This window comes from Pseudoliparis swirei, chromosome 6, assembly GCF_029220125.1.
Source record: "Pseudoliparis swirei isolate HS2019 ecotype Mariana Trench chromosome 6, NWPU_hadal_v1, whole genome shotgun sequence".
NCBI lineage: Eukaryota > Metazoa > Chordata > Actinopteri > Perciformes > Liparidae > Pseudoliparis > Pseudoliparis swirei.
The window spans coordinates 14820089-14892177 of NC_079393.1; the positions used below are offsets into that span (position 1 = coordinate 14820089).

The 72089-nt window shown below is 41.2% G+C and overlaps 1 protein-coding gene across 1 annotated transcript; it reads left to right on the top strand.

Moving 5' to 3' along the window:
- The first annotated feature begins 30187 nt into the window (after nt 1-30187).
- On the top strand, nt 30188-59071 carry sema3d (sema domain, immunoglobulin domain (Ig), short basic domain, secreted, (semaphorin) 3D). The gene is made up of 18 exons (XM_056417524.1): nt 30188-30262; nt 37863-38120; nt 41659-41819; nt 43720-43782; nt 43932-44051; nt 44149-44242; nt 44641-44769; nt 46523-46659; nt 48359-48473; nt 48658-48727; nt 48822-48966; nt 49480-49702; nt 50159-50247; nt 50534-50575; nt 51318-51475; nt 52932-52996; nt 53152-53291; nt 57866-59071. Exons 2-18 carry the CDS (start codon nt 37913-37915, stop codon nt 58322-58324), a joined length of 2418 nt encoding a protein of 805 aa, XP_056273499.1. The 5' UTR covers nt 30188-30262; nt 37863-37912; the 3' UTR covers nt 58325-59071.
- The last annotated feature ends 13018 nt before the right edge of the window (nt 59072-72089 follow it).

Below are 72089 nucleotides of genomic sequence, written 5' to 3' on the forward strand. Positions count from 1 at the left end.
TTGCACTACAATGGTGTTAGATTGTGGTTTGTGAGTGTTTGCATTTGTGTGCCTCTGTGTTATTCTGGGCATGCATGGATAATAGATCACAAGAAGCTGTTATCAGTTATCTGTTTTTATAACATCTAGTCGTAAATCCCTCAGGTGAATGTTCACTATCATGGTATTACACATAGAAAATCGTATTGGGCTATCAGGCCACCCTCTATGTGAGTGTGTGTGTGTGTGTGTTTTATGTGTGTGTGTATGTGAGTATGTGCTTTGTTATAGCTTGAGGGGAAACAGGCAAACTGACGTTTAAATGCAGGCTGTAAAGAATACATAAAGCATCAATATGTGTCATACAGAGGCAAAGATGGCGATTGCAAGTGGTTGAGCACGGATGAATTTTAAAATAACAGGAATCAGACACAAAGGGCATTAATACATAAAGTCAACATTTGCTTTGTGCAGCTCTGCTGAATTTCTTAGGCTGACTAGAATCGCTTTGTCTTTGAATTTATATATTTTGAGTGCTCACAGAAAAAGCATCACCTTGTCTTTCCCTCCTGCTCTTCCCCACCTCTCCTTCACCTCTTCCTGCCTGTGACCCGGCTCTCATTCTTTACTCCTACCTTCTTCCTCCTCCTCGCTGGGTACAGGGCAGGGTAGCAGAACTGTCTCGTCTTTGAGACATAAGGAGTTTGATCTTCAGAATGTGGAATCTAGATAGCAGGGATCTGTATGTGTGTGCATGTGAGCGTGCATGTGCGCCCACATGTGTCTAGTTTTTATTCCAGGAAAAGATAAAATACCTCAGTCCGACAGTGCTACATTTTTGCTAAGTAGAGCAACAAGAATAGTTAAACTGCAGAACACCACATTGCCTTCATAACTCTCACAAAATACAGTCAAGAGTCGTAATTGTAGTACGTCATCACCTCGTTACATACACATATTTGGACATCTACCTGCCCTTGCTGTGTCAGTGGGTTGTTTTTAGACTGAAAAATGAAAATGGACCTTATTCAACTAGGCAGGACATCCAACAATAGAGATGGATACATGGATAGATGGAAAAAAGATTGGATAGATATAGATGTATAGTTGGTTGGAAAGATGTATTGATGGATAAATAGATGTATAAATGGATTGATAAATAAATAGATGGATAGATGGACACATAGAACGATGGATAGATGGATAGATAGATGCACAGATCGTTAGATGGATGGACAGATGAACAGCTAGATGATAGATGTATTGATAAATGGATGGATAGATAGAATGATAGATGAATAGAGGCATGGTAGCTGGATTGTAAATTGTGACAATTGGGTAATCTTGTATTGGATACCATTATTTTTTAATAAATAATTCAGTTGGGCAGATTTGTTATTGATTCAGCATTTATTATTATAATTTTCTTTACAAAGTTACAAAAACAATGTACGGGTCCCTTATTGTAAAATTGTAGTAGTAGCTGTTTGTAGTAGTATTAGTTGTGGTAGTAGTAGTGAGATGTTTATGCTTTAAACAAAAAAAATATATAAGTGGTATAATATATATATAGATATATAAATATAGATATATATATATAGATATATATAGATATATACAGTATATTATATGCATGAATGCGTATTCAGCAACTGTGATTTTAAACGATCGGTTAAGATTTCCATATGGTTGTGACATCACAACTAAACAATATCATGACCAGATCATGAACAGCTTTATATCTAAACATTGTAAATGTGTCCCAGTAAATTTCCAGTTGCAGTGTTTGTCGATGACATTAGCTGAAGTTAACACAGACCAAGCTGTTGCCTAGCAACGCAATTCCATTGAAACACGGTTGAATGGAGTGTTTCAAACAGAGGGTGAATACAGGTATAGTCTTTATATTAAAATAAAGAGTTTTTGAACAATAAAACGTATAAACATGTTCATAAAAATGCAAGTATGAACCTGAAAGCCAGCGTGATATGTCTGATGTTGCCTTACACATGAAAGGACGACCCCACACAGGCTATCGGGACTGACACAGTCTGATCGGATGCATCCCTCATTGATAGATGGATGAATATATGCTTGTTAAAATAATTAAGTCTAGCAGATTATTTTGTACAGATTGTTATGGTGTTTGTTTTGCTTTGTGGAATAAAAAGCCTATAGCTTCATCACAGTTAAACCCAGAAAAGGGTTTTGTCTTTCAAACAATAAAGAAATAGACTATCTCACTGCAAACCTGTACATAAGTGTGCAATAACAGGAAAACCAAATGTATTCTCATATTCACTTGAATTGCACTGGATGGTGCTACCGTACACAGGTTTTGCTGCTTTTGAAAGAACACCTTTCATGTTGTGCTTCTATTGATGAGCAGGAAAGTTGAATACATCAAATGATACAAGTGTCCTACAAATATCTGTAGCTTTCTATTCTGCGGATAACATGATAAATCAAAGTCAGTGTTTGGCCTTGATTTGGTCTTTTTTTAAAAAAGATTTTTTTTGTTGCTGTCCACAATATATCTCTCTTAGAGAGTACACTGCAGGAATGTCAAGGCTTCACTGAAATGTGTGTGTGTGCACATCTGTTTGTGTACTTCTTGTATCCGAGCAGTGTGTTTCTAGTGTGTTTTCCAAGCTTAAGATCTGCTGTAAAATATATTTCCTGCATCTGGGTCTGACCGTTTGACCACCACTCACCATTTCATTCTGTCATGAACATGACATCATTTTTTCCCCTGAAAACTGTCAACCCACAAAGTTTGGGCAGGGATTAAATAACCAATTTGTTTCCTGCCTCACTGGAAGAAATACTTCCAAACAGGTGTAGGTTTTAGACAGGAGTCAGTGTGTTTCTGGGGGCTCATGTATGTGTGTGCGTGTGACTATTGCACATCTGTGTGTATCTTTGCATTTGCCTGTGCACATGTTCAGGGAATAGGTAATGTGTGTTTGAAGTACTGAAGCACCAAGCCAAGTGTTGCATACTGTTGGATGGCTTTGTTGCCAGATGAAACAGAGAAAGGGAGCTGAGAGACAGAGACAGAGCTGAACTTAAGTAACCCTCCTAAAGCGTCTCACACTTTGAATTTAGTAATAATTTAACTGAAGAGTTAACTTTCCTGATCGTCACTGCCTGAACTTCTTCTGAACAGTTGAGCTGTGTCAAGGTAGAAATAACTGCAGCTTCCTGATAAACAACACTGTCAGTATTTAATGTTTATATATTATGCTTACAGAGCAATGTGGTGTCCAAAGCTAATCTTTCTCTCACAGAGGCTGCTTTCCAGTACTATCAGTTTATGGGTGTGCATGCGTGCATAAATCTAAGTGTGTAGGAGACTTTTTTCCCATATGAAATGCCTGAAACAGTGTTACTATAATTGCTTTTTCCAGTGTGATGGTGCAATGAACAAAAACGTCACCATCTTCACACACCATCTTCACACACACAGATAGCTGATATTGTGTACCAACACCCAATGTTTCATCTGCATACTACCATACATCTTTTGAATTAGGCTACATTTACAAATATTCATTCTTCCTCGATTAAGACATGTCAGAAATATGTATAGGGAGAAAAATGTTACAGAAGCTTCTTTCCAACTCTAAGGTAAATGTCAACAGTATTTTATGCTTCAGTTTCGGAATCATGAGTCATGCACTATAGTTTGAGTTCATAAAAAAGGTTTGGGTGAGGGGGAGATACTCTCATATTCAGATGATTTACTTTCCCCACGCGGCATGCATTTTTATACACAGTTGGGCTCTTTAAGCATAACCTTGATCCATGATGAGGGCTAGATTCAATCCACTGTGTCAGAGCTAAAGTTAGTGCACAACCACTTTATTTATCTAATTTTATCACATATTCTTCTCATCTTATAAGCCTCCTTGAACTTAAAAAGTGAGCTGTATTAACATGAGACTAATGGTTCAATTAATATAAAATAGATGTGGATATTCTAAGGGATTTTACCTCCATTTGAATTCACCAACTCAATTATTAAAAAAGTTAAAGTTACATCACAAATTGGATTATTATCTATTTTTTTAGAATAATTGTTCTTTAGTTTTTACACTCGTGGGTGTGTATGGGTTAAACAAACACAATGTAACGTGTTAATTAGTGAGTTTCAGAGGTGTCGGTAGAATGTTTTTATTATTTTCTAGGTGCTTTCCCTCCAACCTGTTTGTAAACTAAGCTAACCCTCCACAGGTGGTCGCTTTATATTCATCATACAGATAGTGAAATCTATATCAATCTTCTCATTTTACAGGCCAAACCCAAATAAATAAATATCAAACTATTCCTTTAAGTAAAATGATGCCACATCTAGTGAGGTGTCAAAGATGGAATGGCCAGATGGTCAACTTTTGTGGACAGAATTAAACTTTACTCATCCATTCCATGATTAATATAAAATATATTAAATACAATGTTAGATTATTGTGTTGAATACTCAACACGCAGCCAAGCGAAGATGTTTCTTTCAATCCAAACTGGTCTCATTCTTGTCCACTGTTCTTGTGTAACCTGGCTTACACACACACACACACAAACACACACGCACACACACACACACACACACACACACACACTGTTCACATTTTAAAATGACTGCTGCGAGGTGTGGCCCCCTGTTGTGACTCTACATACATGTGCACTATTTTAATTCTATGTCACCTATCTGTTTGAGTTTGTACTATGATTTGTGTTGCTGGAACACACACACACACATGCACATCTACACACCCACACCCACCCCCACAGACAGACTACAGACAGATAGACAGCCTGTTTTTTAAAAGTAATAGTTACTTTATCAGCCTCCCTCTCCCCTGATTTCCCCCTTTCACTTGGATGCTAACATGTTGACGGCTACAGTGGTGAAGATGAGGTGGATGAATAAATCCACTAGTTTATCACTCTCAGCATGTGGTCCTGTTTATAGGCAGCCTGTGAGGGATTTCAAATCGACTCGGCTCTGGCTCTGCGTTTCTATTGTTAGACCCGAAGAGATTGGGTACCTTTCTTCTGACTACATTTTCTCAGTCCCACCCTCTCCTCTTCTCCATTCCTCTCTGCTCATAAAAGGCTGTTAAAATATTCTTCATAACAATACGGAGCAGCTGGAGTGCACTGGTTTTGATGTGGTAATGTCACTTTACTATTTGGATGCTCTCTTACCCTCATCAGCACAATTTTCAACCGCAGCTGTTTTCAGAGAAACAGCTCTGACCAACCAACGGTGTGCTACTGCCCAGTGCAACATGACAGACAGACAACGCGAGCAACTAACATGGAGCATTTAGCAGATGCAAAGAGGACTGAAAAGAACTTCTGAGTCAGGTGTTAATTTACTGTGAGATTTTTGCTATGACCAACACCTTTTGAGTTACACATAGTAAATTGATCTATTAAAGCACCGTGAACCCGAAAGGATTCACAATTCAAAATGACAGAGAGATACATTCTTGATTAATACGTCCCAATAATCTTAACAGGTCATTGCAAAGTCCTTAAAAGTTATTGATGCAAAGGTCCCTCATTTGTCATGAACTTAGTGAATTCTTACATGAGTGTAACACAAGAGCTGTCAATGTTCAGTATTTTATTCTTTGACAGAAATGGGAACATTCTGAAATGACGTCATCAGTGAGTCACAAAGATGACTTGGGTCCTAAAAGGGAACTGTATTATATGGCCTACTTCACATTAAGAATGTCGCCCTGAATATCTATTAATCTGCACGATAGACTCCACAAGTCAAATATTTATTAGCTCTGATTAGAAAATTCATATTTTAGATAAGATTGTGTCCCATCCCTCACAGCTCATACATATTCACACCATTTCAGATGATAACCTCAGAAGATTTCAGACTAGACAGCTTCTCTGTCAAAGATGCTGCTGTCCAGACGTGGAACGTAACTTTAAAAGTTTCTTTGAACTTTGTCTAAGATTTGGTTGATGATTATGTCAGACACTTGTTTGCATTTGAGTCAACCTACAAACTATTGTTGAACGCTTAATACATATATATATATATATATATATATATATATATATATATATATATATGTGTGTGTGCGTTTGCATGTGTGTGTGTGGTTAAATATGAGCAGTGCAGATGAGGAGGCCTGGGAATTCTCTGAGGGGAAGATACAATCTCCAGAAGCAGCATGAAAAGAGAGAAGAGATAAAGAGGATGGTGTTGTCTAAATTAGCCTGAGATCTGGTTGGAGTGACTGAGGCTGGTCTGTGTGTGGTCGCATTGTGTGCATGTGTGTGAACGATTGTGGGATTATGTGTGTGCGCTCATTGGCAAAGTGGTGTCTTTACAAGTTGAAAAGACCTCCTATTGGACTATACGGGTCATGGGAACCTGCTCTCTCAGCGTCTCCATTGGCCATCTCATCTCACACACACACACACACACACACACACAAACACACACACACACACACAAATATCAGAGGTTGTAGTATGACATGGTGCTTCACCCATTATCAACACTCCCCTCTAGAGCTGATTTGCCCCACTGGTTTCTGCTATACATGCCTTAACCTGTATTCAAGACCCCTAGGACCAGTGGTCCCACCCTTCGATGCAGTTTATGTCGTTCCATTTTGGTGTCCATAGGTGTCAAAGTAATGCTGCGGCATATCAAAACACTCGGCACACAGGATTACACAGTCTGAACAGGAAATAAAGAAAATATGGAACTCAATGCTATACTATGTCACAGGAAATGATTTGCTCATTTCCTGTGACATAGCTCACACTAGATTATAGCATTCCAATCAGGACTGGGAACTCCTCTTCTTCAAAGACCTTTTGCTCAGAGTAAACCCATGGGTAAGGAAAGGCCAAACGTTTGACATCAAAAAAGATTATCCCCTCTTAAATCAGCCGACAATATGATGCATTACCGCAATTAAGCTCATTCTGGGGGGTCAAATGATTTGCAATCCATTAAGCAATATGCAAATGGCCGTGTTTGTTTGGAGAGGTTGTGGAAGGATGGAGGCAGAGAGAGAGAGAGAGGGGATGGAAGGAGAGGGAAGAAAAGAAGAATTTGGTGTAATTGGCCCGGCTACTATCCTCTGCTGTGGTCCTAATGAGGTCTGCACAAACAGACAGATACACACACACACACACACACACACATACACACATCACACACAATTTCACACGTCAACTGCACTGTTTGGCCTTGAGTATTCAAAAGCATTTTTCTTTATAATCAATAAAACTTGACATGACAAATTTTCAGGGGGTTTGGGACATGTTTTTGCATGTTGTCTTGAATTTTGATACATATTTTAAATTGCATCTTTGTGTGTATGCATGTGTGTAGGTACATGAGGCATAAGTGATGGAGACATCGAGCAGCAAACTTGGAGGCTTACTTGTGTTCAATAAGACAAATCACTCTATTGATGGTTCAACAAAGTACAAGCGACAAAGAAAAGACAATAACCAGACTGATTTGCAAATAAAAAGGTCTCATTAAGAACATCACCTGGCTTCCCTTTGGACTCCCTCTCTGCTTTTGCACGGAGAGAGTAAGTAACCTGTAATAAGCGAGTCCGTGTGCAGCCGCCGTCGGGTCTGCTCAGGTAGACCGTGTTCTCTCAGGCTGAACCATCACTGCGCTGTCGCCTCTCCAGCACTTAATGACTTTCTGCTCGGTGGACAACTTGGGCCAGAGAGATTAAAAAAAAAAGATGAATGGAGGGAGAAGGAGAGAGAAAGACAAATTGTAGTTGGGGGTTCAGCAGTGAAGCATGCCGGTTTATCAAAAGGTGGTGTAAATGGGTTCAGACTGGTGTTAATAATAATGAATTAGTAATATTTAGAACTGCTAGTATTCATATTTTCTTTCGCCCCGTTTCCATTTTTTCATGCTAACCTAAGCTAACTGCTAGATTCATATTTAATGTACACATGTGTTATCAGGCGGTTGGCCTTCGGTTCTAAACAAAAATGCATTGACTTGCATTCTTTCTAATGGCTCTGGTTGCAAAAAGTATTCATATTACCCTACTTTTCACTTGATTTATTACCTCAGAAAACATTGTAAACATGACTTTTTGACATTAATCGTTATTTTCTTCAATACAGCATGTTGCTCATTCATTAAATTATGGTTCCATTTAGTGTGAAATATTTAATGAAGCAAGGTATGCTTTTAGGGCGTGGCTGCCTTGTGATTGACAGGTTGCTTCCTCAGTGGTGTCCAGCCTGGGAGTTTATCTTAGAACGTTAACTCCTTCACGGTGTGTTTTCAGTTCATGAATGTTAACAGTAACACTTAACAGAAATAACATATTTCTCACAGGGAAAAAGGTATAACTATCACTTCTGTATTTTAGCTGGCAGCATAAAGGACCCACGAAATCTTGAACAAGGCTATTAATAAAATATATATGGAATACATTTCAATCAAGGTGCGACATCTTTGAAATGAACTATTAACGTAATTTTTCCTAAATTCTGTCTCATTAGCATTTACGTTTTGATTGTTCAGAAGGATACTGAACTTTCCCCAAACCTTATCGAAGGGGTTTTAGTTTCCTAACCTTCACATAACTTTAAGAATCTCCACATCCCTCAACCAGTGTTTTCCATAGGGTCTGTGAACTGCAGAAGTCTAGATTACACCAAAAGCATGTTCCAGTCAACAAGTGTTTCATAGTAATGTGGAGATGTTGTGCGCATAGATGTGGACGGCATAGCAGTTGTCAAACCAGCCTGAATGAATCTCTGCCAACAGCCCGATGCCAGCTGCTCTCAAAGTTATTGTTGACAGAATGTTTTCCCTAAAGTTGCTTGTTTTCAACCCTCACAGCCATATATCAGATGTTTTGAACCATGAGGCGGCGTCGTCCTGTGGCATCGTGTCAAACAGAGCTCATAACCCTCGCTGATGCAAATATATCACCCCGCCACGAATATGGAACCCCACTAACAAATGCCCCTGTCATTTCAATATCAGATGGCTCAGTCTAATAACAATACTTCCATTATGCAAACAGATGTTCCTTACAAACATGGATCCAGATATGAGCAGCATTGTAGATCCAATGGTTATACAATAAATGAAATAAATGTTCTTCATTGCCTTGTCCTCCCTTGCCTCCTTTCTCCTCTTGGGCCAATTAAAGGCCGAGTGGAATTTGTTCTGTCTCTGTGCATCTCTCTGGCTGTGACCCCTGGGCTCATTCTTATGCTAAAGTGCTTTTCATTTGCTAACGACGTGGCACGGCTTCAGTCGGCCTGTCTGAATATGGATGGAGGCTGTGAGAAGAGAACAGGTTTTATGGAGATGCAGATCCAATGCTGTCCCTTTTGCTCCCATAGTCGTCTCCATTACTGATGACCCAGCACACACACACAGTAGGCGACTGAGTGTGTTTGAGTTTGTTTCTCGTTGTGTGAGTGTGTGTGTTTGCAAGCGTCTGTCTGCATGGGGACCTGTGTCAGTATACAGGTGTGTGTGTGTGGATTTGTGTGAACAATAACCCCTCATTTAGTCGCCCGCCATTCGGTCATTACGTCCACTAATGCCGAGTATGCATGGCTCTACTGATAATAGCACTTCTCTGATATGCAAAATGAGCTCTCTGCTGCACCTGGCATCCAGACATACTCTTCTCATCAGCAACTGTCTCCTCACCCTAATTTGCTTCCTGTTCAAATGTAATAGGAAACCATTCATACAGGAAAATGCTTTGTTTTGTCTGCCTTGATAATAATGTGTTACAGGCTGAATGTGTCTGTGTGTGTATATGTGTGGAACAAAGGCTTTGTTTAGGTGCAGACAACTGGAAATTGGAAAATATGAGGAAGGCTTCAGATGGGGATAAAAGTGTTGCTACAGGTGTGTTTAATTTCGCACGTTCTAATGTTGGTAAATTTTTTTCCTCAATAATGAAAACATCAGTTTGACAATCAAGCCAAGTTATACAGGAGGATGTTGATGATAAGCCATTGATAGATACATTTATTAACTGCGCTGAATCATCTTCAATTCATGTGATAATTATTCATCCAGGGACGTTTCTATCAGCCTCCGTGTCTTTCGGTGTATGTGTGCTCCTGTGCCTGTGTGCCTGTGTGTGTGTACTTGTGTGTTTGTGTCGGCAAAAGACAGAACAGAAGGTGTGAAAAGCGGACGTGACCACAGGCTGCAGATAAGACAGTCAAGCTTGTCTATCCACACCTCTCTTTTCTCTCTTCTCCTCTCCTTGTCTAAATCTAAATAAGATCAGTTAGGTGTTTAAATTTCTGCCAGCAGCCAAGTTCTCGTTTCCCCACCTAATCGGTGACTTATGCCTGGCAATAAGAGTTCTGCGCTGTTAAGTTGCTCCTCGGGGGGGTGGAGCAAGGTGCATTTATAAATGAAGACACATCAAATTAAAGGAAATTGGAATGAAGCCAATATTACTCAAAATAACTCGAATGCCTTCAAGGTTTGTTTAGGTTTAACGTTAGTTCTATCATGAGGGTATAACTTCAGCTCGTCACCATGAATTGAGTGTCAGTTAGAATTCACAACATGGCAAGACGACTTCTATGAGTCTTTAATAAGGTGTATGTCCGTGGTAGCTCTGCTGTATGTGTGTCAGAAAGCAAAGGAGGAACAAACCCTGCATACCTATCTAAAAACAGGTTGGGACACATCACCATGACAACCCGGGGAGGAGTAGGATGTACGCCATTAAAAAGATAGAAGCAATGTTGTGTCTCCGATGCGGATACCAAAACATACATTTGTGTAATTTTTTAGAGCACACAAAAATTCACATAAACAACTGCATGGCACACGCACGTACACTTATTATTCCTACAACAACACACCCACCAAGCACACACATTTCTGCTAATCCATTTATTCAGTCCTTGCCTAATTTGCCACAGCGATGACGAACTGAAGTAATTTCCTTCACATCTTTTTATTCCAGTTCAATGAACTCTTAAACAATTTGGCTTGAACTTTGATTACTTGCTGCTCATTTGCATAATCTTAGTTCAAGCCAATATTTCCTTATGCCAGTCAAGTTAAGGCAACATGAGAAGAAATATTACACATACAGGCACAGGTCACATATTTATCACATGTATCCCGACAACAAATTCTGATGACTCCATCAGGGGTGTTTGCCGGCCTGACAAAAGCATCAGCTGCTAGTCATTAAAACGATTTATCATTTTGACAATAGTTTAATTTCGTGTGTGTGTGTGTGGGGGGGGGGGGGGGGGCGTTGAGGTGTTGAAAAACAACAGTGTAATACTGTGAAGAAAAATTTCGCAACTGTTATCAGTGTGAGTCAAACATGTCAGCAAGGGCACTCAAGTGAGATTCACCACACAGATAATAGGGACATCTAGTGGTCACTCGGGAGAATGAGGAGACGTGTGCCTTGAGTACGGAGATGGAAACCTGTGCTGGTGACAAACAAAAGCACTGCTTATTTCTCAGTTTAACTATTTTGCTCCCAAAGGATGTGCAAGACTTTACCTCCAGCATTTCAGCTTTGATTCTACTTTGAGTTTCAGAGGCAAGCCAATAAACCATTCCTTTCTTTCACTACATCTATCACTTTCGTGTCTCATATCACTGCACACACACACACACACACACGCACACACACACACACGCACACACACCCACACACACTGTCTTTAGCCCTGGGAAGGCTGGTTTTCCCCGGTGACATCAAATTTATTTAATCAAACCAACACAACCCCAGCTGTCCAACATGAAGTGTTTCCCAATTATCTTAATGTGATTTGCTCTCTGCTGTTGGCTGCTCCACCACTGATTACAATGTAATAAGATACTGAGTGTACACACAAACACACACACATACACAAGCAGGCACATAAACATTTTTTCTGTCTTCTGTGCACTCCTGTCAGCGGATAGCTAGTGTGAGTAATGACAGGACAAGCTGTGACAAAAGTTGTACGAGGAGACATATACCCCAGGAGAGGAAGGATGGTGGGATGGAGAGAGAGGATGGATGGAGGCATAAAAAGGCAGACAGATGCAGAGCTTTTCAGGCCCCAGCGGAGCAAAGAGCAGTGGTTCCACTGCCATCAAAACCACAGCGCGTCCTGCAGGACGGCAGGGCAGACATCATCCTAACAATGTGGTGACAGGGCAGACGAGACGTTAAATACACATTAGGAGGCACGTCACAACCCCTACAGAGAACAGAGGGAATAGAAGAAGACAGAACAAGATGACATATCGGTATATCAATGCCTCAGCCTCAGAGGTCTTATGAATCCCAGCAGACAACACCAAGTCTCTCAGTAACCTCCCTCTGGTTCAATCCTAAAAGGTCGTACATATAGGAGAGTTGCCGTTTGGGGGGTCTAAATAACTCTGTGATGACAGAATGAACTCAGGTCAGATGAAAAAGACTGTATATGGAGAATGTTGGTTCCGAGGGGCAGAGATGTGAACATATAGCACAGTATGGTTTGCTGTTGCCTTTAATTGAACCAGATTCAAGGATATCAATCAATTTCTGCATATCACTACTGCATTTTATTTCTTTAATTGCATTGCAACTTTTATTCTCTTTCTTGCTTTTTGACTGATTTAAATGTTTTAATGAACGTTCTTAATTGTTTTTAAATCTTCTTTTCTTTTGCATGCTGTTTTGATGCTTTTACTGGTTTTATGCAAAGCACTTTGAATCGCCTTGTTGTTGCAATGTGTTATACAAATAAACTTGCCTTGCCTTACCGTTTGTGTAGATCACACAGCTGACTGTCAGCAGTGCGGTGGGTCTGCTGTCAGCAGAGTGGCTCCATGACAAACGAGGGGAAGGAGGGTTAAAAGAGACAACAAGTTGTGGTTTTCCTGGGAATTCTTTGAAGACTAGAGCCAGGAGATGGACCTTTGAGAGCTGCAACCACCACTCCGACCCCCCTTGTAACCTTGGCACAGGAGAGAGGGGAGTGGAGAGAGGATAGAAATGGATGGTGCTCTGTTTTTGGAGCCTTTAGGCTGCAGAAAGGAATAATATCTCCAAAGCCAATATTCTTAAATTATCAACAGAATAGTAGGAAACGGAGATATAAAGGGTGAAAGACTTCATTCACTATGTATTATATATTGCAGATGGTTATTATGTTGATTTGGTAGGGCATACTATTATTAATACAATACTAATATTTTATCACACACAGTAAGCTTGTGTGCCTGGGCTTTATTTCTACATTAAATTTGAATATTATTATAATTTTCTTTTTGTGTTTGAGTTGTCCACAGGGTGCTGAATATCATGAGATATGGCCCCTATTGAAATCCATGAGACACACTCATTCACTCTGAATATTACACTTTCTCTCAGCCTTGGCCAGCAACCCATCACGGATGTTGTCAAAGAGCTCATTAGCGAAGCCTCTTCAATCATTTTTTTGACTTCAATTATTTGCCTAATTAATTTAATGCCCCCTTTTCAGTCAAAACTGATTTGTGCTTAATTACGACAGCTATTCTGGCTCAGCGACTGCTTCTTTTGCTTATTTATATCAACCATTTCAACTCAAGCTGCACTGTTTGGAGCATTTTAAGGGTAATTAAACCTTTGTTCAAGCCTCACATATTGTATTACTTAAAAAAAGAGAGTTCTGCAGCAGCTTCATTACTGGACTGTTCTAAACATCCACATGTCACCTGTACATCTCATACCAGATGATTATGATTTCTTTATTATGAGATATGTCAAAATCAACTATCAGCCAGAAAAACACAGATTTATCTCCTCACAAGTGTCAGAGATCTTGATTTGAGACCGGCTGTCTGCACAAGAACTATGTGATCTTATGCCGAACTGCCATATTAAAGGTAGTGCTGGCGTTATAATGGCGTTCCTGTCCCTGTTTTCAATTTCACACTCAATGGCTTCCATGTGGTAGAGCTTAATTGGGGCATCATCAGGGGAGTCTTTGAATCTGTGTGTGTGCGTATAAAGGTAGGTGTGTGTGTGTGTGTGTGTGAGAGAGAGCTATATACAGAGTTTTACTTTTTTACTGTCAGAGAAACTTTGCTAAGAAACTTTAGTGACTACCAAAAGCAGGATTTTACAGTTCTTCATTCACACTGAGCACACTTTGCATATATCAGTGAGTTTCTATCAGTGAGTTTCTCTATTAAAAACAGAAAACCTCTGGAATGAAGTAAACATCTAGAATTCAAAACAACAAAACATCGTAATTTTTTGTAGCAATTCAATATATCTCTTGTTCTGCGCCTAATATTTCTATACTGAAATAATATCGGCATTATAATTACTATAACTATGATGATTTTTTTAGTTGCCTATTTTTTGGTGCCCCCTCAGGACTTGGTGTCCTACGCACAGCATATATATATATATATATATATTTACAGTGTTCCAGTTGCGTGCTCTGCGTTTGACTGTTCACAGATCACAGACATCAAATACAGTATATAAACCTGGAGCTCAATCCCTAAACACACATCAAAAGGGCTTTTTGTCTCCATCTGTCCTTTCAATCGTTCCAGTCACTCCTCTGGCCCAGAGGGACTGTGTCAGCTCTTTGGGATAGGCAGTCAACAGACCATTTCCTGTTAAAGGTAATAATAAAATGGACCGCTTTGAACAGAAGAGTGACTCCATGAAAAGGTTTCGACAACATTGCCATTCATTGACGGTGTCGACCAAATTGCTGCAGCTGAAGTCAGCATGGGTGCAGCTTAGGGGTTTTGTCAACAACCCAAGGACAGCTCTAATACAAAAGAGCTCTAAAGTGCTTGGCAAGTCCAGCTCTGGGCTACTGAATCGTTCAAGTGCTCTTTCTCATCTACACCCCTGAAAGCATCAACCATTATTTTCTTTGTACTCGACACACAGTGATGGCTCATGAAAGTGCTTTAGCCGGTGGCTCTGTGTTCAGCTTTTAAAAGGGACATGGTTTTACAAACAGCAATCTTTATTGACTGTGTACCCAATATTTTTCTTTTACGGCTCAATCTTAAGGAAACAAAACGGATGTTATATACAGTCACTGTTCATATGGATAGCCAGGTGGTTCACAGTTTATACTGTAGCCAGGGCAAAGAGCAAACAGCTGTTTTTGATGTTGTTCAAGCTTTGATGAATAAACAGTGCAAAAGTGCAAGGCCCCACACAAACTGTGCTGCAGATGTAAAATGAATACACCAAGCCCATACGTTAGAAATTAAATGCAACTTGTTTTGCTTGATTTCCCATTTGTATCATATAAAAAGTTAAAATATTCCCTCTCACTGGTAAATCCATCATTCAAATGCATCTTGCAAAGCAACACTCACAATTAAAAATGAAATTTAAATTCCATTTTAAGATTAAACAAAGTTACCTAAAATATGCATATACAATGATGTTGTTTACATTTTCTAAACCCACACAAATTTAAATATTATTTGCCGGTTAAAATAAATAGTTCTCATTATTGGGGATTACTGTTCTCTTTCATGCCTGACTGTATTCAAAGGACACCAAATTAGCTTCGAGCACCTGTAATGCTCACTAATAACACATTATATCTCAATTGTTTACAAAGAACAAAAATGTACAAAGTGTGACATCAAGCTATAATTGAACCCAGTCTAGAAATATTCCTATACACAGCCATGCTGAGACCTTTAGAGGTGTGGTGAGGAGGCTTTAGCTACCTTTGGACTATATGTTTTCCCCATCCTATTCCTTTTTTAAAGCTAAGCTTACCCTTTCCAGGCTGTAACCTTAAATGTAACGTATTAATAAATGAGTGCTATCACCCATTTCATCAAACTATTTCCAAGAAATGAAATGTGTTTTACAAAATGTCTTGCTCACTGTGAGTCTAAGATGTAGTTTATATGCTGGAACAAACTCATGCCGCAGAAATCTAAAATGTCTATGTGACATTGTTGATCTTTTACAGGCTTTGGCACTTACTTGAAGAAATTCAAGGGCGACCTTAAGGTTAGATGTGTTTAGACAAGATGGCTTTTAGGGCATGGACCCTATCAGTGCACGCACAGGGTAAGTGTCCAACATGTTATACAATGTATACACTGTATTTTGGACGGTTGAATTGACGGCATGTTTCACACCGCCTCAGACCTGTGCAAGAGCCGACGGTAATGCAGATGCTATGAAAACAATCTGCTCCATGACTTGGATTCCATCACACTAAAACACATAATGTACACACATTTGCCGTACGAGGCATGATGAAAGGAGGGTGTGTCACTGTAGCAGGCCTGCTGCCGCTACCCGTGGGTTTCCCCCTCCAGCACCAAGGATCAGCCCCGAACCACGAGGTTTGCTTGAAAGACATATTTATTGTCTGCACACAACACACAGCAGACCGTTCAGCAACGCGTCTGCTCACCTTCCCCCTCCCTCCAGCTCTGCTGCCCTTTTATACAAGCAGCATCGGCTGCTGACTGATTGCCACTCAGTCAGAGCAGCTGACTGATTGTCAACCAGCCAGCAGCCGAGGCCAGATTGGGGACAGCTGCCACATATCCCCACCACCCGATTTAGGCCGGGGCTCCATCCGGCCTAACCTACTCCCCCTCCCCCCCATGAGAGCTTGGGCGGAGGGGGGGGCTCTGGGGGACCGGGCTCGGGACGTGGGGGCTCTGGGGACGGGCTCGGGACGTGGGGCTCTGGGGACCGGGGCAGGGACGGGAGCTGAAGCCCGCGGGCCGAGAGCAGGACCGGCGGGACTCGGGACGTGGGGACTCTGGGGACCGGGACGGGAACGGGAGCTGAAGCCCGCCGAGATGGGGACGGGCCCCGGGGATCGGTAGCGGCGTCGGGTGCCGGGGACCATGGGTCGTCGGCAGCGCCGCCGGGTCCTGGGGCTCGACAGCTCCGGCGTGTCCTGGACCTCGACAGCTCCTGGACCTCGGGGGTCGGTAGCTCCGACGGCTCGGAGGTCGGCCGCTCCGACGGGTCCTGGGGCTCGGAGGTCGGCAGCTCCGACGGGTCCGGGGCTCGGAGGTCGGCAGCTCCGACGGGTCCGGGGCTCGGAGGTCGGCAGCTCCGGCGGGACCTGGGGCTCGGAGGTCGGCCGCTCGGCGGGTCCTGGGGCTCGGAGGTCGGCCGCTCCGCGGTCCGGGACCTCGGAGGTCGGCAGCTCCGACGGGTCCTGGGGCTCGGAGGTCGGCCGCTCCGACGGGTCCGGGACCTCGGAGGTCGGCAGCTCCGACGGGTCCTGGGGCTCGGAGGTCGGCAGCTCCGACGCGTGCTGGGTCTCGGGGTTCGGCCGCAGAGCCGGCGGTCCAGGAAGGCCTTGAGGAACCGGCGGCTCTCCTCCGCCTGTGCCCGCCCCATCTCCTCAATTCGGGCCAGCATCTGGCCCAAGCTGTCCATCAGCTCCACCTCCGGATCTGGCCGCATCCTTTCCAGGTGCTGGGTTCCAGGGGGCCCCACGTCGGGCTCCAGTGTAGCAGGCCTGCTGCCGCTACCCGTGGGTTTCCCCCTCCAGCACCAAGGATCAGCCCCGAACCACGAGGTTTGCTTGAAAGACATATTTATTGTCTGCACACAACACACAGCAGACCGTTCAGCAACGCGTCTGCTCACCTTCCCCCTCCCTCCAGCTCTGCTGCCCTTTTATACAAGCAGCATCGGCTGCTGACTGATTGCCACTCAGTCAGAGCAGCTGACTGATTGCCACTCAGTCAGAGCAGCTGACTGATTGTCAACCAGCCAGCAGCCGAGGCCAGATTGGGGACAGCTGCCACAGTCACATATGATGATACGGTACATTACCCAAAGCATGACAAGGGCCTGACCAAACAGCTGAAAGAGAGGGGCAGTAAGGCAGGCAGATATTTAGGGTACTTGAGAGTGAAGTTATAAACAGCAGGAGAGTGTGCATTTACAGACCTGTTCAGTCAACGTGTCAGCGGAGCAGGTGTGGTGTATCAAGCTGGATATCACTAAACATTAATGCTATAATAATTTCCGGAGCTATTCCCTGAAAAATGCAACCGTGTTTCCCTGCATGTGTATGAGAGCATGTGTCTGCGGGTTGTGTGTGTATGCACATGAAGGCAGGAAACTAATCAAATGAAGTACATTCCATATTAATGTGATGTATTACTGCTGTGTAGCCAAATTCTGATCTTGCAGACCGTCAGCAGAGGAATGAATCTATTTCAATTCTAACTAACGCTACATGCCACGGGCCCAAGGATGTGTTGTTTTCCTCTTTGCTGACAGCCTGAGGGTTTGTGGGATTGAAAAAATCTGCTTCAGTTTTAGTGAGAATGATGAATGTGAACACAGCCTCTCTTTAGAATATAATGCGGATGGGTAAGATATCAAGAGAGCAATCATTAGATGACACAATCTATGTATCCACATTAAGAAATCATACTTTAGTGAATAATAGCAACACATTTAAAACGTAAGACTAAAAACATAAAACTGAGAAAGCAATGTCAAAGAAGACACTGGAAGATATTTCTGAAATATGATAGACACATTGTATTCATGTTTCTTCTGTTCCATAGTCAGAGGGAGAAAAGGTTGTGATTATCAGTCATAAAGTCAAAAGTATATGTGAAAAACATGCTTCTCATCAAACTGTTTTTTCTGTTTCTGCATGTCAGTCATCACGAGGCTTCCTGACAGGATGGTCCACATTTTAGTGAATTCTGCCCTAAGCTGGCGGTTGCTGTGGCAACATTATTGTCTTGTCCCATCGCCTTTGCTATTTTACAAAGGTCATATTTTATGTTGTGTTGAATTAACAAAGTCAGAGAATATGAGAACTGGAGAATACAATATCTTGGGAACAATGAATGCTTTAAACACACGTGCTGGGGACCTCACGCCAGCCCCCTCATGATTGATTACCAGCCTCAGGCTATCCCTGTGTCGGAACTTCCTGTTTCTTAAGTCTTTTTTCCTGCGAGGATCGCTGCCTTTTGCGATGTGATTAACTCACCAGAATGAAATAATGATTCATGCTGGGGTCTTCAGACGGGTATAGGGTAGACCAGACATTAGAGACAGTTTCCCTGGTGGTCTGGTTGAGGGGGTGACATGGCTAAAAGGTGGGGTTGAGGGCGCTGGCAGAAAGCAACTGGTTATTTGTTGGGGTTTAAGGATAAGGTCTGGTTTGAGGGAAGATGAATGGTAGGTTGGGCTTGAAAGGGCTATCCGTTTCATTGGAAGGTAAAAGGGTTAGGAAAAATGCAGAGCTCTTTAGTTTATTAGTGTCTTCATCAGGATGGAAGGATGCAGCTTTTTAAACCTCTAGAGATTGTAAAACATTTGATATTGATGGAAACACGGTTATTTGCTTTCTTACAAAGAGTATGACACAAATGAATACCACTCTCATATCTGACTGCAATATATATATATATATATATATATACATATATACATATAACTTGGCATGAAGACTGAAAGCAGTGTGAAACAGCCAGCCTGGCTGTTAGCACCTTTAACATGTACTTGTTAACACAATGTATCCTCTTTTTTTAATCCGTCCATTTATTAAAGAAAAGTTATATTTTATATTTAGCAGTATACATTTACCGTTTAGACATCATGGTGGTGTTGATCCTCTGAACTAATTCTCAGAAGGAAGGTATCAAGTATGTTTCCTAAAATGTCAAACTATTCCTTTAACTGAACATGTTTAAAGGTATAAATATATTTAAGGTGGCCTTACTCATTTGGCATGTTGTCTCTTATTTCTTAAAATCCTGAGAATTGATGAGAATTTCAAAGTTTCCTTCCATCTCACTCTTGAAGCCCATGCAATGCCCCCGTATGACCCTGTTAGCTTGCTAATGGAGTTCCTTCCGTTCATAAGCACATGGTATTGGTTTCAGTTGCACTGCTCCAATCTAATGAGCAATCTCATGCGGGAAAAAATAAAACCCTTTAGATTTATAACCGTCTCCTTCTAGTGATTGTAAGGAATGACCCCTGTGATTTAAAAAGGTTACATTTCAGCACAAGGTAGAAAATACTGAGCTAATGGTCATTACCTCAAATAAAAAGCAGATAAAAAAAGGTTTCATTTTCCAAACTTCATCACCCCTTTCTTTCCTCTCTTTTTGTTACCCATTTGTCTTTGTATGAATGTCAAAGTCAGAGAGCCTGGTGCCCAGACAGCTACCAATACACAACCAGTCTTCAGTTACAGAAATGCATTCATACATCATGTTTATAATATAATAGGATTGGCAAAGAAGTAGCAAGTTACTTGTTGCGTTAATAAACAAAGGTCTACATTGGCTGTAATTCAGTGTGATTCCATATCTCATGTTGCATGCTGGCAGTGCTGAAGCTTAATTGTGTCAGTTTTACTCAGACCACATATTTTCTATGTGCTACCACACAGAGATTATTGTTGCCCGACACAATTATGTGTTAGCGGCCTGTGACAACGTTGAAGAGGGAGGTGCGCTAACATGGAGCAATGGAGATTCAAGATTCAAGATTCAAGATGTTTTATTTGTCACATACACACACAGGGTGTGCAGTGAAATGAAAGTGGCAATGACTATTTACAAAAAAAACAACACAATATTTACAGTAAGTGTGTGTGTGTGTGTCCCCAGAAAATGGTGCCGGAGAGTGAAATTCCTCATTTAAAACATTGAGCTGCTACTTTTATCGGTCCCATATGCAGCAACACGCACAGAGAGGCAAAGGCAACAATGTGCTTCCTGTGTCAGCACCAACACCCTGCAGGTTTAATAAGCATCACGGTGGATGGAGACCCTGCCACTATTTCGAGCATACATCCCTGGCTTGTCCCAGTGCCACTTTCACTTCACAGTGAGTCATTGTACCAATCACTTCTCATTTCCCGTTCAGTGGAGACTTGAGCTGTGTGGTAGCAGTCAGAGTGCAGTATCCAGCAGCGTGACACAGCACTCATTATGGCCTAATGGAAGTGAAGGTGTTTTTATGGCTCAGTCTGGCTCAGTCAGGTGCCACACAAGTCTCTCTCCGGGGGCCTTATTATGAATGACCTCGCACCAATACCTACCGATACACACATACACCTGGATTTACTCATGTCTCCCACCTCGTTGAGATCATGGGGTTTTGCACCCTTTCACCCAGAACTTTGTTATGTGCCTCCATCATGGGCCCCAATCGAAACAACTGCAGTGGTATTGCTTTTATTGAAACTCCTAACTGCTGCAAATTGCTTCCAATTAGTCTAAATTGGTCTGTTAAATCTTAGGTTTATGGTGGAAGAAAGTCACATTGTGAATCACCCCTGCATGTATTGTGACCATATTAGTATATAACTTATTTGAAACGATGCTGAGGTTCCACAATCATCAGATTGTTTTGGTAATTGGCTGCCTAACTGCTCTCAATTGTTCTTAATGGTTTTAAAAACTGTAATAGAGTGTGTTGTGGCTTCCAATCGACCAGCCAGCACCAGATATCAATACTGAGTGTTCCCCAAAGTGAAGACTAGATAAAGACACACCTGAAGTAAGACTTTGGGGATATGGAGGTCACGCTTCACTGGCACGCACATTATCCTCTATATGTTCCCCTGAGACATGTAAATGCATTCCATTGTTATAATGAATAGGTGCAGAGATACACGCTCAATAATAACTGGCTGAATGGGGGAGTCAGTGGTGCAGTAAAGAAGATTAGAAATAACTGCAGAGTTGATGATGTGCTTTGATCATTTTGTCCAACTTTGGCTGTGCTGGGACGTCTTTTTAAACTTCCAGTGAAGAGTTGACAGGGGGTACTTTGGTGTTTGATCATGTTAAATAGAATCACAGAATTTTTGTTATTTATTGACCGGATTCAACAACAAGGACAACAGAGAAAAAAGACAGATACAAATGTCATTGGCATGCTGATGGTCTTCAAACCTGACGGTTTACAGTACTTCAGTGCGGTTATCGTAGAATCCATCTCCCTTTCTACGTCGTGCTTTTTCTACTCTGTCTGCCTCTCTCTCTTTCTCTCTTGCTCTCCGAGCTCAAGTTCTTTATGCTTGAATGACCACAATTACAAGCTGAAGCCAGCACAGGATGCGGCAGTGATTTAAAATGATTCATTTGGGAATGCAGAGAGCTGACTCACTGAAACACATATTCCCACTGCAGCCCAACATCCCACCCACATACACTGAAAAAGACGAGATGTAGAGCTGCACTAATACTTTAAATAAATCCAAGCTGGTATTGATTGAGTATACTCATATCTTTTCCAAAGAGCCACATTGAAAATGTTTGCCTTTTAGTTCGGAATGGTTTTTTTTTCTCGGGTTATCGCACACAAGCATACTGCATTTGCTCACAGACCTAAAACACACTGTTTACTCTGGTGTGTCAAATCTTGACTCCATCTTTAAAGGCGACCTGTCTCAATGTTTGTAAACGTGGGACCACCTCAGGGGACGAGCTGATCTGACTGAGTGATCTGTGATGGTCGATAAGCTTTGAGAATGTAGCAGTAAATTCAGCTAAGTTGGGCCACAGGCATTGCAATGTCTCTATCTAACCCCCACTATGTGATGGCCTGAAGGTGCAGATATGAATCAGATGTCAACAATGTAGCACCAAAAAAAAGGCGGAAATGGAGAGAGCTGCAACGGGAAGGTGAATAAGAGAGAGAGAATGACCTCAGAAAAACCTCAACCGTCCCCAATGGCACACAACAATTATGCCCGCTGTCTCCATTTCCTTTCCCTGCAGCCAACATCGGACCCTCTCTGACGACAACACAAGTTGAAACGCCGACATGGTCAGAAAATAACATAAAGGCGTCAAGCCTATTCACTGACAGCTTTCTGTTTGCTTTGGTGTTGTCTCTTTCTTTTCTGATTTGTATGATTCATGCTGTGATATATGACCAAAAATAACACACTCTTGATACTTGTTTGTTATTCTTTTCAATGTCTACCTGACAGAACAGGTGAGATAAGTTTTGTGATGTAAACCCAGTTTAATTATATTGGCTGTTGTTAATATTACGGTAATCTGAATTATTGAGGGACTGTCTTGTCCAGGTCGACGTTGTTCAACACTTGAAAGCAGTGGAAGATAATGCGATCGGCAGCTTAAAACCACCTGTGTTTGGACCATTACTGTACAATTTGGCTTTATTTTCCACGGTGGGAACAGCTGATGAAGGGAGGAGAGGGCTCCCAGATAAAACGACGCATAACACAGCTGTGCCGTATTACACAGACACACACAACACTCGCAAACTACACCAGGGAGGATGTTGTTAAATGTGTTATGTTCAAAGACTCACAGACCATCTGAGGCTGTATGTCAGCCTCCTTCCCCTCAAGGTCTAATTTACACTCTATCCTTCTATCAGTCTCTCTTTCTGTCTTCTTCTTCTCCCAAGAAGAGCTATTGGCTTATCCGATGAGATCCACAGATGTTTATTTCACTAGAGAGAAATGTGAAGGTCCATCAAGCTCTCAGACATTATTATTTAGTCTGGATACCGTGCCCAACCCCCAAAAAGGGATATTTCACAGTTTGTCTGGATTTTACATGAAGGAAAGTACCGTTTTTTGACAGGTTGGAGTGATTACAGAGGCAGTAATCGGGTTTAAAAAAAAAGTTCCACTGTCTTTACTGTAGAAAATGAAGCTCAAGCTAACATCCGTGATCTGTAAATTACAAATCATGGCAAGATAAGAGACATCCATTTCCTGGGACGGACACTCCCTCCCTCATAATCTGGACTCTCCTCTGCTCTCCTGTGGATAAAAGATATATGCTGAAGACAAAAGTGTTGCTGATATTTGCAGTTCTTCACATGGAAACATTTGAGACTACCCTATAGTGAAACATTTACTCCCTTTGGTTATTTCTTCAACAAAATTACTGATAAAGAAACAACATGCTTCTAAACAGTTCACAGTGGAATGTTAGGTTCACCAGCTGTGTTTACACTTCATGGCATTTTTTCTGCTTTAGTGTTTAGATGTTTTATTTTTTGGTGTCTCTTTTGTTTTTTTACTTTCATACAACATACCTATTGGCGTCACACACTTTCACGATTCTTCTCTTCTCCAAGCTGTACATCCCACTTGTTTCCACTTTCAGGTCACTTCCCTCCCACTGTAGCGTATTGCTCTCTAAGCCACAAAGCTGTTGGTTCCTGCTGAAAATAAATAAATAAACCCACGCTCAGACACTTGACAATCACTTACAAACTCAAAATATAAATAAACAAACTGGAGACAGAGGAAAACTGGGAATACTTCGCACACGTTCTACCCCTCTTGTATGTTTTTGCTCTAGTTGCATTGTAATGGGCCTACGTGTTTAGTGTTTACCTTCGGCAGTATGGCTTGGTGAATTTTCAAATGTGTGTGTTACAGTGTGTTGGTGTGTGTGTGTGTGTGAGTGTGTTTATGTTTTTGGAAAATGCATTTAATTGGGCTGTGGGTTTTTTGTTTAGACTGCGTAGCCGTGATGTTTGAAGCTGCTTGTTTTCCTCTCGTTTAGTCTGGGAAACGTAGTGTGTTGGTGTTTTGTTTGGGTCACTGTGTATATATTGAAGAAAGAGAGAACATGCAACGGAGAGGCTACACCGAACAATATTAGTCTACGCCTGAGATGAACCAGTGTTTGTTTAAAAGTTACAAAACTGGTGTAAAATGTTTTATGGGAAGTGGCTGGCAACGATTGATATGGATGTGCATTGCAGCACATTGCCTTCCAAGCAATGATTCAACATGTACTTAAATCTTTTATTAGAGTAAACATGGCTATATTGTGTATATGATGGATATACTTCTCCATTTCATATTTTTGTTTGTAATGCTTTGTCTATATTAATGTTTGTTGTTGTGTAATTCTTGGCAGCTTTAGAAGGCACTCACATCACCATCGATGACGACGACGACGACGAAGACGACTACAGGGAATACAGGAAACTGAACCGCCTCCAGATCAACTCTGGTAAAACAAGAGTTGTAGCCGAACGCTCTCCTCGGGAACCAGTGAACATCCAGGGAATACATTGAGATTGTCACATCTTATAAGTGCCTGGGTGTTCACTTGAACAATCAACTGGACTGGACTGACCACACAAATGCACTTTACAAAAAGGGACAGATTCGTTCTGCTGAGGAGTCTAAACACTCCAAAAGAACTTGTTTGACTTGCTGGAAGAGACTAAACAAACTTGTCAAGAAGGCCATCAGTGGAGGTGTCCGCTGGATATGGTGGAGGTGGTGGGAGACAGGAGGATGATGGCTACACTATCATTACTGATGAACAACACCTCCCACCCCATGCAGGACATATGTAAATACACTATGCAAAACATTATTCTGTCTGTATAATACTTCTAAATATATATTATTTCAGTTAGTGTGGATTCTCTCCTGTTTTTTAAATTTTTGTATTGCTTATTTCTTATTTATAATACTTTTTTACTATGTCTCCTGTTGTACTTTACCCTATAGTACTGTAATCCCAGAAATGTCCCCACTGCGGGATAAATAAAGGATTATCTTAATTTAATCCTTTTTTAGATCTAGAATCTATCAAGTAAATGCATAAGATTCACGTTTTAAAGTCACAACTACAAAAATAAAGATGTCTCAAGAAGAAAGAACCATCTCAAAACAAATTGAAATAATTGCTACAATTTAAGTTACTTCATGAACTTTAATGTTGTGTTGCTTTTTGCCATTCCTGTGGATTAAAATGGTATCGTTTCTGAGCACCAGAGTCCCTTTCCAAAAACTTTCATATTGCTGCAGCAGGGTCTGACCGCCCAGTCGGCTTGATGCCGTCCAGATTACAATACGGCATCGGCCTCTCGCAGCGTGGTGTCAGTGTTGTCTCCCAGCGGAGCACCGAGGCAAAGCTCCGCTCCTGGCCGAAGGAGGAGGTGTGACTGCTGCCCGGCGCTGAGCTCTCCTTCTCCTGCTTGCAACTGCAGGTCAAAGGCCGCGATAGGGGTCTGTCCATGAAACCCGACACGGTGGCACCAATGACAAGCCTTAAGGATAACTAATAGTAATCTCCTTGCTGATGGTCATGTTTACTTGTTTAGGTCATATACAAGGATCAGTATTACATTGAGACTGTCTTATAACCATTTAAAAGTTATTCACAGTAATAAAGTTAACGTTTGCTGTTGCATGTTAGGGTGAGCATCTTTTTACGATGAATTTGGTAGATTTTCAAACAAGCAGAGAACAAGCAGTGGTTCACAGTGGAGTGCCTCTGAATGAATGTTGACCAGCTACACACTGCAGAGAGGCAGTTACAGCTGAATCTATAAGTTACACAGTAAGTGTGTAAAACAGCCATAGTCTTCATGTGATATCCCAACCCAACACAGCCATAACAGGGCTGTATGCTGACAACAGTTTGAATGTTGCCCATTTTTTTTTTTGTATGCTAATTCATCACTTTCACAGTACATTTCAAATATATATGGTTACCTATCGAGGAATCACTGAGGGAGAAGCTTCAGTAGACTCTGTGCGAGTGTATATGCCGAAGGTGTGTCCTCCTGTGTGACTGAGACAATGAGGCACCGCTTTATTTACTGCAGGTGGCCAGTAAAATACATATATTCACCTTCTTTTTATGAATAAACATTCATGCTTTGTGTTTCTTTTTAGTCTGCTGCACTTCTGTATATTTAAATGTTCTGGGGATACTCAAAGTCCTTCCATGCTTGTGGACATGTGTAGTTGAGATCTAATTAAGGATCCTTATCCTTAATCATTGATAAGTAAGAACCATTGATAATGAGCTCTACTTCAGTTGTCGTTGGAGCACAAGGAGGCTGGTGGCAGCTCATGTAATCAAGATAAGTCAAAATCAGTTCAAATCTGTTGGCACTAAAGCTCGGAGGCTTGCATGCATGCGTGTGTGTCCCACGTTGAGTAGAGGCTCCCTGGGTGACCAAGCCTGGCCGTCTGCCCTCTCGCTGGAGATCTTCGCGATTGCTGTTAGAAATTACTCACAGATTGCCCTGCATTCTGTATCTTAACATGCACTATGTGTGCGTGTGTGTGTGTGTATGTGTGTATGCGTGTGTGTGTGTAGGTGTGTGTGTGTGTGTGTGTGAATGTGCACAAGGCCCTCTCTCCCACATGAATACCACAAGCAGCTAAGAAAATCTGTTTCCTTCTCTAAACAATTTAAGGCTGCGGATCTACTAATGGAACATTAATGCTCAAGTTTATAAGAATTACTGCACTCTCACCCCTTTAAATTTCAGAGCGTTTCACCCTACTGGAGACTATACCTTCATCTTCAATCTTTTACCAACTGCCAATTGCTTTAACACAACGTTAAGAGGATGAGACAGGGGATATGGACCCAAACACTGATGTGATATATTGGCCACTTACATATCCGAACACACAATGTAGAAGTCAAAGTGTTTCCAATTTTTTAAAAGTTAATTCCTTAGAATGAGAGAATATTGTGCATCCTTGTCGAGATATTTCTGCTGTACATTGACTTCAGAGAGCATATTTTTGCTCCTGATCTTCTCCTGTTTACATTTTAACAATACCATCCCAATTGTGGGGGAGAATAATCAGCACCATCCAAGATGGTATATTTTTCTGAAAAATCACTAACTGCTGATTTCACATTTCTGCAGACCTCATTCAGACTGAAGAGGATCAACAGGATAACAATGACTGGGGATTATGAGGCTATTCTTTGGTTTGAGTTACCATGTCTGGCATTGCTAAATCCCCACAGTTCACTCACACTCCAGATATCAAGGCACAGGGATAAAAGAAACACAAAAAAAGCTACCATTGTGTAAGCGGTGCGAAGAAACACGTATCATATGTTAGCATGTCTTTGTGTGTGTTGTGCACACCAACTCAACACACAAAATGTGAACATATGTTATTTTTAAACCATGATGAGAATTACTCTGCTGTTTAACTCTTTTACTTTGTATTGCAAGGCTCAGCGGACAAATATCTCTTCAAGGAGGCTGAACAATAGATAATCAACAATGTTGTCCTACTTATCTATCTCCCCCTCCCATAATTGGACAAATGGACACTTGCTGTGCGTTTGTCAGCCTTTGCTGATGATTTAAAAAAACTTTGCAGCTGTTCTGGGAACATTGCCACATTCCTCTTCAGCTACCCATTAAAAACTGTTTCTCAATTTATTTGCAATATTAAAAAAAGACATATATTGCTGTCAGCATCACTCTTCTTTTTAAGCCTAGGAACATTTAGAAAATGTTCAAATGGGCTAGAAAGAGTTGCTTAACAACATTTGGGCCTTTTGGGTTGCTGGTATCCTTGGGGTTAAGATATTGACCGTACATCGTAACAGTTTGAATCCTTCTGGGGGCCTTTGTTACCCATGCATCTCTGTTCCTGTTATCCTGTTATGAATACATTGATAAATAGGTGTACAGTATGACCGGGAAGGCGATCGAATGATTAAAAGAGCAATTTTCATTTAATCTTGCCTTTAAGGCATGCAACTACTCCACTGGAAAATGTTACGCTTGTAAAATGTATTCCTTTTGTTTGTCAGGCTAAAGCCGGACACCCCTTGGACTAAATGACAGACTGAACATTGTCAAATGTTTGCTTTTCTTTCTATGGAACATTGGTCATTGTGATGATTAAAGGACGTACACAATACTTACACACAAACACACACACACACACACACACAATACGTAGCACAACTCTCAGGAGGGATGGGGCAGGGATGGGATAGACAGCATGTGGTGCTTTACACCATGTATGTCATCAATGGTGCTCATCACTAATGGATTTACTTGTGCGTGTGTGTATGTGTGTAGGAGTGTCAGTTTTCCTGAGGAAGTGCACACGCTGACACTGAACCTCCCAACAAGCAGGGAGGACAACTGTTTTAACCCATTAACCTCTAACCTAATCCTCTTAGGTAACTGGCAACCAGTGACATCTGCTGAAGGTACACACCCAGAGCCGGAGCAGCAATGGTTGATTTCCATTAACGTGCAACAACAAGCTTATTCCATCTCACTTAATGGGTGACACTGAAACATTACAGCTCTCCTCTTAAATAAATGTGTACTTGGCTCTGAAAATTCCACAACTACAGCTGAGGGAGAACCAAAAACATTGTGTGTCTTTGGACTGACTCATGTCTGTGTGTACATCGACGAGTGCCAAATAAATCGATGTTTACTTTAAAATCAACCAGGGGTTTGGGACTGCACGCTCTTGTCTAAAAGACACGTGGCCAAAGGATCCCACCCATCAGGATCAGCCAAGCCCAAATACAGCTGCTCTTTCCTCTCGCCAGCAGCCGAGGGAAACCCAGAGTAGCAACAGGTTCAGATAGATGACCAGCATAGGCTTTGACTGGACATACCCACTGACATATTCAAACTTCACATTCATCAGATTATCTTCGTCGTATGTCACACATTTTCATGATCACATTAATTTGAGTCACAACTCAAACACAAGTCATGCAAGGCCCTTTGACTCTCCACCCAACTACATTATGATATTTATACACTTATTATATTGCCATTCAAATCAATCAGCTCTTTGTATCTTATATTAGCTATCCATTATAAAGAGCTATAACCTGTAATGCACTGTTGTTGTATTGCAGAAGCTTTTTGGATCAGTACCCAAAAGCCATACTTGAGTAAAAGTAAAGTTATAAACCTTACTGGAAAATGAAAAGTATCAGTTTTCTTTGCAAAACGTAGTAAAGTAAAAGTGAAAGTTAACAGACATATAAATAGTAAAGTAAACTACAGATATCAAAAAATACGACTAAAGTACAGTAGCGAAGTATTTCTACGTCGTTACTATACACCACTGTATAATACTCCCTTCTAACGTAGTCCTCCTGGCAGCGGTGCAGATGCTGTGAGCCCCTCCCCTCCGTCAGCGGCGGCGCATAATTGGGAGTTTACGTCTGTTTTTCGCGGGGCGAACTGCCAGAGTACCCAGCCATCCAACACACACACATACACACGCACGTGCACTCACACACGCACCACAGTGCATCAAGAGTTCAAGAGCGCGAGTGTGCGTTTGACTGCAATTAAGGGGAGTGGAACTGGGGGAAGTATCCGTTTATTCATCCACTTCTCTTTTGGTCGGGGCGCAGTTGCGCACGCGTTCATACTTTTGGTTGCTTCTCACTGTGCGTCAGGCAATTAGGGCGAGTGACGCTGCGGTCCACAGCGTGGGCATGTGTTGCATGTGAGACGCGGATTTCACTGCGCAGGTAAGATGAGAGACGTAGCGCTCGTAGAAATACTGTTTTCTCAGTTCATGACGTTCCCATCTGTTGTATGGAATTAACTTGCAAGTGTACTTGTGTTGTGCAGATGATATATCGCGACAGTCTGAAGGTTTACGCCGTTTTAGACATGTATTTTTCCCTCGAAATTTACACATCTTGCTTTACCGTTTGTCTATGTGTCATATTTTGATATTTTTCCGACTTTGAGTTCTGTAGAGAAGCTCACCAAATTTCATAAATTCAACCCTTCAAACCCAGGATTTGATGTCTTTTGACTTTTTAGAAACTCCGAACAGTTTTGTGACAACTAACTTTTCACATAATACAAGGGATTTTGAGATAATGTCATGATCCTTTGAAGAATTTGTATTCGTGTGCAAGAAAAAGATAATTCTTTTGAATTATTTGTATTGTTAAAATCACCAATATGTGTCATGCATACTGTACTATTCACCAGGCAGCACTAACGTGTTCTTGAATTGTGCAATTTAATGTGACTATAGGTGCACTTAAACAGTCAAGTACTTTTTGATGATCCCGAATATTGTGGACAATGCATTATTCAGTTAACTTACCTTTCTTCTGGAGCTCAGATCACTATCATCTGTGTAATTCGTGGTTTACTGTGCAGCATATAGGAATGAAAAAGAGTAATGTGGCTTTAGTGGTACTTATTTGATCTTCCCCCTCCTGTATATCTAACTTCTCAAGGACCCACTCGCCACTTAATGCGCTTCTAAAGGTTTATCTAACTCCCTACAAGGCGCTTGGGGTTAGGGGGGGGGGGGGGGCCTGTGAGTGAGGCAAACAACAGTAAGGGCAGAGAGATGGGAGTTGTGTCGGTATGGATTTCTCTGGCAGAGTTTCAGTGCTTTCGATCAGCATGGCTGAGGAAAATAAATTATTTCTGCTTCGGGCCACAGAAAGACAACTCAGAAAATCTTGTCTGATTTTCTCCTTTAAACTTTGTCCAACCGTTGCGTCACTGAAGTGGTCGGCTGTCAGGCATACTTCATGCAGTCTGCTGTGTACACCGCACAACTGCAGATGGGGCAGGCAAATAACTGCTGCTGAAATCACAACCTGGAAGTGTACGCAGGTGATCTTTGGAAACTTTAAAGGCACTTTTGAAAAGTGACAGCATACTTTTAACTTATTTCTGTGAGAGCTCTGATATAGTTTGGATTATGTTTTTCCTAATAATTCATAGTGTGCGTCTGGTTGAAGGGTTTCGGTGGTTTATGTGGGTTCCTTTGTTCATTGTCTCACTTTAAACCCACCCTGTGCTAACCCAGAGCCTCCTCCTTGCTTTAATTCACCCCTGTACTGCATTGCTTGTATGGTCTGATCAAATGTTACCCTTAAAATCACAGCAACAATATTCAGCTGTGTTTTGAATGGCCATCAGCATCATTCCTGCGCTCTGTGACAACGTCATGCCATTCACGCCGGGACTTTTTCCTGGACGGTGATGAAAACTGAAAGCGTAAAAAGTACCTTCTCAAAACTCAACCGGTTTTGAATGGAATGCCTTATTAAAACATACTTGTCATGTTGCACACTCGCCTTGTATGGTCACGTTTCCAGAATCCTTCAGCGCACACAGACTAAGCGGTCAAGGCACCTTTACTGCAGTGGCGATGTTAGACAGTCTACAACGGCTAGTTGCCAATGACTTGCAGACAGACATCCTGGCTGCGTTTGCTGCCCTGCAGCTCTGTGGCCTCCGTGTTTCTTCTGTCTCTCCTGAACTTTACTGGAGCTGGTGTGGGGATAGTGGCGTCACAAAAGCCTTCCGAGGACTGAGAAAGAACAATGAACCTCTTACAAAAACAACAACATTAATGCTCTTGAGAGGAGTTGTTGCGTAGCGTGCATGAGTGAACCCTTGTATCCTCAGGCCGTCAGGAGACAAGTAGACCACTTACCACTGTCAGTCACTGTTTTCATGCCCTGTTGCTCCCATCTGCCTCTCAGGATGGTATAAGCTTACATGCACACATATGTTCATACATGCAGCCACTCATCCACATTCAGAGTAGCACAACTGGGTCGTGTCCTCTTCAGCATAGAGTTACTGGTTTTGTTGTCCCTTATCAACAAACCTATCGGCATGTTTACCTAAATGCTGTTGTCTCAATTACATGCTTGCTGTATCTCTTTGGAATAGCCTCTCAACTCTGTTTCCACTTTATGCTTTTTTTCATTTCCGTCCGCTCTATTGAAAATAGTTGAACCATAGCTCGAGTATCGCTTTCCTCTCCCGCTCTCCCACCTTTCCTTTCACCCTGGTGTGATAGCAAACCTTAGATGGCACAGTCTAGAACTTGTAGGCTCCGTCTTCCATCGGCAGATTGGAGGATTAAATATTTAACGAGTCTTTAACAAAAGCTGCAGAAACAGTATTATGTGTCTTTGGTGTATTTGGTTCTCATACCAGCAGTTGCCCAGATTATTTACCAGTTATTTTTTTCAGATAACAGCTTAAAGGAGGTGCACAATGTGGACAGGACCTCAGGGTTGGAATTGTATCCATCTCCTTAGGTTTTTCTCCACAGATAAACCTGAAGGAATTCCACTGGAGTGTTGTCTCGTCTGGGCATTACTGTTCACTGATTTCATGCATGGAGAAATGTGTGATTGTCATGAGTTGTCTGCTATTTGTATTGTTGTGTTGTGATTGTGTGCAGGACATAAAGGGTTTACACCGATCAATTATCACATACACTCTTTTGTGCAGTGGAGTTAACTCTCAACATCATTTAGTTGTATGAGAGGTTCAATCTGTAATCAGACTGCCTGTGGATTTTCTGATTTATAGGATTCATTAGCAGGTAAACGGCTGCAGGAAATACAGACATTCCTAATGGCAACGGATCAAATGTTGTTGTTCACGGAGAAGGATTAGATATCCTTACTTAACATATGTTGGACTAGGCATTCATTTACTATTTAGGGCTGATTTACTGCTGCATCTTCAACTTCAAAGCCCATCGATGTCTGTATCAGAGGGTTTGGATGACAACATTTTGGGCAGAAGGAAATATTTTGGCAATTTATTCAGTTTTATGATTTATATGTAATTTCCCAGGAGATACACATGTTGTGCTGATAGATACGGTGTTTCACTCAGATACGGTTGGGTAATGTTTTTGGTTTAATCTAAAATGAATCACAGCTTGCGACCTTGATGTTTACTTTATGACTTGGAGTAAACAAAATGAAGGAAAAAATAGTTAGTAAGTTTCCAAAAAGCTTTAGTGTATTAGTATGTAGGTTGAGGTCTTTGAAATCAGTCCATAATAATCTTACATCGCCAAAGTATCACATGTTTCATATTTTCTTGCACTGGCAACAGTTAATTTTCAGCATACAGTTAAACACTATGAGAGCTGCACTATGTGTTTGAGGTGTTAGCTTTATTATGGCAAAATAGTTTAAACAGGTTAGACGTCAACCCTTCAGATCAATATTACTAGTTTGTATTAGCATACTTTGGAGACAGAGCTAACAGTGCTACTTTACTTTGTTTCTAGAAGCCTCTTTATGGAAATAAAATATACCGTATATTATAGTGACAAGACCTTTGGACAACGAGTGGTGCTGGCCTGTATTTGAGCAGTTTTGTGTTTCCTTCTTTACTGCTCCCTATAACTGTAGTTATAGCCCACAGAGACATTTTAATGCTCCTTGGAACTTTGTAGCTTCATAGTTTGTGTTTAATGCAAACACAAACAGTGTGGCTGGTGGCTGTCCTGTATTCTCTCTTTGAGACATGAACTCACACAGACTCACAAGAGAGTTACATGCTTGCTTAACTGCAAGGCTGAAAAAAGATAATTGACCGTTGCCAAGTAAAACAAGCAATGTCTTGAGAGCCAGAAACAATTACCTATGTTGTTCTGTGGTCGGGGAATATAGACAAATGGCTATGCTAATGCGCTCTGTCCTGTGGAGATGGAGGGTTTGATAGTAGTGTTCTCTAAAGGGCACCTGGGTGTTGCTAAATGCCTCGTTAGGGGTGGTCTCTGTGTGAGAATGCCCATTGCCAGAGCACTTCTTCCCCATCTGCTCAATGTCTGCAGATAACTTATGCTGGGAATATTCTTTATCCTTAAAAGTTCAGCTACTTAACATTTCTTGAATAGCATCTTAATAATAGATGTTGGATCCTCATTAATCAATGGCTGCTGGTGAATGGTTGTTTTATGGCACATATTCACTGTATTTGTTTGACGTTGAGCCCCAAACCAAAAAGGTTTATCAGCTTATTTGAGTAGGTGACATCAATAAGATGCTATATGTTTGGGGATCAGAAGCCAGCAGCCCCATATTGGCTTCTATGAATATTAAATCTTTCACCATCGCCATAAGGATTGTTTCCCATCATCCCCTGCACCGTTTGCTGGCCATGCTGCCAAAGACAACAGGGACTCTAGCCGCCAGGAAACAGAGGTGTTAGCTTAACCCACATGGCACAAGCTGTCTGTTTCTTCTCTTTCACACCTCTCTCTCTGTCACTGTTTTTTATCCCTTTATCTCTTTTTATTTTTATGATTCACTTTTTCCCAGTATTGATTGACTGGCAACGCATATGTCCTTCCTTGCTATATTGGGTGACCATCTCCCATCATTGAATGGAGAATTATTAATGCTGCTCTTCCAACACATGAGCTTTCTCTTTTGTTTGGGGCCTATTCTTCTAGAGGGGCGCTGCACAGGCCTGTACTGCTGATGGATGTAGGCACTCAAGCAGTAAAGAGAGATACATTACTCGAACGCTACCCACATGGGTGACATCGTGTCACTGCTCCCCTGAAGATCCTGCAGGGAGGTTGAGCCCCACTGCCAGCACTATCGCTGTCGCTCACAGCGTGTGCAAAGACTGCATTTAAACTTGCCCACTTTCTCACTCTTTTTGCAAATTGCCCATCAATCACACGTCACTCTATATCTGTATTTCTAACCCTGAAGGTGTGAATGGGCTGCAATTTGTCATCTTAAGAAAACAGCAGTCTGTTTATCAGGGTCTAATCTCCTCCAGTTTGAAGCTATGGGGGGTGGGGGGTGGGGGGCTTGGATGGGTGCCACTCTGCTCTGATTCTCCGCGATGAACTCAAGTTTCAAACACCAGATGTCAACATTGGACTGGGAAAGTAAATTAAGTGAAATGACTTGTACTTTTACAGCCTGTATATGTCTGCCGACATGCCATGCAAATCTGTGCTTGTAGGTGTGAATTAATGTACGTTCTCAGAGTGTCAATTTATATGCGTATCTTCCTAAGCGCTGCATATGCAATGTGATCTTCTCTTTTCTATTTTTACAGTTCTTCCAACTGAAGCAACATGAATTTAAGATATCGATGGCCAAAGTGCAAAACCTCCTATCTGCTGAATTCATTATAAAAGTTAAATATATATATATATATATTTGTATTTAGTAAAAAAGTGAATTTTTCGATTGGAGGTTTTGCTCTTCGGCCATCAATACGTGTCAATATGTGAGTGGATTTGCCGCATCAGAACTATTCATTTAGGCTGACATTGTTTATTTTGTCACTAGACAGGTCGATGTGTGTTATCTGAGATGGGGGTAGAAGGAAAGTAATGAAGGAATTGTTGCAGTAATGTTTGAGTGTGTGTGTGTGGCGCGGCGCATTCTTTTGATGCATTCATTAATTCCTTCATTGATTGCCTGGTTAATTAGTAGCACGATAGTCGTGAAATGTGCGGGATGCAGTTTTAAAAACACTGCTTATATTCATTTGGTACTTAGATAGGGAGATGCATTACGTACGGAACAATTCTAATTAAAGGTGAGGTTATCATGAGGTAACGATACATTCCACTGGGGAACAATACAGAACTTTTCTTGAAGTTGCACATATACACCAGTATGTGTGTAAATGTGCCAAATTACACCTGGTTAAGAGTAAATAAGGAACAATTATGAAAAAAGGAAAAACAATGAAGATTCATAGATAACTAGAATGGGCACTCGGTAGAGCGCATACCTTCGCATATCACAAGATTGGGCATTGAATTATGAACATTTTGGCATTAGTTGCATGCCAATTGGACAAAAATGTATCGTGCTATGGTAAAAAAAAAAGATGTTGACCTTTCCATGACCTTGACCTTTGACCCGATTGATCCCAAAATCTAATCAAATGGTCACCAATCATCCCACCAAATTTCATGCGATTCAAGAAGATTTTGACCTGTTCATGACCTTTGACCTTGACCTTTGACCCGATCGATCCCAAAATCTAATCAACTGGTCCCAGGATAATAAACAATCATCCCACCAAATTTCATGCGATTTGGTTCAATACTTTTTGAGTTCTGCGAAAGATTTTGACCTGTTCATGACCTTTGACCTTGACCTTTGACCCGATCGATCCCAAAATCGAATCAACTGGTCCACGGATAATAAACAATCATCCCACCAAATTGCATGCGATTCGGTTCAATACTTTTTGAGTTTTGCAAATAACACGCATACAAATAAATAAATAAATACACGGCGATCAAAACATAACCTTCCGGCATTTTCAATGCGAAGGTAACTATACATACTTGGATACTGGTTCCTTTCAATAGTTCCTAGTTTCAGGCACACTTTGTTAACTGCTCTGTTGTTAATCTGCAGTTAATTGGATCTTTTATCTCCTGATTTCTTTCTTACTTGTTTATCGATGTAAAGTGTTACCAAAGAAAATTATCTCTGCAGACATTTGTTGTATGCCCTTCAAAACCTTTGTATTGTGATGGTCATTTGTTTATGTTTGAAAGAGCATAGTTATATGAACATCACATATATGTGCACGACTATTGCAAATCAATAAAAAGAGCCACCACACAATAAATATATTCAAATGGCCAACTTTTTAATCCAACCTAGATGTTTGTCAGTTCAAGTGACTCTTAAAATTGGCCCCAAGATGTCTGGTTTTTGCCACATGGATTTCCCTTTGTCTCTTTTTCAATTCCCACACATTACTTTAGTTCTTTTTTAGCAGAAAGAAGAGCGTGGGTTCCCATGACTGTTCACTCATACGTCTCACTTACCATCAAGTGTGAACTAATGCGTGTGCTACAGACCTCATTTAATGCACTGTGAAGTCCCAGATAGGACGTGGTCATTTTTTTACAGAACATAAAGGAGGAGCTGACAGGGTCAGAAGCCAGTGCTAAAAGTAATGGCAAGTATAATTTAGCTAAATAATTAAATTAATTATCCAAGTCAAAAGGAGATAGAGGGGAGAGAGGAACTGAAAGAGGCATGGCCGAGTAAAAGATAGTAGAATGTGACTGTTTTGTTAGCGTGACCTTTGTTTTGGGCAAAGATTTAAAGGCCACACAAAAGGGAAGCTAGTGACAGGCAGCAGCTGATGTCGGACAGGCAAAGAGAGGGGACATGCCTGTAGGGCTCCATGGTGAAACGACTGAATAATCACAGCAGGAATCTGTGTACATATCCTGAGCAAAGTTAGATGAGACACACACTCATGCACACACACACACACACTTATAATTGCTCCACCCCAGCTTGACTCTTTACTCCCGTCTCCCTCCAGGGTTGCAGAAAAGGACGGAGTGAAAGCGGAACAAGAGCACTCAACACACCATGAAGAAAGGGGACTCTGGTAATCAGAGTCTGGATGAAGTTGGGGATCTGCAGTGCATGTCTGGCAGCAATTATGGATGCAAAGGGAAGAGGATTAAGGTACTATCCCATCCAGTGGTCCCATTAGTGGGATTGATGTTTTTGGCCACTCTCCCTTTTGGAGCAAGCATCAAACAAACTGTCCCCAGAGTCAAACTCAGCCAAAGAGGTAAGAAATATTGTTGATTTGTCTTTTAATTCAATTTGTGTTACTTGTTTACATTTTGATATGTTCCGGATTGAAGTTTGCCAAACGAATTGTTAGTTTTAAGCCATTTTGGATATTTGATCTCATTCCAACAACCTTTGTCATCAGGGCACTTATTTAGCTGGAGTTATTGTCAACATGCATATTATGTAAATCTATGGACTCTCACTTATCATTCCCTTGATATATTTAGTCTTTTTCACACATTTCTTTCTGTAAGTATATCAGCCATTCAGTGTCCATCTTCATAGACCGTGTCTAGCTTTGTCTTTGTCTCTCCCTGTAGTATTTGGTCTCCTCTATAGTATTCTTAACAGTCCAACTCTGTTATGCTGTAAATGGTCTTTGAAACAACACCGTAAAGTAGAGTGAGAGATGTAAGATTCATTTGCTGATCCTTTAGCTCACTTCATAATTCCCAGTTTGTCATGTTTGATGGGCTCAAGAATGTCCCTTGGTCACACTCTATTAATCCTCTCATTGACAGAGACCTACTACAGAAGCCTGCAGTTACTAAAATACAATGTTTTTGCAGCCCATACATTTCACATTGATGTTCCTGGTCAATAGTAAAACTGTCGTTCAATCAGTCGTGTGTATGTTAGCCGTTGCCTGCGATGTGCTCCATGTGTTTAGTTTTGCGTCAACTGTTTGCTTTTTGCCACCGGGGGAAAGCTGAATTATTGCTGCCCTTAAAATCCATTCTAAACTCCAGGGCAAACTTAACTTCAAAGTCTCCTTCCCCCGTTCTCTTTATCAGTTGCAAGAATCCACAGAAATGAACTTCAGTCTTACTCCATAAAATTTAATCCCCACTGCGACCTAAAAGTAAACTCACTCTGACTTCAACCTCCAAAAGCTCTCTTCTGGTCAAGGACTTCCTTAACCCACAGCTGGAAACAGATATGTCCTGTTGGTCCAACTTAAATAGATGTAAGTAGCTGGAGGAGTATTGATTGAGAGAAAGAGTCTACTCGGCTGTTATGTGAGTATTTCGCTCTAGAGTTTGTCTCATTTCATGTTTGTTCCATATAAAGTTAGATCAAATCTAGCAGTACATTATTTCAAACCATTTTAATGTGGCCACATATCTGTGACAACCTTTTTGATACTCTATAAGGCTGTGACTATGAGCACAGTCGACCGATCTTCGAAGAGGCCGTCCAACTGGTGGTTTCCGTTGGACCGTAGATTAAAAACAAACGCTCCTCCGACCCCGTGCACACGTCATGCACACTTCTCATCATCATCTCCTCAGTGCACACGCTTCAAAAGCAACACCAACCAGCAGCAGTGATCACTCTTCAAAGATCGCATCGCCCTCCTGTGAAAGCACGGCTGTAGTGAGTGAAGGGTGAACGGATCAAAGTGGAATCATCTGTGATTGAGTGAACACCTCTAAAATAACTCCCTTCTGCTCCAAACGTATGAGGTCCCCTCTGGAGAACACATCTCAAGTTCAAATTTGGTCCAGAATCACAACACAGATATTGTGGCCTTCTGCCAAGTGAGAAGTGAAAGCATCTGGTTGAAATATTGTTATTATGCTGCACCTTCAGATGGTTGTTATTCCTTTGTTTTTTAATATGTGACCAAAGAGACAAAGCTACATCACATGCCTTCAATCCTTAGTCCTGTGATCTTTATTATTCATTGTCATTTAATCATAAAGTAGAAAGACACATAATAGGACATGTCCTTCTTGTAAACAGTTTATCAATACATAACCTCAATTTAGTGAGCAGATGTGAAGTAACATGATGAATCTGTCTGTTTTTGAGCTTGTCGTTGTTGGTTTCTTTATTTATTAGTTCTTATAAACATTAATGGCTGTGACGTTACTCTGGCTCTCCTGAAGCCATTGACAGAACATCCTACTCTGCATATTAATAATAGCAGATCGAGGCTGTGATAATGCAACATGACAACAGCAGCCTCATCTCAGCTAGCCTACATCAAGAGTAGCCTACAGTGATCAGTATAGTAGTTACATCTAAGGAATATTGTTTTAATTTATGCTAAAATGATGTGACTCTTCTCCCAGAGGATATGATAGATTCATATACAGCAACATTACAGAAATGGGTCTTTTCCACCTCATGGTCTTACATCAACTTCAACTTTCAGACACAAGGCATTGATGCGGCTAATAAAGCGTCATCTCACTAATCCTGTGTTTCCTTAGTTTTATTAGTGAAATCTTTTACACTCATAGTGTTATAGAGCCTACATCTGGTTGATCAGCAGAGCCTCAAACCTTTGGCATCAAGCCAACAGGTTGATATCTTACAAATAGATGTGTGGATGAGAGAGCCTCAGAGATCCAGCGGAGGAGCAAATCAGGAATTGTTTAGGGGGATGAGGGTTCTCTTCTCTGGAGAAAGGTGTGGAGCACTATGCTAAGCAGCAACAGCTAAGCAGGCGGTTTCTGTATAGGCTCATCGTGCTACATGTTTACGGAGCAGATTAGCGTTAGCCATGGGCTAGCAGGCCTAATCTCTCTGAGGTTTAGCCTGCTGGGGTCTGGAGTGTGTGTAGGGGTGAGAGATATGAGCGTGTGGGGGTACTGCTTGCGTGAGCTTGTGTATAGGAGGAGGTATTAAGCAGGATTGCGTGGTGTGGAGGGGTCCTAGAAGTTCAAATATTGAGGGTTGGTAACCTCTCCAATCCCTCACACCGAGAGGGTAATCACAATGTCAACCCTTTCAGAGTTACTCCCACATGACTCCCCCACGTTGAGCCAGTGTTTATTCAAAGCATGTTGCTATAGGCCTACTGGCACACTGAAAAGAGCGTGGTGACAGAAGAGATTTCCTCAGATCAAGGAGATCAAGGACAGTGCTGAGCTGAGAAAGTAGTCAGTGCTAAGCTCACAGAAATGGTAGCTCGCTGTCCAACTGATACTAACACAATAAACAGCATGTTTACAGTATATGTGGACTCTTCATATGCAGTTTATTTAAAATGCTCAACAGCAAACTATACCATCATCTAGTGGGTGAGCAGCAGGTATTCCACCTGTTATTACATTCTAATGAGACAGGTGACAGATAGTTTTAGAATAAGTAAACCGGCCACCTCCTTTTTAAAGAGCTGATTTTAATCCTGAGAAGTATCTTCATGGTAAATTCAGTTGCTATGAAAATACCCTGAGAAAGATATCTGATAATGCATCCACTAAAGTACTGTTTTGGTACTGTATCCCTTCTCTATCAGCATGTGTAGCTAACTTGAGGATTAGGCAAGTTTCAAGTCAAGCAAAGACACGTTGTCTTTTTGCTAGAAGAGGAAACGCAGCGCTTGTCTTTGGGATTTCAGTGTATGTGAACTGAAGAGAATACATTTCGTTTGACAGCGTAATCCTGCTAATTTTTTTTTCCAACATACCATAATTCAATGCTAGATGATTCATTTTTAATTGTAAGCTCTATGCATGTACTGTACTTGTGTGGGTTTATTAATCTCTTTACTTGTGTCTATCTGTTGCTCTCTGGGCCAGAACTGCTGCAAGCCGGCAGTGTATCCCTGTTTATGGGACCCTCTGATGGCCTGCACTCCCACTCGCTGCTGCTGGACGAGGAGAGGGGTTGTCTCTTGTTGGGAGCCAGGGATCACATCTACCTGCTCGACCCAGACAATCTGGCCAGAGCCCCAAGAACGGTACACTACGCTCTCAAGAACACTGAAGAATGTGCACATTATACACACAGTAGGAGGCTAGGGAAAGATCCAACCTCAGACATAAAAACGAGACAGAATTAAATTGAGTGCAGTAAATAAAGAGCAACTTTTGAGTTTGTAGCTTTTCAGGCCATTTGCTAAACTCGAGAGGTTATTTAGGTAGACAATGAAGTGTTTACAGCAGATTTAAGAATCCCCACAGCCACTGACAGGAGGAGTGCACTGTAAGACATTCAAGTCTGAACAGGAGGTGGAGTTTCTCCTCCACACACAGTAAATGAGCCACCCTGCAGACATCCAAACTCCTGCTTGGAGTTACTTGAGATGTCGTAATAACTAATTTGTGTTTCGTTGTGAGCAGCTCATTATTCCAGAGACAGCCCATGCTTCAGCTCATGACACTTATACCCGTCTTGCCATTGATTGAGGTGATGTAAGGTATTTTGTTTCCATTACTGTGTTGCTAAGCTGAAATGAACTCAGCAGTGTATTGTTTTAGAGAAGAGCTTACCTCTCGGTCACAGGCAGTCTGAAACTGTCTGTCTGGAGAGGTCAGGTCATCAGGGTGGAGGGCACACACACAAGTTATAGACACACCAGAGAATGCACGCTCACACTTAGACAAACACATAAATGCATTTCGACGGATACCATATGTTAAAGTGTGTAGGCGCGAGTGTTTATGCAGCTGAGACTGTGTGTATATTTGATTTTTATCTGGTTGTTTTAACTCTCAAAGTGTTGCCTTTTTGTTGCTTCTCTGGTTATTGATACTGACGCCAAGAGATATGCACCAAAAGTATCATTATATGTGACCTTTGGGATCAGCCCTTGACAGTGACAATGATCTAGAAAAGCAAACTTTGTGTTTCAGTTAATGAAGAAGCATACCTCGAAAAGGGACCTCTGGGCACTAAAACATATCCAAATGCTCTGCGAGGAAACATTCTAGTTGTTTCTTTCTTGATATTCAGGAGATAGCTGCTATGTCGTAAACTATTGACCACAGTCTTTAAATATCCCCAAATGCTGTGGTAAAACAAGGCCACTGATCACTTCACATTCTGGCCTTCAGAGCCAGTTGAAGCCCTTCACATGCTCCACACAGTACTCAGTCAACACATCACGTTGTAACACTGTTTTTCTGTATGAGTTCCTCAGCGGCATGCAATGCTTTGGGATCATGAGATGTTTTAATTTTTGTGCTGGTGTATGCATGTATATTCAGGCTCTGGGGACGCATGAATAAGTTTGGCGATAGCTCTCCTTGGTAGGATTTAGGGGAGGTAACACGCTAATAAGCACATAAGCCTGTTATAACACATCTGTGAACATGGTGGGTGTACATCGAAGGCACACTCGATGTTGTGCGTCCATTGTTCGATCATACCAGCACCTGGAGGCGTTAATTATTGTACAACTGAGATCAGTAGTTCAATAATCCCCATAATGTTGCAGAGAGGCAAGGAGCAATTTGATAATTTGATTTACGCAGAGAGTTTGCAACATAATACCGGAATGTTAAATAGAAAATGGAAAATTGTGTTAAACAGAAATGGCTCTAAATAGGATTTGATAGAGAATATAGAACTGGCTTGCCTGAACTTGAAAGTTTGTTTCAGAGTTGAGGGGCCCTGGTGGCAAAGGCCTCTTGTTTTTAGCATTTAAAAGCCACTATGTACATTTTGGAGAATCTTGGGCTGCGATTAAGCTCATATTAGGTTAGGGACTCAGGGGCCTACTCAGTAGTACCCTTTAAAGTGATCCATATAATCTTATAATCCACTCTAAAGTACACAAATAGTCAGTGTAGAGTTGCTTAACAGCAATGTTGTGACTGGTATACTATGTTTTTCTCATTGTATTTATCTGTCATTAGATTCACTGGCCTGCTTCCAGAGACAGAGTCGACATGTGCAAACTGGCAGGCAAAGATGCAGATGTAAGTTCTTCTAAAGAAAGTCACGTCTTGATCTCTGAAGTCTATCTGTACACTATTGTGTGTTATCACATATATATATATATATATATAGTTCAATCAAACTTCTTTTAAAAGTCAATCCCTGCTCTTATTGCCCCTGCTTGTCCTAGTTGGAGTGTGCTAACTTTGTAAGGGTGCTCCACAACTACAACCGGACACATTTCTATGCCTGTGGGACGGGATCCTTCCACCCCAACTGTGCTTTCATTGAAGTCACTGGACCCAGAGAGGTGAAGTAGATATTAGTGAATATTAGCTGACACAAGTTCAGGAGTGTTGCATTTAACTTTGTGAAAGTTTAACGTGACAATCATCATCGTCTCTCAGGATGGTGTGTTCCAACTGCTGTCCAGCTCAGTGGAGTCTGGCAGATTGAAATGTCCTTTTGATCCCTTGCAGCCATTCACCTCAGTCCTCACAGGTAACAAGAGCAATCACAACACACTCTGGCAGTCCTCTGCCTGCCTTATCTTGTGTGCACCAGAATTGCATTGCCGCACAGCATTATTTACCCAGGAATAAATGATGTATCCACTCAGTTGTTTGAATATCTTTAAAGAAATACGTACATTTATGTGTTTGTTTCCTGAAATGTTCCTTAGTCCGTATTTTGGTATTTTACGTGTTCACTGAGATAAGCCCATTTTAGGTAAACACTAAATTATAATGTAAATTCAAGTCAAATCTTTGTGGTTGTGTACATGCTAAATGACTGCTATTTTACTTTTAAATATAAGTATACAAATGTTATATAGGTGCTGATTCATTTTCTTCATATTTGAATGTCAATATGTATTAACCTGTGTCTAATTGTTCCAGATCAGTACCTTTACGCGGGCACATCGTCAGACTTCCTGGGCAAAGACACAACGTTCACACGCTCCCTCGGCCCTCCACCCGACCAGCACTACATACGCACAGACATGTCTGAAGAATACTGGATCAATGGTACACACAGGGTTGAACATATCCATATTAACACGCCGTTATATTATATTAGCTCTCAACAATTATTACTGCTTTTTCTCCAAACTTCCAGCCTCTTTACTGATACAAAGAGCCTCTCTGTGCCTTCAAGGTGGTTATTGGCATTCCAGTGTGGAGGAAACAGCACACTTATTCATTTCGCTGAAACTTTTATATGAATGCCATAGCTGAACAGAGACCACACCTTTAGGGGAATTTACAGTGTGCCACAAAATTCACGTTCTTAATTACACACACACACACAAACACACATACGCACACCGACAGGCACGCATAGTCGTCACTGAGGAGGGAGTCACCTCTCAATGTATACATCTCCCGTCTCGAGTGTTTTACAGCCGCTGATGGGTTGTCGTGTATTAACTGTTGTCACTGGGATTTGAATCCTTACACATGGCCTCCACATTTCACAACCACACAGTCAGCGATGTTTGGAGTCATTATGTGTCTCTCTCCCTCTCTCTCTCTTTAACTGTGTGTTGGTGCCGGCATAGAAAAAGAGCACATCTTGCAGTGCTTCTGGTCCTTTGAGCCTGTGAAACATCTTTCCAGTGCTGCAGGATGAACAATTACCTTCTGTCGAGTGTAAGCAGTCGTACATTAAGCTGTTCCAGTTGGGGAATCACCCTCTGGTGGTTGGCTCTGCTTCGAAGGGTTGAGCTAATGTTGATGTAATGTCACTGCAACCCTAAATGCAAGCCGTTGGACTAGTTTCCACCTGAATCAGGACACTGATGCCAACATGGTGTCGATCGTCTCCTCTCCCCACAGCTTTTTGCTACATCACATGCGGCATTAATCAAGCTTGTTTTTCTTGTGTCTTTTAAAGCTGCAATAATCTATATTTTTATAACAAGAAGTCAAACGGCCGTATGTACCATGAAACCTGTCCTACCTCTGCAGTTCCACTCTGTGTTATATTAGCTTTCAGCTCTGATAAACCGTCTGTATGCTACCTGTCTAGCAGCAAAGAGCACTCACAGGTGGCCACTTGCTTGTCAGAATCAGAATCAGAAATCAGAATCAGCCAGGAATGTTTACACAAACGAGGATTTTTTTTGGTAAACACAATGAAGCATTCAGGAGCCAAAGGGACCGAGTTTCCCTTTTTGTTGGCGGAGACCAAAACAGAGCAAGACAGAGAGTTATTATTGGTCTTATATGCATTTAGTGTTTAAAAACACGACTCAAAATGAACGCTTATGTTGCTCTGTGTGTGCTCGATGTGTTAATGGGAAACGTATTCCGTTTTATAAGGTGGTAAGATGTAAATGATGTAATTGAAGCTTACAGCTTGTTCCAACGCCCACAATCAACTACTTATAACTGAGTACTGTTTCAAACATTGGGGACACATGATCAGGGTAGATATTTGAGCCTGGGTGTTCCAGTTAAAGAGGATCTCTATGACACACTAGTGCCAGACAGGCGGAGAAATCATAGAAAAGTAAACAAAACTGTTCTTAAACTACCCTAAATATCCTGGAAGTCGCATGTATCAAACTATATAGCAATTTTATGATGTGTCTGCAGCCCAAGCTTAGTAAATATAAACTGTAATAAATCAGACTGTTCTGTGTAGAGCAAGAGTGTAAATAAACATGTGCCAAGTGTAGTGTTAATGCCACCTCAAGTCTACAGCGTATGGCAAATCCATTACATGACTTATAATAATAACACTCTCCTCTCTCTCTTTTCTTCTCCATGTCTGCAGAGGCCCGGTTTATATCTGCTCATCCTATTGCAGACACCTACAATCCAGATGACGACAAGATATACTTCTTCTTCCGCGAGGTGTCGTGGGAAGGAAACAACAAGAGCATCCTGTCCCGAGTGGCTCGTGTGTGCCAGGTGAGATGTTACACGACGGGTGTAGAAAGTGTGAGGTTATCCAGAGGGTTAGACAGGTAGGGAGGAAAGAGGGAAGAAGGGGGTGGAAGAGTGAAGAAGTAAAGAAATTGAGCTTGGAAGACAGCGTAGGTGTAACACTATGGGACTATAGAGAAATACAGTAGGAGTGTAAAAGCTCTTACAGAGTGTAGGGGAGTCATAACACCTACACCCCTCTGATCGGATAAGCATCTTTGAGTCAGCCTCTACAAAAGTGTTTCATGTCCCCCAGGAGGAGGCTTTTCTGATACATTCCTCTTTTGTAGTCGTATAAAAGAGTCTATCTTTGGCTGTAAATCGTGGTTTCATCCCCTTTGTGCTCTGCCAACAGTGCATTCTTATTGCTGCTGCCTACTTTGACGCTGAGCTCGATGTAGGTCTTCGCGGTATCATCTTTTCCCTCAAAAGTTTGAAAGCATCTTCATTAAAAGGGTGATTAAAAAATGAATATTTAGTCTGACTACATTAAATTATTTAGCAGATGCTTTTGTCCGATGCAATTTTCAGTAAGAGCATCCAGCTTTTAATGTAACAGGAGCTACAAGTCATAATTCAAAGGTTTACGCTAGAAGCCCAGTGGCAAACCTTAAATTCATACCCAACAGGACCCAATACAAACGTTCTCTTTGTTCATGCGTTAGATGCTGCAAGACATTTTAGTATAATGTTTCAGTGCCAATTATGTTCTATTTGAGGACATGTCAAAACAACTGTAAGCTTGGATGGCACTGCACAGATGACTGGAGGCGAATAGATTCCTAATTGGGGACCTTTTGTACAGCATACAGTGCACCATTAGTCCTTCCATATGGGACTAGCCCACACAGCAGTTTAATATTAGCATTCAGAGGCCTATTGCTCCATTCTTAGAAAAAGGCTTTCAGCCTATTTATGATTTAGGAGTACGCTGCAAACAAGACTGGAAGGAGATTCCTCTGGATTACACCCCTTTATTTATTTTGTCTGTCTCTTTCAGACTCTGAATTTTTCCGTTACTTTCATTATTTGTAAGTGTGTTGTTCCCTGAATGTAAAAGGAGCGAAGACACTTCACTTCAATCCTCTTTGAAGATGATCACCATTGGGAGACATCATCATTAAGTGCTTTCTTTGTGTGTGTTGAACCCTAACTCTAGATCTATTATCCTCTCAACTTTAAGTGGGAGGATCTCTTAAATTTTGAATGCAATACAAAGAGGTGCACTTGAATGTTCTTACCAAAGCTTAATCAAAGGTTGCGACTTGAAATGCTATTCATATGCTAAAATACAACCTGCATTATCAGTCTACAGCCTCACTTGGCTTTCGTACTCTCTTCAAACATGCCATACCTCCATTTGTTTCTCTTCTCCTTTGATGTCTCTCCATCTTCTCTCGCTCTCCCTTTCATTACTCCAGACTGTCATTATACTAAGAAGGTCTCCTTTGTGCTGGTTAAATAAGCAGATCCATACTGAAGGCATGCGGTTCAACTATTTATTTTCAGAATTAGTGCAGGAAATCTGAGTCAGGCTGCGGCGCTGTGTGTCGTCTCTGTGTTTAAATCCCTTAGATAGATCACAGATTATGGTTAAGTGCAAAGAGTGTATTTATTGGTTTTCCTTTGGTCATCTTGGACAGCTGCACGATGTTGACTGTTTTTTGCTGTGGTTGTGTTTCAGAATGATGAGGGTGGGCTAAGGAGTCTGACCAATAAATGGACCACCTTCCTCAAAAGCCGACTTGTGTGTTCGATCCCCGGGCCAGACGGAGTGGACACGCACTTTGATGAGCTCCGTAAGTGATTTTGAAAATAAATGGTGACAATCGGGGGCCAGTAAACTGAGTATCGTCTCCCAGAGTCAACCTTATAAATTCACTTTTCACATTGTCAGCAGTGACGCAGTGTGAGAACATCTCTTCTGTGCAGATTAAGGTAATAAAACAGATTCCTCCATGTCGGTTCCTCTCTTTCTTATAGAGGACATATTTCTGCTCCCGACGAGAGATGACAAAAACCCCAAAGTGTATGCAGTCTTCACCACCTCCAGGTAAGTTCAGTATTCATCTCACTATCATCAACACTACAACGCTCTACTTTTCTTCCGTGGCCTTAACCTGGTCTCTTGTTTCCTCTCCTCTCAGCTCCATTTTCCGTGGCTCAGCAGTGTGCGTGTACAGCATGGCGGACATTAGGGCCGTGTTTAATGGACCTTACGCACACAAGGAGGGGCCCGACCACAGATGGGTAGAATATGAGGGGAGGATACCGTATCCACGTCCGGGAACGGTGTGTTGCCAACAACCTAAATATGATTCTTTGCACAAATTAGAAAAATCGAATCCTTAACTTTCTTGCTAATTACAGAATAATAAACATAGCCTAATTCAAAAATGCTGTAGGGTTTGCATGATGTCATCTGCACATGGTGTATGACATAACCGTGGCTTCATAGAGGTTACTTAACTTAACTTAATCAGATTCTTCTTTCCTTTCGTTGACAAAACATAATCAGGGGAGGGAAAGAATGTACTGGGAATTAAGTGTATGCTTCAGGTGACCAGCTGTTGGAGAAATAGTATACCCAGAAAGGGCGAGTTGGAGTGACAGATGTTCCAGATGTGCTTTGTCTCCTGCTGTTCGTCATTTCACCACCAGAGGGAGGCTTGCAACATTACATTGTCAGACAGAAACGGCTACAAATAAATATAGAAAAACGGTCACAAACAATCATTCTTGGAGTAAAATCATGTGAGTGTGAAACATTTACAGAAGATCAACATGTTTTACTTTGTCCTTTAGTGTCCCAGCAAGACATATGATCCAAGGATCAAGACCACCAAAGACTTTCCTGATGAGGTGGTCAGCTTCGTTCGATTCCACCCTCTCATGTATCGCTCTGTCTACCCTCTGACCGGCCGGCCCGTGTTCACACGTGTCCGGGTGGAGTACACGCTCACTCAGATTGTGGTGGACAGAGTTCTGGCGGAGGATGGACAATATGAAGTCATGTTTCTGGGAACAGGTGAGACACACGCTCCTCACTTGAAGTTCTATATTTCACCAGCAGAGGGCACAAGAGCACTTTGAATTGTCTTTGGCCTTAAACACACTGATTCTGCTGATACCTTTATGGCCTTGCAGTTGGAAAAATAGAAACATATTTAGTTGCACTTGTATCCTGGCTCTTGCACATACTAAAGTCTGGGAGTGGTTCAGTGCTAAAATTTAGTTTTTGCCTTAAGGTATGGACCAGAAGTGATTATTTTTATTGGATTAGAAGGCAATACAGTACCTGGTTGGTATGCATTATTCACTTCTGAATTAAAAATGAATGTTCACACATCCTGCATTCTCTCTCTCTCTCTCTCTCTCTTTCTTTCTCTCTCTCACTCACTCTCTTTCTCTCTCTTTCTCTCTCTCTCACTCACTCACTCTCTCTCTCTCTCTCTCTCTCTCTCTCTCTCTCTTTGTGTCGTAGACGTCGGCTCAATTCTGAAGGTGGTGAGCATCACCCAGGACAATTGGTCAACAGAGGAGGTGGTTCTTGAAGAACTTCAAGTTTTCCAGGTACTGTGTGCAACACAGCTGCACACACAAACACAGAAAGAGAAGAACATAACATTTCATTCCCTCCATGCTTTTTAATAGATGATGCCAACTGTTCTCCGCTGTCCTCGGTGGGACAGTTGACTCGTATTCATCGGGCCTCTGTTGCAAACTGCAACACTGATGTATTTCTTTTAAAGCTAATCATCAACCAACTTATTTGTTGTTTTTACTCAAAAAGTGCTCCAGCAATATGAACTTATTGAGGCGTCAAATTGAGTGACGCTTGTTTGTTTGACTTTCGCAGGTTCCCTCTCCCATCCTCAGTATGGAGATGTCTTCTAAACAGGTTTGACTTCCTTCTCATCCATTTAATTCCCACACTTTTTCTCTGCCTTCATTCATGCCACATGCATTCAGTGTGTGCCTGATGTGGCACGATATTTACTTTTTTTAAATCCCCAATTCATTCATCTATTAAATCTCTCTCTCTCTTTAGCCTTCCCCATATCCTTGTATCTCTCTCTCCCCCTTCTGCCTCATTATCTTAGGGTCAGGGGTGTCAGTAGACACTTCAACCCCAATCATTTCCTCCATTAATCTCCAGCAGGGCTTGACCTGTGTCATGTGTCTGTATGTGCGCGCTCGCTAGTGTTTTTCCGGGGAAGTTCTGTTCAGAAATCTGTTGAACTTTAAACGAGTCAAAGCAGATCCCTTGAGTCAAATTTGTAAAAATTCTTCACATTCGGGAATCCTTAAATCTCTGTGGTCCAGTTTAAGTGCCCGGTTTAAGGTGGTGAGTATTATTGTTATAAAGCCTTGACCGCAGTTATTCTTGAGATTAATTAACCCGTACTCTGAGGAAATATTGACATATGAAGAGCATATGTGAAATACATCTTTCATTTATTTTTCCAGCCAATCAATCAATGTACAGTTTTATGGACTGCTTCTGTTGCTGCACTTTGTTTTAGTATTCTTTGTTTCCTCTACCCAAAGGAAATCCCTTTGCGTGTAATACATTTTAATGTGATATGGATCTATATGTTGACCTTGTCCTAAAGCAGAGTGTGGTGTGTATTTCTCTATAGCAACAGCTCTACGTGGTTTCGAGTGAAGGGCTAGCCCAGGTTTCACTCAGCAGATGTCAACTGTATGGCCAAGCCTGTGCTGAATGCTGCCTGGCCCGAGACCCCTACTGCGCCTGGGACGGACACACTTGCTCACAATACATCCCTGCATCCAAGAGGTACGCTAAACCCGTGAATATTCACTTTGCCGACTAAGTAGCAATACCCAAAACATGAGAATTTATCTCTTTTGATTATTTTTTGTTTTGAGCCTCACCCACAGTAAAAATGTCGGATTGATAAAGTTCAAATCTGTAACTCTCGACACATTCAAAAGACAGGAAAGAAAATGAAGTGTCGAGTGTCCATTTGTGAAACCACTCAGGTGTGCAGAGCTGCTCATTCATTTTTGAAATATTTGAATATGGCATCGCATGATTTACAGCAATACATTTGGAAATATATGTGATCCAATCAAAGAAAAACCTTTAAATGTACCCTTTGTTGCCCTTCCCATGTGTGTGTGTGTGTGGGTGTGTCTTCAAGGCAGAGTTTATAGTTCTAGCTAAATATGTTATATATTTTGGTTGCCCTCATCACTGTTTCTCATATCAGAGCATTAGTATTAGTATTAGTCTATTGAGGCATTGATTGGCGAGATGATGTTCCTCAGCTGATTAATGTTTCTGTTATTCAACTCTTCTCGCGTGAGTCCTGCTGGTGCAATACACGTGTGTGTGTGTGTGTGTGTGTGTGTGTGTGTGTGTGTACTGCTTGTGTGTCTGTGTTTTGTGTTTGTGTGCTTGCTTGCACGAATCGAGGCTCTACAGAATCGATACCCTACGGTTTGAGGTCACACTGCCATATTATTGGCCAGTGGGGATGCTGTTATGGTTTGTGGAACAGTGGAGGTCTGCGTTTGGTCTCCACAGCTCTTTGAAAGCTGATCTCCACACTGTAGGCTGCAGATGTCCAAGTTCAAAGAACTGACAGGAGGTGGAGGAAGTGAAATCATCAATAAAAACTGAAGGAGCTCAAATGAGCATCACTAAAGTTGAGGCCAAAGAAATAATAATTTAAGTGAAAAAAACTAAACAATCTGCAGTTTCCCTTGTTTTGGGCACTTTATTTAGGAAAGAAGTTTCAACATCTCGAAACAAGATAAGGTCAGTTTGTGCACTTCAAGAAAATGACCTGTGTTTGAAGAACATTTGCTGAAATAATTAGATTGTTATGGCTAGATCACAGAGAAAGACACAGAAAGACACAGAGACACAGAGTTAGTAATCAGAGGTCGCATTAAATCACATTTTAAAATACTGCTTGAGTTAAATACGGCAACTTCTTGACATTTTTCTTTCCTGTGTATGCAAATCTGACATTTGAGGAAACATACCCCAGTTTGAGATGTGTGAGAGGTGTTTTTTGTTTAAACTTCTTTTTTTAACACGCTTGTTCAGAATTGCATTCAGTTTGGTTATTGTTGTCCGTTTGAACACTGATGATGATGTTCCTGAAGATGTTAAAATTCCAAAATAATATCATCAAACCTGCAAAAAAATCAGAAATAAAGGTATCGGTGACGTCTCTTTCAAAAAAGACATGAACTTGAAAAACAGTTTGTCTGTTTTTCAGGCGAGCCAGAAGACAGGACATCAAGCATGGGGACCCTGCCAGTCAATGCTGGGACACGGAGGACAGTACGTATTCCTTGATCTCTTAGGAAGTTACACATATACTCAGTGAACAGAGAAAAGATTCATTCAACAAGTCGCAAGAGGAAACCTGTATGAGGTGCTTTTTTTTAGAACTAGAGAAAAGGCTCTTGGATCGATAACAGTTGTGTTTCCCTTAGGTCTTGTTGGAGGACGGGTGGAGGAGAAGGTCCTCTATGGGGTGCAGAGCAACTCCACCTTCCTCGAGTGTATCCCCAAATCCCAACAGGCTCAGATCCGGTGGTACATCCAGAGACTTGAATCCGATCGCAGGGAGGAGGTCAGAGTGCACCCGTCGACACACGTGTAACCTCACCGTCCTAATTGTCACTGGAACATTTGTCATTTCTTTACATAACAACTTCAAAGCATCCGAAAACATACATTACTTTAACCTCATCTGCTATGAGGCCTGAGCATTAAACCCATCAGCGACTGCTCGAGGCACAAATCACTTTGCTGCATGTCCTGCTTATCTTGGAGAAGATAAAGTAGTGCTTGGACCTCGAGGAGGTTTACAAAGTTGAATACCCAGAAGTCACATCCTTTGTGGAATTATAGGTAATAAGGGAGTCATCAATCAAGGTCTCACTAGTTCCTTGAATACAGTCATTATTGATGTTTATGAGTGTGCAGGACTTTTTGACATTTTCTGCAGTGCTTTTCTTTGTGAGGTCAAAAGTGACTGAAACCAGACCCAATTGAGTGGATGGGACATTATCTATCCCTCTGAAAAATGGGGAAAAAGATAAATGAGAATGACATATTTCTCACTAGGTATTCATTCTGACCCTGTAGGTTCAGATGAGGCTGATTCTGGACAGAAAGTGGATCAGAAAACAAATTCTGTACACTCAATGTCTAAAGATACTGACTTCACACAAAGAGTTCAGAAAATGGCAATGTGTAGGGCATATTGGAAGCAGAATTTCCAGAGGTTGCAATGTGGTGCATATTTCGTGTTTATTTTAAATTGCATTGGTCAAAGTCACTTTAAAACTCATATACTGGAGACGGGGGTTTGACAGAAAAGGACATCGAGGGACAGAAAGTCTAATGTGTTTGTATTTGAGGTGTGGAAAGGAACTCATTGATGATGACACTCGTCTCCTGAATGAGACAAGAGAGACCTGCTTACTCAGCACCTGAGTGCCCTCCCCTCCCCTATCCAAACATCCAAGCCTTCCTCCACCCACTGCGAGTGGCCTGCTTACCACTCAACCTTTTCACTCCTCTTTCTCCCCACTTCCCGATACACTTATTTACTCCCATGACTGGTCCCATGTCCTCTCTCAGGGGTGAATGTAAACAAACTGACAGGTGCGGAGGCCTCTAAAGACACATGTGTTCCTTTCCTTTATAGGCCTGCACAGCAGAAAGCACAGCATTGCCCTTGGTGTGTGTGTGTGTGTGTTTCTTTATTATCCCCTACAGCAGAAATGATAACAAAGCACTCCCTAGGCACAGCCATGTGTTTGGGGGTAATCGACACAATGGGGTGTTTTCTTTGTTTGTGTGTATAGACATGCGATGATATGTGACCTATTGTACTCTAGACTAAGTCACGAAGGAAAGGATGCAGGAGTGCTTCCTCCCTCAGGATTGTCATGTGATAGACACGGAAGCCAAGAAACTAAAGCAGGATGTACAGAATATGTTGGATCAAGCAAGTTCACTGGTATTTATTATGGCAAAACTTCCAAGAGGTTTGTCTGTGTCGGAGCATGTACATCAAATTAATTTATAAGTGACAGAAAATGTATCTCAATGTCTTCCCTGCCAATAAACAGGTAGATGTAGCCACCGCCTGGACTAACTGGCAGGCCAATACAATATTTGGGGTTTCACAGTTATTCTGAGTGATGGTCTCAGACTGGGCTTTATAGCAAACACTTTTACACAAGCTTATCATAATGAACAATGTTCATATTCATTTTGCTATATAATAAAATAATGATACAATTGCTGCTTTGGTGCTTGAAGAATGTTCCGATGATGCCGTTAATAAACAAGATGTTTCATTAAAATAAAATAACTACTTTAATAGGCAGAGGCAGCTGTATTATACAGCCTAAGCATCAATAGATAAATAATTAGATGTATTTCTTTGGCAGGCAGTCAGTGACATCTCAAATGTTTGCAGACACAGGATATCAAGGACAAAAGGAAACTGCAACACACATTTTTGGATTCACAAGTGATTATACATCAGACTGAATGATGCATTGTTTCTACTAATGGGCTAACTCATTTGCATTGAATTAACATGTCACATTAAAAACATTGCTTTCAAACTAAATAGGAAAAATAAGAAGTAGTTTACTAGAAATAGGGAGAAATAGTTTCTGAACCCGGACTGAGAGAATGAAAACATATTCAAGCATTACCGTCAATGTGCCTCACAGGCAACGTCTCTTTAGCTATACAAATAAGTGTATCTTCTTTCTCATGTGAGATTAATATTTACGATTAACCCGTTTAGTGATTGTTTTCTTTGCTGAACCGAAGCAATGCCACTGACAGTCAAAACAAAGAAAATGAGTTAAGGGGAACCACACCAAGCTGGAGGTCAAAGAAACACACTCTGTACTTTTTCAGGTGATGGAAGAGATGTGTGTGTGTGTGTGTGTGTCTGAGTTTGAACTATGAGCCGTGTTACTTTAAAAATATTCAAACAGCGTTCTTGTCATTGATGCCATTTTACTATTGCCTCATCTTTGTCGATAACATGATCTGACTTGTCGTGACCCTGTCGTCATGGTTTTCTCTCTTTCTCTGTCATTACCACCCTTCGTTAGGGTTGTGTTTACCGGCAACTGTGTCAAAAAACAACAACTGCAGGCCAGACTTGACTGGCAAGAATATTACAACCACACCCATATTAAACAGAAAACATCCAAAGTGTATCACTTACAAAATAAAATTCTGGTTTTTGAGATAAAGCCTACAGGAGTGGCCCTTAAAGATGCCACTGGTGTTGTGGGGCTCCCCCCTCATGCGGGACAAGGTGGTACCTGCTCTCACAGCTGGACACACGCACACACACACAGCTGGACATGTGGTGTTGGAGCAGGTGATTTCTGAAGTGTCTGGCTCATGTCAACCTCTCACTCCCTGGGCTTGTCCTCCCTCTCTGTTTCCTTCTGGCTGTCATCCTTCGTCTTCTCCTGTCCCTCAACATCCTCCATCAGTCCCACTTTAATCTTTCTTCACTTAACTCCTGCCTTCGTGCTTCTTTCTCTGTCTACTGTGGTTCCTTGTGCTTTTCATGTTGTCTCCATCATTTCCCACAGTGCATTCCTTTCTCTGTTGCTCTCCACACGTTCTGCCTCTTGATGGGTTTTGATAAAGGCATCTTTGACCAGCTGCTCACAGCACCTGCAACCCACCCCCAACACGCATTCTCATCGTACACAAACTCCCTCCTCTTATCCCCTCGTAAGAAGTCAACTATTGGAGATTTGAGCTGGAAGAGATTCCTCTGACTTCCTCACAACATGTTGACTGTATTAGTGCCTGTTTGTGTATTCCCCTTCCTGGAGCCTGGAATGTGGATCAGTTAGAACAAAGCACAGCCTTCCTGAAAACAAGGGAAGTGCTTAAGTTTAAAGCTAAAGCTTTTAATTCATTTACCCACACCAGTGCTGCATTTAATAATTAAAAGCTGTGTTTCTTTGTTATAATCCACATACATGCACGCTAGTTTGCAAATGCCAATATGCATGCAAGTGTTTCGACACTTAAAAGCTGCATTGCTATTCTTTGCAGGATAGATGCAGTTCACACACACACAAATAAAAACAGACCATCTGGGTGAATTTTTATGTCTGGCATTAGCCATTTTGTCACAGATGCCTTGCTTTCAGATGGGGAGTGTGTGTGTGGGGGGGGGGTCTCTCCAACTAGCCAAAGAGATTTTGCATATGTGAGATTTTACATTGTTATCCCAAGTGTTTTTTTCAAGTCAGTCAGGTGTGTTAGGAAATGAGAATGTGACGGGAGACAGACTCGAAGGCCTAATATGGGTGAGGGTCAAGATCCAAAGAGCCTCTTAGGTCTGCAGGTCTGCCTATGGCTGGGCGACACATCATCAGTGTCAGACCTGGAAACCACCACAGAGCCAGAGTTCATAGAAAGATAAACAGGAAAATATTCATTGTTTTCTACATGCACTTACACCTCCTGGGGGGTCAAAGCAGGGCTGTGGGATGTATGCTTTTGAAGCATCCACACATGTACAAACACACACACACACACACACACACATACTGTATCTGTCCTCTGAACACAGCTGTGTTGTTTTAGACCACCTGATAAATCATGGCGGATGCTAAATGAAAAGAGCGGGCTATTAACATAACTATACAACTTACACCTTAAGAGCACAATTAACCTCACAAACACACACACACACACACCATTTATTTTACTGAATACCTCCTATAGCCTTTGCATACTGCTTACACTCATCATCCATCTAAAGATCTCTCCACACCACATAAAGACCCCTGCCCCCTCGACCCACACTGAGAGACACTCACCACACCCAATTCAATATGTTTCCTGTTTCAGGGGCCATTGCCATGTCTCACGCACCTTGAATACAAATCAGCCGTGAACGCATGTGTGTGTGAACAGGGTGGCATGTACCAAGCTGGCTATTGAAATGTGCAGTCATTCTGATTTATTGTTTGTGGGAATGTGTAGTTGTTTTATAGTAAAGCTTTGAATCTCGATTGATGAAAGCGATACAGAATTTCACATAAATGTGTTGTATTATGTACTAATCAAAGGCAGCTGTGGTCACATGACCTTATTCTGTGAGATGAAACGTTTTCTCTTTTTGTCTCGCAGGTCAGGCTGGATGATCGTGTCGTGCACACAGATCGAGGTCTCCTGATTCGCTCCCTCCAAACCTCTGATGCTGGTGTGTATATCTGTGTTGCTCAAGAGCACACACACTTCACCCACACTCTCCTCCGTCTCACGCTGAAACTTGTGACACTTGGACAACTGGATGGGAAGCCCAGTAAAGACCCCGAGGTGGAGCCTCGACACAGCGTGGAGCCCCGCCATCGTTATAAAGACTACCTGAGAGTGATGAGCGCTCCCTTTGTCTCTCTGGAGGAGTACTGTGACTCACTGTGGCTGGAGAAGAGGCCGACAAGGGCGCGAGGACGAGGCTTAGGAGCTGGCAAATGGAAACACATCCAGGAAATGAAGAAGAGCCGGAACAGGAGACAACACCGAGAGAGGGGGGAAGTGTGGGAAAAACAGGGGCGAGGGAGGGTGGTGAGGACAGCAAAGCAGTGAGATGTGGTGAAACAACGTGATGGGTTAGTCAGCTCTTTATATTCACCGGTTGGATGAAGAAGCAGAACTGCAAAATTGCAATGACAGATCAATCCATAAGCAATGTAACTCAGAGGTAGAAAGAATAACTCTGAAATATACAGTTCAAGAGTTCAAAAGTTTAAGTAGTATTGTGTTGTAAATACATCATTTAATTATTATGCCAGCGTCTGTGCTGTTTGCAGATAACATGCTTTTAAATAAACATGCAAGACTGAATAAAAATTATTATTGCAATCTGTAAATCCATTAATTCTCCATTGCCATCCATCAACTGGATGAGCTGACCAGACCACTGGTCTTACAGCTTTCACTGGCAAAATGGTTCCCCGATAGTGTGACAGTAGAATGACGGTTATCAGAGATAATCATTTGATAATATTGACACGTACATTTGAATTGGGGATATTGAGGAAAATATACAAAAAATATGTAGTTTGCTTGTGGTGATGCCAATGCATTCATGTTGAATGACTGTAAATATTTATATATGATGTACAGGAGATACAGCATTCTCAATTTTAGTCTTATTACCGATCCGTATAACTGTAATCATAACCATGTATTGTGTTTGGGCCGACAAAATAACATATTTTTTGTACAAATGCTTCACTCTTATACTATAATGTAAGTTCAAAAGATATTTTCATAATTGCTGATTTTTAAAGTTATTTAAATAAATTTGTCTTGGAGCTTTTCTGCCCTGAATGACATTTATTTTATTGTGTGAATCAACATGCATACATTGTATTACTGTAAAGTAGCAGCTACAGGCAAACGGCAGACAAGCTTGAGAATGGGTTTGGGTGAGTTCAGCCTCTCCTGATATAGCAACACAAGTCCCACTGCATTGTATGTACATGTCAGAATGATTCAGGACCAGCTGTCTGTGTGTGTGTGTGTGTGTGTGTGTGTGTGTGTGTGTGTGTGTGTGTGTGTGTGTGTGTGTGTAAAAGAGAAAGTGGGCATCGTCAGGAGGAACCATGCAAATATATTAATGTGTTTCATCAAACTAACTAAGCAATACACAGGTTTCCTAGAATAAAATGATAAAGCTCTAAATGCATCATCACTTTCATTAGCGTGAAAAGCAATCATTATGCAACCCCATGTGTCTGACCAGAATAGTACTTTTAGAGTTACATAATAATGAAGATATCATACACAGTGCCTGGATATATAACGCTGACAAAAGCATAACAAAGATTTCTCTGTGAAAGACATTCGTCCTGGGACTCCTTTGTTTTAACAGACTTACTGAAATACTGCCGGTCTCCCCAGGTGAGGATGTGGTCAGGAACAAATATCATTTTGTCAAATTTTTCTGTGTACTCTGTAATCAGTTGTGTTGATTTGGAATCAAGGTCTCTGTCTTCACTAACATGTCAATGTATTTTGATAGCAACATGTCTTCATTTAATGGGTCACATATTACATCCAATACATTCAGAATAGATGTAATATGCTTACCTTTATAAAAATGTAAGGCAGTAATGTTTACTCCCCTGCACAACTATTACTGGCTCTGTGTTGAAACAGTTGGCATGTCTTATTTCATTGCGCTTACTTTTAGAGACGTATGCAAAAAGGAACAGAGTTCAAGTCCCCATGATGTAGATTTCCACAGTGATTTCTCCATGTTTCTTGAAACAAAAGACAATGAATATTTGAAGCACTTCCTCTCTGTCTATAGTTTATTCATCAGTCAGCTGCAAAGAACAAACTACATCTCCCTGAAAAGGGCAACAGCAAAAGGACACAAGGAAATAACTGGTTTCAGACTTTAACACAGCGTTACTCAAGAAATATAAAACAAATACTGAAACCACTTATATTTAATATAGAAATAAATACTATGTAGTCATCTTTAGGAACAAATGATGTGCCGTTTGAATTCTTCTCGTCCTGCAACTCAATAATTTCTCCTTTCACCCATCACTTGCAATGCTATGAACTAATTAGTTCACTGAGGTGAGAGGAGAGTGAAGACAATGGCTGCAGCACAATGCACGTGTGCACGACCGAACACATAACAGGAGATATCATATTGTAACCAGATTTTCCATATGCAAGCACTATTTGAACCAAAATAGAAAATGTTCTTAAAGACTTTCAAAGGCTGTACATTAAATAGAATAATCAAATGTTAAATTAAATTTGAATATTGAAATGCTATATCAACAATGTGAAAGCATCATTTTAGTCACAATAATAATTAACTTTAAAAAGAACCGTTTGACATTTCATTTTTCAAGACCTAACCCGCTGTACATTGGACAATATTCAAATACAGTAAGCAAAACCGTGCCCCCAGTCTATTGCATTTACACTTACATGTCACCATGCTCTTTTAGTTTGACAATCAAAATCAAAATGCAATCTGACAAACCTCTCATTAAGGCAAGTTGTCCACTAGGAGGTCACTACCTCGCTCGCTCGCTTGTCAGGGAAGACGGGATTTTATCCTTTCAATTTAGACTTTTAAGGTCAACTTCTCTTCATATTGTTAGAGCTCCCAGATCCCAGCTATTTGCATTTTAATCTTCTATCTTATTGTTTTGGGGTTTAATGGCTGTTTTTCACTTTATGTAACAGTTCTTCAGTTCAGGTTGATGTACTCGCATGATTAATATCTATATTATGGACTTTAATAAAGTCAAAGTATTTCAAGAAAAATATATCTGCCTGCCCGCTAGTCGGCTGTGCATTATGTTATTACTCTGCACTTTGTCAGGCAGACAGTTTGAAGGGAAGACAACGGGAAAGAAACCTACTGTCCACTGCTCTTCATCTGTGGAAACCCCGAACAGACAGAACACACTTGTGGTCAGGCATTAGTCTCACCATCTTGTTTCTTATTGTGCAACACTTATAATGGAGTGCAGCTCAGAGCTGCTTCCTCAAGCTTTTCAGAAGCACACAGGTGTCGTTACATATCAAAGCTGCGCTCCACACGACCTTCAATAAGTATTGACCACCTCCCACGCATCGGGTGAATTAGTAACAAGATCTGTGTCTGAGTCTGAGTTTGAACATTAAGTTGGATGCTGAAGCTGACATTTTGTTTCAGCACCATGGCCAGCACTGGCCTTTTTTGAGGCAGCCTTCCCATGGTGGAGAAGACTGAAGCTACAAACCGTATCAACAGACGCTCCACAGATGTGTGTCTTCTATCCATGAATGCATGGATGTCAGAACTAACATGCCCCAGTTCGCCTGCTCCAGTCCGCCAATCTCTCTGTTGTCAGACACTCAGTAATGCATCTGCGATGTCCACACGCCATGTTGTGGTCCCCATGGGACTCTTTCAAATGAGAAAGATCCAGAGGTGGTTCGGGCCACCGCCGCCTTGATCCACTTCAGCAGAAAAGGCACTGACCCTCCCTCCCTCACTGCATTCAGACCTGGCAAACTCGAGAAAAAAACTTGTGTTCAGTTCCCTTTTTTCGAGACACATCTCGGGTCCTTTTCTGGATGGGATAGCCCGGTCTCATGTTGTGAGAAAAATGGGGACTCCCCCGTGCCTCAACATAAACTGTCTGGAGCTGTCTGCACTACTAAAATACTTTGACCTTGCTCTAAACAGACATGTCATAGTGAGGACAAGCAACATGACACGGGCCTCCTGCTGTGGCTCTTCTATCGAATTGGTGTAGCCTCTGGGTACAGTGCTGCACAGCCAAATCTCTCTTTTACTCCAAAAAACTCCTTTTTGTCGAGAATACTTCTTGTTGATGGGTACTCCCTTCCGCCTCAACAGAATAAGTTTGAAGAAATGTCTCAAGGACTCTGAGGACTCTGCCCTGTTTGCTTTTATGGCAATATGCTGAGTATGCAATATATTGCAATGCATTACCTTTAACTGTAACCTATGCAGTTTATCAACATCTTTTTGTTTATCTTCGTCTAACTTCTGTCATTTCTATTGCAGCTTGTCAGTCAAGCAGAAAAACACTGTCATCAAAATCTCATAAATGTTGCGTCATGGACCCGATAGCCTCTTTGTATTGCCGTCTACATCATCCAAACCCGCTGAATTAAACGCTCCAGAAAACACCCTCTACTGAACAGTAGAAGCAACTATTACAAACAGGTTTACATTTGCAATCAGTAACATCATGATATGATATTTTGATGTCACAATTATTGTCAGAATAAATAGCACAGTTAATAACCAGAATATTTCATAAGGACCTATGGTTAAATAATTAAAATATTTATTATCACCATATTTGCTTACTTTCTTTAAGTCATTTGTTGTGGTAATTTGCATAGAAACACACAATTAAAATTATTAGGAAATAAAAGAGTTTCTCTTATTGAAAGAATTTTGTTGAACCATGTTACACACATTCAAACCAACCATCTATTAAATAAAGCATGACTATCTGTTTTAATGCTATCTGTCTAGCTATCTATAGTCCTGAGTAGGTAATGCATGAAGTGAATAGTCGAATAGAGGAACGTTAGCTGAGGATGTTAGCGAGCAACTTTAACATACCCATGCCTCGCTAGCATTGGCTTGTAATGCTTCAGCATGAGGTGGAGACAAACACACAATTCCACAACGGCCCTACTGTGGGCATTAAATGTATAATGCTAATGCAGAATTACATTTTAATTTAAATCTTATCAATTTAATAATTAAGTCCTCTATGGGCTTCCATAATTCTGGGAAAGAACCCAGATTATAAAGAAGGAAGTGCTCCACTTGATGTGATGGATGTAATGAGCTGTCTGCTTAGGACCCCTGTAGTGGCCCCACAGGATACACAGACAAAGGCATACTCCTTTTCACTGTCTACATTTTAAGTGGTTTGATATGTCCAGTGACCCACGTGGACACATCACGATTAGATACAGTGCATTGGACTGGCGTCTTCCCAGTAGGTGGCTCAGGTTGGACCGCATTGGAGTCTCTCAAATTGACTGATATAATCTGGGCCTCAATCGCTTTATTATGTTGAATGCATCATCTAGCGATGCATAGTGGAGTTTTTTATTTAAAAGAAAACATACGTGTTATTCTTTGTCAGTTTAGGTATGATTGAGTTACACATTTTTGTCTCTTTTGAATCAAAGAGTTTCAAAATAAACTACGATACATGCCTCAAAAACATTTATCATGAGAGTCCCAGCCTGGTGTTAGTTGCGACATACAAACAGAATGCAATATCCGTTGACCTGAACCTGTCATTATGTCTGTTTCCATTATCCTGACACCACTGAGCTCTTATTTGTCTCAATTTATGTAAGTGTGCCCAGGTGCAGGAATGTAAAGCAAAGGTGTTTTCCAATAATCACTGTCCAAGAGGAAATTTCAACGGGACCAAGCCGGAATTAAGATATCAAACAGCATGACGTGACGAGAGGGAGAGAAAAAGGGGAAGAAAGCGGAATTGAGATGTCAAACCACAGAGGTGTTCTGGTTCTATATTACAGGGTATTTACAGCTGTGCAGATGTGTGTATTTGTCAGGTGTTGACAGTGAACTTCTGGGCTGGGTGGAGACAGCCAAGTGTTGGATGGGAGCTGTCGGGCTGGGCGGTATTTATGGTCACCTGGGGATACTGGAAGGCGAAAGGTATGTGTGTATGAGCTACAAACAGTTGTTCCCTTAGAGGTAATGACTACCTGTGTGTACCTGCCTGATTTACCGATATACATGATCTCTCCTCACTTCAGAATTTGTGGTCGGACACGCAGGCTGCAATTAACATCCTGAACACACCCTCTGATAGATGTCTTCATTCGTTGTGTAAAGAGCTGCTTCTAAATTCCATGTAAATGAGATGTCTCAATAGCTCCTCCTCGTGCTCCCTCACTGTGGCATTGTAGTGTCGGCTTTGGGTTAGTCGAGTGTCACTTTGCGTTAGTATGCATATCCACTTTCACAGAGGTTTTGATTATTCCCATTCTCCTTATGGGAGGTCAGGGGTCACAACAACAGGCTGCAGGGCTCAGCATTTCTGTATCAAAGTACCAAAGTTCAAGGAATACTCTTTCAGATTTATTAAAAAGTATTGGCAAGTAAAGAAATGCAAGCTGTAGGTTAGTGATTGTTTCTTCAAGTGTAATCAAGGGTAACATTATTTAAATTAACTTATGACTAAATCTATTGGACGGTAGTTTAAATGGCCTGTGTTTGTAGTCTTTCTATAGGTCTGTGGTTGGTATCATCACAATGCATTTACCTGCTGCTAGTATGACTGTGTTGGTAACAGCTGTGAGATGTGAGATGATTAATGAATCACTAGTTACTAGTTGCCCCTCAAATCACTCACCAAATAGAAATGTGTAACCTGGGAGTGTTTTTGATATGTGGTTCTCAACATTTGGTATTGTTCATTTTGAGAAAAAAATATTTATAATTTCACCCTAAATTCTTTCATGTAGCCGGCCCATTCCTCCATGATACCGTATCATTACCCATCCCATTTATTCAGAGAGGTGGTCGCCAGTTGTTATCAAACTTTTTCAGCCAAGTACCCCCTATTTAGGATAAACCATTTGGAAAATAAATGGGTTTGTTGCAGCAGTTGGCAGTTTACAGCAGTCAATATAGCACTGAACATGGGAAGATTAAATATATTATGTGGTTTATTAAACTTACATTTACATTTGTTTACTGTTGTATAATTATTATTATTATTTTAAGAATTTTTCATGACTGTCACCAACAGGTATATTCTTGGATATCCTCCAGCAGTGACCTCTGCCTTGACTGAGGAACTTTCCCCCTCATTGCGTGAGACCTTTCTGTTGTTCGTGATAATAATCATTTCTGAATTGACTGCAGAGCCTTATTCAGTGCGAAATGTTTGAGAAGTGTTTATAATTGTGAGTTGTGTCTCTTTTCTTGTTAATAAGGCTCCACCGAGGAAGGCAGTTGTTTATGATAATTAGTTTGTTTGCTCAAGTGGCGTTTGTAGAAATTATATTTACTGTTGGTTTGGACAAGGGATCATGTTGTTGATTTTATTCCAGTAGAATATTGTTTACTCAGAGTACATTTTAACTGACCTACTTTTTACTTTCATCTCAATACAGTTTTACATAAGTATTTACTTTTACTTAAGTACAATTTATTTCAAGTAGCAGTACTTTTAATTGGGTACAACACACCAGGGGGAGGGCCTCATGAGAGTTTAGAGAACATAACATTGGTCAAAGTCTGTGCATCTCGAGCAACAACACTGTGGCTGTCCTGTGTGGGCCTTGTGTTGTAGAAAGAAGAGAATACTTTGGCCATGAAGGTTGATTATCTCAGTAACATTGAAAATATTCCTGAACATTGTGGGCCAGAGAGGATTTTCAGCTTTTTTCATGTCTGGGTGTGACGAAGACACTCACATTTCAAGGTTGATTAGATCATCACACACATACTCCGCTTTATTTATCAAAATATAATTTTCAAACAGCTTCAGCTCAGCCAGACTTCCAGGCAGGTTGAAACTGTAATGAATTCCGTTCTGTGAAAATATAGAAAGCATGTGTTTATACTCATGCAGATTATTGGGAGCAGAAAACAATATCTCAAGGATTGTGTTTGGTTAATGTTAGATTTGGTTTTGGATTGTATATACATTTAATCATTCTTCAAAACAATCTATTTACAAGTGTCAGTTTCCAGATGTTTTTACATTGTGTCAAAAAGAGGACATGTTTAACTTGATCAAAGATGTATTGGTGCAGCTAAGTCACAAATATTTGTTTAATTTGAACGAATATTTGACCATATTATGTACCTAATACTCATATTGTCTCTCTATGATACAATTTACTGCCACAACTCACATACATAAATTACAGTCATAAAGTGCCAACAGTAATAATAGCTTTTACTGTACGCACTGTTGTAATTTACACTCTTACCTTTCCAACTTATATGAGTCATTACTCCACAAGCGTACAGTTTAAATGTGTTTAAAATGTCAATAAAACAATCACACAAAAAATATATATAGAATTTGGAGATTGTTGAGAAACATTTTCATGGTGATAAATTGATAAATTGTAGATCTTCGATACAGCGTCCAATCAGAACTGTATCTGCAGACAAACCTTTCAAATGTTCAAGTTTATTTAATGTTTTTAATGAATTGGCATATCAAGTTTAATGTCTGCATCGAGTGTGTTGATATAGCTGTGTGTGTGTGTGTATGTGAGTGTGTGTATGCAACACCAGAACAGACCACGTTCCTAGCACTGTGTGTATATGAGTGTGTGTGTTTGCGTGTTTGTCTCATATTGCTGCTGGCATCCACAGATCCCAGGGGCCAAGGCAGCGTGCGTATCCATGAAATGGATATGACTTTCCATACAGTTTGATGCCACACCTCGTTGACCTTTAGCCTTTCAATTGTTTTTTTCCAATTGGTCACATATCTCTCCGTTATCCTCGCATCGCTATGAAGCCACATGGACTGCGCTAATGTTATTTGGAAAATATTTCCCTCATTCTTGTGGCAGATACCGGCTGTAAGGAAAGGAAGTGCAGAGTGACTCTCGTACCATGTCAATCTATTTTTATATATTCATGATTGGAATGAGTGCCTTCACATCATCACTACTGTAGCTCACTTTCCATTTTAATTAAATAGCAGTTACACAATATTGTACACTGTTAGGGGTCCGGAAGCAGTCCGGCTTCTGGAGAGAGATTAAACACTCCGAGTGTCCATCTGTCCTCCCACTTCTCACACCCCTCGTACACATTTATTGTGATGTATGGTGATACAGTCAATTTGTTAGGCCCCTGTTTGACATGTGAAGGGTACAAAAACAAAACAGGACACAAAAATAGCAGGACCGAAAAGGACACAGATGTAAAGAGTGAGAGGTTTTCATTATATTAAACTGAGAGTAGGATGCTTGGTAAGTAGTCAGGGTTAGGGTGAGGAGAGGAAGGAGGCATAAGAGAAAAGGAGAGAGGTATAAGAGACAAGTGCTTACTTGAATGGGGTTAGTATCTCTCTCCAGCCTGATAGCATGCAATGGAATTGCCTTCAATCGACCGCATCACATTATACCACTAAGGTGTTGGCAGCTGACACCAAACACCCCTGCAACGCTGCCTTGAAACTCGACTCACTCTGCTTGACTCCAAGGTGAGAAAAAATGCCTCTCCTTTTGAAGGACAGTTGTCATGCATAAAAAATAAAAAAAACACAAAAGGTTTAAGAGTGGCCATGATCAGATACTTGCCTCTTGGGGTCACTAATTCACTTTGCTCATGCTGGGAAACTGAGCTGAGGGCCAGCGTGTAGAGCGCTGTACAAGGCAGCCTGTATTGTGCAATTTTGGGGGGTGTTTTAGCGCAGCTTTTTCTTGTGTTTTAGACTATTTCTCATTGATTCTGACTTTAGATACCACACTGTGGCATAAAGCAATATAATGTCACTGGGTTTTGCTTAATATAAAGAGTTGATATGCAAGAAACAAGATCACAGGTTCGACAAGCTTTGATATTGTGGGTCGTTCTTAACCTTTCAATACGTTGCAGTGAAATTTGGCCAAAAGCTGATTTCAAAAGATACTTGAAAATTATATGTTTGGTTTTAAGAGAACATGCATGAGTACCTATGGAAACTATCAAAAGACATGGTCTTGGTTTTAAAAATGCTGTTGGCTTGATGGGCTTTCTGCTTGATGCTAATATCGTCCCTTTTATAAGCTTCAGGTAAAAACTATTTCACCATTTCCAATTATCAGCAACAATAATGAAATTGGTAATGGGGCGACCGGATGTTCGCTTTTCAAAAAATTTAACAAATCATATAAGAGGGCGTTATAAAGCTTGTGGTCGGCTTAGAGAACAGGGACTGTGTAGCTGTGTAGGTATCATAGACCCTTTAAGACCGCAAGTGTGTAACCGTGTGTGTGTGTGTGTGTGTGTGTGTGCACATTCGATAAACTTTCCATAGGAGTGAATGCTGATAGGTTGCCAGGATCGGGAGATCAAAAGCTTTGATGAAATGTTTGTCACCATAACAGCTGCAGCGCTGTGGATTTCCACATGATACTGTTTAACAGTCAACATCTGGTCTTATGTCACTGTTGAGTGAATGGCGCCTTCACCCTTTTTCTCTAGTAAAACATTTTGATGATTCATTTGAAAATCTGCAGGGAAGAAGTACAAGGAGCAAAATGTATGGAACTGTATTGTTGTAAAATCGATGATCACAAAGAAAGAGAAACTATCTCTGAAATCGCAATTAAATGTGAGACCTCCTGTCGGTTTATTTGTGTGGTTAAGGCAAAGATTAGATTAATAAACATGTTTTTAGGTTACAATTCTGCGAGCTTTTACATAAAGTGACAAGACAACCCTAAGCAGTCGAGAACATCAGGAGCATCAGGATCACAACCCTCTGTAGGATAAGGACATAAGGCACCTCCCACGGGTGAAATGCCACGTTTTTAGGGAGTCACCTGAGTGAATGTGCATTTGCAAGTGTTTGTTTCCTTTAACTCAAAACATTTGAGTTTTAGATGTCTCTGAATGTTTAACCTGGTTCGTTGCGCTGGTTTTCCAGTTCCACACTAGCTGTTGTTTTCTTGCAATAATACACACAATCCTCCTCTCCGTTTTACTGGGGATCAGTTCCCAATAGAACAGTTTTATGAGGACCATTGGGGTATTTGATTTAAATTCCCACGAGCCTCGCCAACAAGCAAGACACAATCTGGACAAAATTAGCAGAAACGTAATAAAGTGCAGAGCAGGCTGTAAAATAACAAAAATCTTGTTTTCTGGTGAGCTTAACTGATTTGAACCCCACTGCATGCAAAGTGTAATTTCATCACCAGATCAAGTATATATATATATATAGAGATGGGCATTTGACATGTCCCATTTCTGTTTACGATTGTTAACAATATTGGGTGCTCGCACTACAACAGGAAACAGCAGCATAGCAGTGCAAAGGCAGATGTTTGATGGTTTCACTTTTAATCAGTTTCAGTTGAAAGATTAAATGGAAGAGCCATGCTCCTATTGAGTGAAACATCCTTTTCAGAGTCAGGGCCATTCAGATGTCCCAGTAATGAATGCCAGCCATCAGAAGAGACACAGTCCAGTTTTGCGAAGCCTATTGTGTGCAGCTGGAAATTAAAAATGACATCCGTAGCTTTACATCCCATACACTGCTTCATCATTCATAAAACTGATGGCATGGCCTGGTGAACACAGCGGGTCCTCCTTGTATTTTAAACTGATTCGTATGACGGATGATTCAGTGCTTTCATGAAGGAGAAGCTGCCTGTGTTTCTTTGAGTGTGATAAGCCCCCGTCTTCAAGCATTTGTCTTAAAGAGCTCATTCTACATTAATTGCTAATTACTTTCCTTAATCGTCAACAGACACATGGAAGTCTATTATGATTATTCTTGTATGGTAGACTATGACTTGGACTGTCGTTTTTATATTCATGGAGTACATTTCTTTCCTGCTTCCTTGCTCCCTTCTTCCTCCCTGTGGTTTTGATAACCTCGCCCATATGGCTTGGTCTTTGATGTCTTTCCCAAATCTACCTGCATGTTGGTTGTCATGTTGCTTCATGGCAGGCACATACCTGTCTTCCAGTGTGAGGGCCTCTCAACACAGAAAAACACACACACATGGTCAGTGTGGAAATATTATTTCTCATATGTTTGTGCAATATTATTTACATTTCAGAGAATGATGTCAAAAAATATTTAATCCCCCTGTATGTTAGTTACAACTAATTAAAGTCAGTGCAGGTACTCATCAGCAGATGCTCACACTTCCCCTTATCTCAGCACTAACTCATGTCAACTCTTCAGAGAAAAAACAGATTGCATTAGAAGTGCTTGTGTCGTGAAAGGTACGAAGGCATCATTTTTGGCAAGAATGAAGGGCATCGCTATCATCCGGGCAGAGGATGTGCGGCAGCCTTGTGCGAGTGACGGATGACCACACTCACTGTCATTTTATGGCTCCTTCAGCCATGCTTAAAGTTGAAATATGTGAAAGAATAAGCAGAGACTATATTTCACACGATGGAGGTCACATCCAACCTGCAATGAATTTCACGGTGATTCAGATTCCTAGACTCACTAGATATGTGTGCGCATGTGTATGTGTGTTACCGAGAGAGACATGGGGAGAGAGTTGAAATAAAAGTCACAATCAACTTGATGAATGGTATAACATTCTCAGTGGAAACTGTCATTTCACAAGATTCATGAGTCTCAGTGCGTCCAGCTGTTCAGGTCTGCTCGCTGGATTCAAGGCTCAGCTATTCCTGTCGATGGTGTCTGATATCTATCTTGGGTGTGCCAGGCAATTTTAAAGACTACTTGAACTCCATTCAACTGTGATTTTTGCCTCATTAATTTAATATAATTTACTACTGTTATTACTGTCATCACTCAAACAGATTTGCATTTTTCAGCAAAATAATCGAAATGTTATGAGAAATTGTCCCCACTAGTGGAAAGGGAAAATGTTAAAGGGAAATGCCCATGATTTTAATGTGTAATATATAAGACAAACTATATAATAGCGGGAGGAAATCTTTTAACAACTGGTGATTTAGCTTGATCTTATTTTTACATACACAAATGTCCTTTCTACCCCTTTTCACTGGCCTGTTTATGCAAATGATATGCTCACTGTAATTTGACCGTGCGTGATTGTGTGAGTGTGTGTGTATCTGAAAGAGTGCAAGAGAGAGATAAAAAGAGGGAGATTGATCACACAGAGGTATTACACCCCTGCCAGTCCTGTAAGGGCAGCACTATTATGCAGATGAGCGCATTAAATGTAGTTGGACACCACCCAGCATGCCATTAAATCTAAAATGGCAGTGGGACTTTAATGTGAGGCTGCTATTGTATTGAGCTCCGTCTTTCCTCATTTTGAATAATGAACAACCCTGAACCACCATTACTACCTGGCAGAACCTCTCGCTCTCTCTCAGTAATCTTTTTTATTTCTTTTTTACACCTGTCTTTCTCTTTGCTCTTTTTCTCACATCCTGGTCTGCCAGTGTGCTTTACCTTTCTCTGTCTTGTATTCAAACCCGAAATAAAAATACTCCCTGCAGACAATTACCTGTGTCTCATCCTATAATTCCACTGGACAGCTAGTGTAGATGGCATACATAGAGCAGTCCATACCTGTTTATAATGAAGAGCTCAGAGGACCACAGTGAAAACCCATTACCCCAATTACCCAATTATTTCAAATTACATGATTATCAGACATCATCACCAATACATGTAGCACCACCTCTAGAGTAGCTGTTTGGTATCCCTGAATATAGCTATTCATAGCTCCATTTTGTTAGTTTCAACACAGACACACGTGCAAACACAGGCACACATGCCATTAGTCCTTGGCCTGCTGACAGGTCATTCAGTGCAGTTTCCTTTTCTGAACCATTTAGGGATCCTGGGTGAAGTGCTCGTATTCGATGGCAAAGGAAACAGAGCTGTTAGTGCAGGGTCACGACCTTTCACCTGACACGTGAGAAGACAGTGTGTGTATGAGTATGTGTGACATGTGAGAAGCACAGGTCACACTGTTCAACATCCAATGATATGTTGTTCTTGAAGCTCCTATCCCTCTCCTTGTCCATCAATCTGTCTTCAAACCCAGCATCAGACACAATGAATAGGGCTTTGCTTTGATGAAATAAAAATGCTTTTGAAATGACAGCAGTAACCAAACGGTGACACAGATTGCATCTCGGCCCTTT

Excerpts from the sequence above, each read along its gene's own strand:
- sema3d (XM_056417524.1), top strand. The coding sequence starts at position 37,913 with ATGAAGAAAGGGGACTCTGGTAATCAGAGTCTGGATGAAGTTGGGGAT. Across the intron at positions 44,770-46,522 it reads TGAAGAATACTGGATCAATG|AGGCCCGGTTTATATCTGCT; the intron begins GTACACACAGGG and ends CCATGTCTGCAG. Across the intron at positions 46,660-48,358 it reads GAGTGGCTCGTGTGTGCCAG|AATGATGAGGGTGGGCTAAG; the intron begins GTGAGATGTTAC and ends GTTGTGTTTCAG.